This window comes from Arachis hypogaea, chromosome 9 (genome assembly GCF_003086295.3).
Source record: "Arachis hypogaea cultivar Tifrunner chromosome 9, arahy.Tifrunner.gnm2.J5K5, whole genome shotgun sequence".
Classification (NCBI taxonomy): domain Eukaryota; kingdom Viridiplantae; phylum Streptophyta; class Magnoliopsida; order Fabales; family Fabaceae; genus Arachis; species Arachis hypogaea.
Window position 1 is genome coordinate 57341826 of NC_092044.1, and position 72089 is coordinate 57413914.

General features: G+C 37.7%; 1 protein-coding gene and 1 long non-coding RNA gene across 7 annotated transcripts; both read left to right on the plus strand.

Moving 5' to 3' along the window:
• Window positions 1-20081: 20081 nt before the first annotated feature.
• Window positions 20082-33406, plus strand: LOC112710910 (uncharacterized). Of its 6 annotated transcripts, XR_011865748.1 has the most exons (12): window positions 20128-20406; window positions 20505-20608; window positions 21230-21387; window positions 21533-21773; window positions 21864-21926; window positions 22004-22033; window positions 22117-22263; window positions 22908-22969; window positions 23052-23209; window positions 23855-23926; window positions 32845-32975; window positions 33103-33406. XR_011865748.1 is itself a non-coding variant. In XM_025763380.3 (9 exons), exons 4-9 carry the CDS (start codon window positions 21735-21737, stop codon window positions 23053-23055), a joined length of 345 nt encoding a protein of 114 aa, XP_025619165.1. In that variant the 5' UTR covers window positions 20082-20406; window positions 20505-20608; window positions 21230-21387; window positions 21533-21734; the 3' UTR covers window positions 23056-23403. The 6 variants fall into 6 exon arrangements, 2 of the variants coding, with proteins under 2 accessions (XP_025619165.1, XP_072059066.1); XR_003157093.3 differs by lacking the exon at window positions 23855-23926; XR_011865750.1 differs by lacking the exons at window positions 21864-21926; window positions 23855-23926.
• A 1415-nt stretch (window positions 33407-34821) lies between these two features.
• LOC140175321 (uncharacterized) lies at window positions 34822-36122 on the plus strand. Its single transcript, XR_011865751.1, has 2 exons — window positions 34822-34994; window positions 35490-36122. It is a non-coding gene; the product is annotated as an uncharacterized lncRNA (long non-coding RNA).
• The last annotated feature ends 35967 nt before the right edge of the window (window positions 36123-72089 follow it).

A 72089-nucleotide genomic window follows, 5' to 3' on the forward strand; every position in this document is an offset into this window, starting at 1 on the left:
TTAATCTATGGTGTGCAGAAACTCCACCGTTGAAAATACATAAGTAAAAGGTTCAGGCATGGCCGAATGGCCAGCCCTCATGATCTGAGAACTAATCGTCCCAAGATGTTTAATACACTGATAAAAAGTCCTATTTATAATAAACTAGCTACTAGGGTTTACATGAGTAAGTAATTGATGCATAAATCCACTTCCGGGGCCCACTTGGTATATGCTTGGGCTGAGCTTGATCTATCCACGAGCTGAGGCTTCTCTTGGAGTTGAACTCCAAGTTATGACGTGTTTTGGTCGTTCAACTCCGGATCATGACGTTTTTCTGGCGTTTAACTCCAGACAGCAGCATGTACTTGGCGTTCAACGCCAAGTTACATCGTCAATTCCCGAATAAAGTATGGACTATTATATATTGCTGGAAAGCCCTGGATGTCTACTTTCCAACGCCGTTGAGAGCGCGCCAATTGGAGTTCTGTAGCTCCAGAAAATCCATTTCGAGTGCAGGGAGGTCAGATTCCAACAGCATCAGCAGTCCTTTTGTCAGCCTTTTTCAGAGTTTTGCTCAAGTCCCTCAATTGCAGCCAGAATTTACCTGAAATCACAGAAAAACACACAAACTCATAGTAAAGTCCAGAAATGTGAATTTAACATAAAAACTAATGAAAACATCCCTAAAAGTAGCTTAAACTTACTAAAAACTACCTAAAAACAATGCCAAAAAGCGTATAAATTATCCACTCATCAGTATTCAATGTTTTTCCACTCCTTAATTGAACTGCTTGGCACTCTTCTGTTATCTGTTTTGATAACTGCTATCTTGTCTGGTCAAGTTGTGCTTCCATGTTCCTGTTAGATCCTTAGTGTCTTGTAACATCTCTTTAAATTCTGCCAACTGTTCTGTCAGATAACATAATTGCTTATTGATTTCAGCAACTTGTTCTGGAGGACTAAGTTCAGTGGATACTGCCTTAGCCTCTTCTTTTATGGAGGACTCACTACTTAAGTACAGATGCTGATTTCTAGCAACTGTATCAACAAGCTCTTGAGCCTCTTTAATTGTTTTTCTCATGTGTATAGATCCACCATCTGAGTGGTTTAGAGATATCTGACCTTTTGCTGTAAGTCCGTAGTAGAAGATGTCTAACTGCACCCATTATGAAAACATTTCAGAGGGGCATTTCCTTAGCATCTCTCTGTACCTCTCCCAGGCATTGTAAAAGGATTCATTATCCTCTTGTTTAAATCCTTGGATGTCCAGCCTTAGCTGTGTCATCCTCTTAGGAGGGAAATATTGATTCAGGAATTTGTCTGACAACTATTTCCATGTTCTTATGCTAGCTTTAGGTTGGTTATTTAACCACCTCTTAGCTTGGTCTTTTACAGCAAATGAAAACAGTAATAATTTGTAGACATCTTGATCTAATTCCTTATCATGTACTGTGTCAGTAATTTGTAAGAACTGTGCCATAAACTCAGTAGGTTCTTCTTGTGGAAGACCGGGATACTAGTAATTTTGCTGCACCATGATAATGAGCTGAGGATTCAACTCAAAACTACTGACTCCGATGGAGGGTATACAGATACTACTCCCATATGAAGCAGTAGTGGGGTTAGCATATGACCCCAGAGTCTTTTTGCACTGTTCATTTTCACTTAAGTCCATGATGGAGAAAGGGAGATAATGTGGATTTATTTTATTTATTTTATTTATTTTATTTATTTTATTATATTTACTTATTATTTTTTTAAAAATAATAAGAATAAGAAAATGGATATTAAAATAATTAAATAAAATAAATAAATAAAATTTGAAAATATTTTATGAGAATTTTTTGAAAAAGAATGAGGAGAGAGAAAGTGGTTAGGAGTTTTTGAAAAAGATATGAAAGAGAAAAACACACAAAAGACACAAGACTTAAAATTTTTAGATCCAATGCTCCTTGTTTTCGAAAATTTTGGAGGGAAAACACCAAGGCACACCAAACTTAAAAATTTTAAGATCAAAACACAAAGAAGACTCAAGAACACTTTGAAGACTCACAAGAACAACAAGAACAAAAAGAAAGAACACCAAACTTAAAATTTTTAGAAAACCAAAATAAAATTTTTGAAAACTAAAGAAAAATTAACAAGAGAACACCAAACTTAAAATTTGGCACAAGATTTAATCAAATAAAAATTATTTTTTTTTAAAGATTTTAGAAAGGAAGACTCAAAGGAGCAACTATTCCCAAGAACATAGACACAATCAACAAATGCAAGGATTGAACAGAGAAAAACTATTTTTTTGGATGACAAAAACACAAAGGACACCAAACTTAAAACATGCAACAAGACTCAATGAGAAACTAACAATTAATAAGGAAAAATAATATTTTTGAAGAAAATTTTTTTGAAAGAAAAGTAAAGACTCTAAACCAAAAAGACAAATTTTTCCTAATCTAAGTAACAAAATAAACCGTCAGTTGTTCAAACTCGAAAAATCTCCGATAACGGCGCCAAAAACTTAGTGCACGAAAATTACAATCTTTGTAATTCCGCACAACTAACCAGCAAGTGCGCTGGGCCATCCAAGTAATACCTTACGTGAGTAAGGGTTGATCCCACGGAGATTGCCGGCTTGAAGCAAGCTATGGTTATCTTATTATTCTTAGTCAGGATATCAATAAGGGTTCTTAGTTTTAATTACAAAAGTAAAGGAGCATGAATTAAATGATACTTGTTATGCAGTAATGCAGAACAGGTCGAGGTTTTGGAGATGCTCTGTCTTCTGAATTTCTGCTTTCTTACTGTCTTCTTCTTCACGCACGCAGGTCTCCTTCCATGGCAAGCTATATGTTGGTGGATCACCGTTGTCAATGGCTACCTGCCGTCCTCTCAGTAAAAAGGGTCCACAAACATGGCTAAACATCTGTAGGTTCTCACTAATGTTGGAATAGGATTTATTGATCCTTTTGCACACTGTCACTGCACCCAGCATTCATGAGTTTGAAGCTCGTCACAGTCATCCCTTTCCGGATCCTACTCGGAATACCACAAACAAGGTTTAGACTTTCCGGATCTCAGGGATGCTGCCAATTGATTCTAGCTTATACCACGAAGACTCTGATCTCACGGATTTAAATGCTCTGTTGTCAGGGGAGGCAGTCAAACTCATGAACCAGGAACCCAAGAGATATACATTCAATCTAAGGTAGAACGGAGGTGGTTGTCAGACACGTGTTCGTAGGTTGAGAATGGTGATGAGTGTCATGGATCATCACATTCATCATGTTGAAGTAGGAATGAATATCTTAGAATACAAACAAGCGTGATTGAATAGAAAACGGGAGTAATTGCATTAATTCATTAAGACATAGCAGAGCTCCTCACACCCAACCATGGGGTTTAGAGACTCAAGCCGTCAAAGATACAAATTCAGGTCTAAAAATGTTATGAGGTACAAAATAAATCTCTAAAAGTAGTTTTTATATTCAACTAATAACCTAGATTTACAGAAAATAAGTAAACTAAGATAGATAGTGCAGAAATCTACTTTCGGGGCCCACATTGTGTGTGTTGGGGCTGGGCATTGAAACTTTCACGTGCATAGGCTATTTCTGGAGTTAAACACCAAGTTATAACCTATTTCTGGCGTTTGACTCTAGCTTGTAACCTGTTTCTGGCGTTTAACGCCAGAATAAGGCAGAAGGCTGGCATTGAACACCAGTTCGTGTCATCTAAACTCGAGGAAAGTATGAACTATTAGATATTACTGGAAAGCCCTGGATGTTTACTTTCCAACGCAATTGAGAGCGCGTCATTTAAACTTATGTAGCTCCAAAAATTCCATTTCGAGTGCAGGGAGGTCAGAATCCAACAGCATTTGCAGTCCTTTTTCAGCCTCTAAATCAAATTTTTGCTCAGGTCCCTCAATTTCAGCCAGAAAATACCTGAAATCATAGAAAAAAAACACAAACTCATAGCAAAGTCTAGAAATGTGACTTTTGCATAAAAACTAATAAAAATATACTAAAAAGTAGCTAGATCCTACTAAAAACAATATGAAAATACTCCTTAAAAGCGTATAAAATATCTGCTCATCAGTCGCCGCTCTGTGATGTTTGTCGCCATTGAGCAGAACGCGAAGGGAGAGAGAGACGCGCGAGGCTCATTGCCGTCAGTGCCACGGGTCGCCATCGTTGAGGTCTTTGCCACCATCGCCAGTGTTTGTGCCGCTGTCCGGGCCACAGGGGAGGACAAGAGAGAAGGTCCAGTGGAGGGTGTTCACTGCGAAGCAGCCGCTGTTCTTACTATTTTCTGCTATCATCTGGGCTGTCACCAGCAAAGGCCACCGCTAATGAAGTGCATCGGAGCTGCCACCGCTCCATCCTTAGTTCCTTTTTGGTACAGTAAGTGTCTCTGCTCTGAAAACTCTTTTAATTAATATTTCGTTATATGTTGCTGAAGTTCTAGCAACGTAAATGTCATAAAGTTGAATTTCGGATATTACATGTCACAATTTAAGTCGCTGTTGTTGCTGTGAGGGTGGAATGGAGCTGTGGGGGTGACTATTGTTTTCGTGGGCTATGAAAAAAGGGGTTTTTGGACGTGTTTTAGGTTTTGTGAGTTTTGACAAGTTGAGGTAGGGGATTTTAATTTGAAGGTAACTGTTTTAATTTATGAATGCCACGGAAGTCTAGTGGGTAAATGCAAATGATTTATGATTGTTTGGAATGTCTGAATGATAAGTTTGAGTTGGACTTATGACTGAATTTAATAAATATGTGTTTGATTTCTTGATTATTTGGGAATGCTGAAAATTCTGATTATTAGCTAGTTGTAATGAAAATTTTTTTAGTTGTGACTAATTGATGAGAGTTGGTTGAAATGTGACTGTGAATGGTGATTTGTTTGATATTACTTATTAAATTGAAATATAATGAGTTAATTATTGAAAATCTAATGTTTTGACAATTGAGGAATTGAGTTTGGATTGTGGTTGTGATTGTGACTGGTTTGCTTGATTGTGTTCTGATTAACCGGAATTGATTTTGAGAACTCGTAAGGGTGGTTAAATCCAAATTTTAGAGGAAATGGTGCCAAATTTTTATAAAATTCTAAGACTTTATTTAAAGTGTTATTTAAAAGCAAATCTGATTTAAGAATAATATTTGATTTTGATTTATTACGAAAAGAGTTTTATTTTCAATTCGATTTATTAAGAAATGTATAATGTTTTGAACTCAATCTTTTGAGAAGTGATTTTGCTTTAAGTTATGTTTTAAGTTTGGTTTAATAAGAAAGAAAAGAAGAAGAACAAAAAGTAAAGGAAAGAGAGATAATTAAAGGAATCTCTGCCACAGGAGAGCAGAGAACAAAGATCAAATGAATATATTAACTAAAGGAATGTCTGCCATAAGAGAGCAGATGCGACTTTGTTTGGGCCTTAGTGCCAAATCTATAGTGGGGACGCCCACACACTGAGAGCTATTTTCCAGATGTAAGTACATTGAAAGTCACACTGTATGTGGCCTAGCGGTAAGACTTATATAAGCACACTATATGCATCTGAAAATCTATATCTGGGACTCGTGCCTGGGTAATGTCGGGCGTGGGTAGGCAACCGACACATGAGCTCATGGCTTGCATTAGGAATAGACATGCATCATGTTGTTTGCACATTTGTATTTGGTTGTGTTTGCTTATATTACTTTTTTGTGATTGTGTTGTTTGACTTGTTTGTATGTTGGTTTGAATCCCTTGCTTGTGCTGTTAGTTCACGGATGTATTGAGGTGAGATATTGTAGTTGAGAAATGATTATGTGGCTGAGAGATGGTTAGTATGACTAATTTTGTGATTAAAATCTGTTTTAAGTTTAGAAATTTAAGGAATAGTAATTATTCATCTAAAGTAAAAATAAAATTATTTTCAAGGATTTTTGACTCAGTTTGAAGCTGCCGGAGATTATTAGACTTATTTATAAGTTAAGTTTATGAGTTGAGTTGCTTTCAAAGAATTTCCTCGCCTTTGTTATTTAAGATTTTATTTTATACATAGGGATAGGAATTGTATTCGAGTTTTATATTGAATTCTTTTGTATGGCATTTATTATTAGTAAAAACTATGTGACTACTATTACTTGGTGATCTTTGATATATGATTTTAATTGATAAAAACAAAATTTTCCAACATTTTCTATAAAATTGAAATATGATATCGAATTAAAGGCTCAATATTAAATAGTAAATAAGGAAAACAGGTTAGTAACTCCTTACTTTTGGTACGATCATGACGTGCTAAAAGTTAGGGTATTACATTTTCTATTACTTGATAACTAACTTTTGTTCGTTTTTAGAATTACGTTTCAATTTGTGCCCTTTCATTTTGGTATATTGATCTTTTGTAACAAAAATAATTTTAATGGAGTGGCAATTTATTTGAAATTGTTGTGAATATTTTTTAGATCTTTTTAGGATTTTTCATTGTTGCTTTGTCTTTCTAATAGGCAAAAAATTGACATATTTATATGGGTGGTTGAAATAATTTTGGATAAAAAAATTACAAAAGCAAGTTATTGTTTTACTAAATACGATGTTGTTGTATACCTATTGGCACATATTTATCTATTGAAATTCACTCAGCTTTATATTTGTTTATGGGAGAATAAGTAAGTGATTTGCATCTTATTCTTCATATGAAATTTTACTACCTTTTTCAGCAGTAAAAACAGAACACTGATGGAGTGTTGCTGGCATTGAACGCCAGCCAGGGAGCAAACCTTAGGCGTTCAACGCCCCCAATGGGCAGCATAGCTGGCATTGAACGCCAGCCAGGGAGCAGACCATGGGTGTTCAACGCCAATGCAGAGGGCAGGGAATCTGAATACCCTAGCCTCTCAAGACCAGTGGCTCCAACAGCATCTTTACCTACCCCACTTTTTCCCTCTCTCTTTCACACTTCCCTATACAATCTTTCCTATAATCCCTAGGCCAATCACATCCATATCACTTTCCCAAAACCATCATAACTCCTACCCACTTCAAAATCAAATTTCCATCCCAATTACCCACCCATGGCCGAACCTAACCCTACCCCCATCCTATAAATACCCCTCCTTCGAACCCTTCATACACACACACACTTCATACACTCATAAGCCCCATTCGGCTGAGCCCTCTCTCTCCCTCCATCTCCTTCTATTTTCTTCTTCTTCTACTTCATTCTTCTCTTTTCTTCATTTTTGCTTAAGGATGAGAAAAGCTTTTAAGTTTGGTGAGGGAAAAGCATTGCTTTTTGCTTTCCATTACCACTTATGGCAACCAAGGTTGGAGAACCCTCTAAAAAGAGGAAAGAAAAGGCAGTAGCCGCCACCTCTGAATCTTGGAAGATGGAAAGATTCATCACCAAAGCCCATCAAGACCACTTCTATGAAGTAGTGGCAAAGAAGAAAGTGATCTCTGAAGTCCCTTTTAGGCTCAAGAAAAATGAGTATCCGAAAAACCGAAGAGAGATTTGGAGAAGAGGTTGGGAAGTCCTAACCAATCCCATGAGGTTGGGATCTTAATGGTGCAAGAGTTCTATACTAAGGCATGGGTCACAAAAAACCATGACATTAGTGTGAACCCATATCCCATGAATTGGAGCACCATGGTCTGAGGGAGAATCTTAGATTTTAGCCCGGAAAGTGTAAGGTTGGCGTTCAACTTGCCTTTGATGCAAAGAGATCCTTATCCTTACATTAGAAGAGTCAAGTTTGATTAGAGACTGGATCAAGTGCTCTAAGACATCTGTGTAGAAGGAGCACAGTAGAAAAGGGATTCCCAAGGCAAGCTCATTCAACTAAGAAGGCTTGACCTCTAGCCCATAGCTAGAGGATGGTTGGAATTCATCCAATGCTCTATCATTCCTACTAGCAATCGGTCATAAGTGACCATTGGCAGAGCTATCATAATCCACTACATCATGATTGGAAGTGAGGTGGAAGTACATGAGGTAATATCTCAAGGATTGTACAAGATAGCTGAGAAGCCTTCCACCAATGTAAGGTTGGCATTCCCACACCTCATCTGTCATCTATGCAATTCAAATGAAATTGTCATAGAGGGAGATATCTCTATTGGAGAGGACAAGCACATCACTAAAAAGAGGATGGAGCAAGCTAGAGAACATGCACAAGAGCCTGTGTAGCCGCCTCAATATGAGATTCCTAAAATGCCTCAAGGGATGTATTTTCCTCCTCAAAGCTATTGGGATCAATGGCATTCTTCCATGGGAGAATTGAGCTCTAACATGGAGCAATTGAGGTTGGAGCATCAAGAGAATTCCACTATCCTCAATGAAATAAGGAAGACCAAAGATTCATTAGAGAAGATCAAAGGGCTATGAGGGAAGAACAACAAAGGCAAAGGAGTGACATTGAAGAGATCAAGCACCACATTGGATCCTCAAGGAGGAGTACTAGCTGCCACCATTAAAGGTGGATTCGTTCTCTTTATCTCCTTTTCTTTTGTATTTTTCTGTTTTCTGTTATGTTTTGTTGTCTGTTCTCTTGTTCTTGTTGCATGATCATTTGTATTTATGTTTTAGAGCGATAAAATGTTCCATAAATCTCTCACCTTGATTAAAAATTTTTTTTTGAAAAGAATTGAGAGATACATGAATTCTAAGTTTATAATAAGAATAGTTCAATTATCTTGATCTGGTGGCATTGTTTTTGTTTTGTATATATATGAATAAACAGTGCATATTTGAAGTTGAAAGTAAGAATGTTGGCTTTTGAAAGAATGATGAAAAAGGAAAAGTATTATTGATAATCTCAAAAATCCAAAAAGGAAAAGTTTATATATATATATGCATGCGAAAAAAAGAGAAAAAAATATAAAAAGCAGAAAAAGCCAATAGCTTTTTAAACTAAAAGGCAAGAGCAAAAAGCCAGTAACCCTTTAAACCAAAAGGCAAAGGTAAACAAATCTAAGTCTTTGAGTATCAATGGTTAGGAGGGCCTACAAGGAATAAAATCCTGGCCTAAGCGGCTCAACCAAGCTGTCCCTAACAATATGCTTGTGGTGTGAAGGTGTCAAGTGAAAAGCTTGAGACTATGCAATTAAAGTCGTAGTCCAAAGCAAACAGAGTGTGCTTAAGAACTCTGGACACCTCTATTTGGGGATTCTAGCAAAGCTGAATCACAATCCAAAAGGGTTCACCCAGTTAAAGTGTCTATGGCATTTGTGTATCCGGTGGTAATACTAGAAAACAAAGTGCTTAGGGTCATGGCCAAGACTCAGAAAGCTATGTTCAAGAATAAAAAGAATTGAACTAGGAGAGTCAATAATATCATCTGGATTCTAAGTTCCTAAAGAGACCAACCATTCTGAGTTTCAATGGATAGTGATATGCCAAAACTATTCAGAAGCAAAACGCTACTAAGTCCCACTCATCTACTTGAAACTGAGCTTCATTGGAAACTTTGAGATTTATTGTACCTTACTCTTCTTTTTATCCTACTGTGTTTTTAGTTGCTTGGGGTCAAGCAACAGTTTAAGTTTGGTGTTGTGATAAGATGATATTTTATACGCTTTTTGGCATCATTTTCATATAGCTTTTAGCATGTTTTGTTTAATTTTTATTAAGTTTTCATAGGTTTTAGTGTTAAATTCATATTTTTGGATTCTACTTTGAGTTTGTGTGTTTCTATGCAATTTTAGTTATTTTCTAGCTGAAATTGAGGAGTTGGAGCAAAAGTTAGCAAAAGTCTGATTCAAAGACAGAGAAAGCACTGCAGATGCTGTCCGGATCTGACCTTCTTGCACTCAGAAGAGCTTTTCTGGAGCTACAGAAGTCAAAATGGAGCGTTCTTAATGGCTATGAAAATCTGACTTTCAGATCTTTCCAGCAATGTATAATAGTCCATACTTTGGTTCAGAATAGAAGGCCTAAAATTGGCGTCCAACACCAGCCTCCTGCCCCATTCCAGGTGTCCAACGCCCAAAGGAGGAGACCAACATTCAAACGCCCAAAGAGGAACTCCTAGCCAGTGTTCAACGCCCTAAAGGCTTCATAGCGCATGGATATTATCAAAGCTCAGCCCAAACTCACCAAGTGGGCCCCAGAAGTGGACTTTAGCACTAAAAGACTGTTTTACCCTTTCTTATGTAATCCTTAGTCATTAGTTTAGTATTTAAGGGATATTTTACATAATCATACAGACCTTTATGCCATATTTTCTTTTAACATTGTATTTCTTATCAATATGAGTTTCTAAACCTTTTAGGTTGAGGGGAGGAACCCTGCTGAGTTTTATGGATTAATAAAAGTATTACTGTTTCTCTTCAATCTGTGTTTGATTTAATTCTAAGATGTATTTTCGTTCTTCAACATGATGAATGGGATGACCTGTGATAATCATCTTCGTTCTTCACACTAAGACTATGTGCCTGACAACCACTCGTGTTCTTCTTGGGTTCGCATGGATACTTAAGTGGAAAGTGCTGAACCGCCAGCTTGACTATACATCTCCTAGACGGCTAATCCACGACTTCATTGGGGCTTCTCGAGACATCAGTTTAGCTGAGGTATGGGGAGATTAGGGTCTCTGTGGTAGCGGCTAGAACCAAGGCGCATCATCCTCTGATCCGAAAGATTCGACCTTGTGCCCGCGCACGCGTCGTCTGTGTGCACGCACGGATGCTGGAATGTCCAAACTCCATTTCTTCATGGTTTCTTCCCTTTTGCATGCTCTTTTCCTCACTTAACAAATACATCAAGACACCAAATGGGATTAAAATGAATAAAAATTGACTAAATTAAGCACAAAAAAGCATGTTTTCACTTTTAAGGACATTTTAGGAAGAAATCTCAAAAGCATGCTATTTAGATGAATACATGTGAGTTTATATGATGAAATCCACTCAAATCAAGTCAAAATATATCATAAATATGCACTCATCAATTCCTCCACACTTAAATAATAGCATGTCCTTATGCTAATCACAACCAAAGGAGATGAATGAAAGGGTAAACATTTTATTCAATGCAACAACTTACATGTATGCAACTATACTAAATGCTATCTACCTATATCTACAATATGGTTCCTATTGAGTTTGGCAAAAACAAACAAAAGAATCTCAATCAACCCAAAGTAGAAACTTAGGGCTAAGACAATGTAAATATAGCAATATGATCAATGTCCAAAGATTTGATTTGAAATTTTCAAATTCATTTCAACAACTTGCAAGAAGACATGAGATAAGCAACGGAATCATAGAATTGAGCGATTGAACCCCTCACCGGATGTGTTTACACTCTAGTCGCTCAGTGTTTAGGGCTTAATCACTCAATCCTCCTTTAATCATGTTTTTCAAAGATTTGCAAGTTGTCTAACAATCAACTAATATTTGATGAATGAATGCAAATATCATGAGAACTTTTAAGGGTTGTAACGGGGCTAAGGTAAAGGTATGATTAATATGGTTAAGTGGGCTTATAGATTGGATCTTTGATTAGCTCAAGTGTCCCACCTAATCCTATATCATCCTATATACATAACAAAATAACCTAAGTACCCATTTATCCCTTTTCTCACATTCATTCATGCATCCTTCTTTCCAATTCAACTACATATGCATCCTTTATTTGCATTCTTATTGTCATTTCTTTTCTTTTCTTTTTCTCCTTTTTTTCCTTTTCTTTTTTTTGGACATAGTATGTACACAAAAATTTTTTTCTTTTATCATATAAGAGAGATGCATATGTTCCAAGTAATGAATGCATGAGTGTTTTCCCACTTTTCCAAATATTCTCAATGAACACCCGAAGCACTAACTACCAATGTTTCACACAAATACCCCCATACTTGATTCACACACACATTCAAATCCAAGCTAATCAAAGATACAATTCATGGATATTAATAGTTTTTCACTTAGGGTGAATGATGTGCTTAAAATTAGAACAAAGGGGAATTAAAGGCTCAAAAAGTGATTTACAAAGATAAATGTAAGGGTTGGCCACATGGGTTAGTGAGTTTAAATTTCAAAAAAATGGCCTCAATCATACTAAATGCAATTCAAAACATCAAATATAGGACATATATAGTAAAGCAAATCTAAGTTTACAATCAAAAAAGGAGTATATCACACATGAACAAAAAATTGTGATACAAAATATACAACAACACAAATAAAGCTCAAATCTTACTAGGTATTTTGTTCAAGCTCTTTTCTATGTTCCATAAAAGATACTTCAAGCAAGTTTAAAACAAGTTTTCAAATCCAATCAATGGAACGTCCTAAAAGAGATTTCTTGAAAATTCTTTATTGTTTTACCAAACTTATTTATTCTACCATTGATGAGCGGATAATTTATACGCTTTTTAGCATTGTTTTTACATAGTTTTTAGTAGGTTTTAGTTTCTTTTTAATATATTTTTATTATTTTTTATGCAAAATTTACATTTCTGGACTTTACTATGAGTTTGTGTTTTTCTGTAATTTCAGGTATTTTCTGACTGAAATTGAGGGACCTGAGCAAAAATCTGATTCAGAGGCTGAGAAAGGACTGCAAATGCTATTGGATTCTGATCCTCCTGCACTCGAAGTGGATTTTCTAGAGCTACAGAAGCCCAATTGGCGCGCTCTCAATTGTGTTGGAAAGTAGACATTTTGGGCTTTCCGGAAATGTATAATAATTGATACTTTGTCCGAGATTTGAAGGCCCAAATTGGTGTCCAAACTCCCACTAGAGACTCTTTTTCTGGCATAAAACACCGGAACTGGCACCAGAACTAGAGTTAAATGCCCAAACTGGCATCCAAGCTGGTGTTTAACTCCAAGGATGGCCTATGCACGTGAAAGCTTCAAAGCTCAGCCCAAGCACACACCAAGTGGGCCCCGGAAGTAGATTTCTGCACTATCTACTCATTTTCTATAAACCTAGTTTACTAGTTTAGTATAAATAGCACTTTTTACTATTGTATGAGGGTCTTCTTCCCCTGTTTTTGAATTCTTATGCCATTTGGGAGGCTGGCCATTTGACCATGCATAGACCTTTTGTTCTTATGTATTTTCAACGGTGGAGTTTCTACACCTCACAGATTAAGGTGAGGAGCTCTGCTGTTCCTCATGCATTAATGCAAGTACTATTGTTTTCCTTTCAATTCACGCCTACTTCTTCTCCAAGATATACTCTCATACTTAATCCATCTAAGTCAGACTGAAGGGGTGATCCATGATAATCACCCACTATCTTCAGTACTCGCTTAGTCAAGATCCACGTGCCTGACAACCACAAGCGGTCTACATAATGTTCAACGTAGTCATTGGATGCCAGCTAGAGTATATTCTCTTGGGTTTATGATCCATGCGTTTGACTAGCATCTCCTGACAATAGAGCATTCAAATCAGTAAGATCAGAACCTTCGTGGTATAGGCTAGAAATAATTGGCAGCATTTCTAAGATCCGAAAAGTCTAAACCTTGTCTATGGTATTCCGAGTAGGATCTGGGAGGGGATGACTGTGATGAGCCTTAAACTCACAACTGTTGGGCGCAGTGACGGTGCGCAATAGGATCAATGGATCTTATTCTGACACAAGTGAGAACCGACAGATGATTAGTACTGTGGTGAGAACCGTAGATGGACCATTTTCACTGAGAGGATGGATGGTAGCCATTGACAACAGTGATCCACCAACTTACAGCTTGCCATGGAAGGGAGGATGCATAATTGGAGGAAGACAACAGGAAAGCAGAGATTCAGAAGCAACAAAGCATCACTAAACGCTTATCTGAAATTCCCACCAATGAATTACATAAGTATATTTATCTTATTTTATATTTTATTTATCTGTTAATTATCAAAACCTCATAACCATTTGAATCCGCCTGACTGAGATTTACAAGATGACCATAGCTTGCTTCAAGCAGACAATCTCCGTGGGATCGACCCTTACTCACGTAAGGTATTACTTGGACGACCCAGTGCACTTGCTGGTTAGTTGTGCGGAGTTGTGAAAAGTGTGATCACAATTTCGTACACCAATCATGCAAATACAAATGAAAATGCAAATATTTACTAAAATAAAGCTATAAGCAAGCTAAGATATATACAAGCAAAATAAGAAAAGCATAATGTAATAAAATACTAACAAATATCCACAAAAACATAACTATTAAAAGCTATAAAACAGTGCAAAGTGTAGAGAAAGAGAGATTTACGCCCCAAATTTGCGAATCCTCTCCCACACTTAAACGTTGCACGGTCTTCCGTGCATGCACTCAATCCGGTGGTGAAGAGATGCTCTAATAGGCTCCACCTTCAGCTGGTGGGCACCGGGGCTCCGGGTTGCTGGATAAAACAAATAAACAAGAATTGAGGAAAAGTAAGATGTGTGTGGTATGATAAAAGACAATGTGTGTATTCTAAATGCGCATGGTGTAGAACACAACACATTGATCGGGTAAAACAATAACCACAAAAGCAAAAGAAATAGCATGCTCCTCAATTAAGTGGTCTAGGTTGCAAGTGAAGAATAAGCAACAACCAAGATACAAACAACCTAGGTAACCACAACTAAAGTAAATTGAGTAATTGAGATATTGGATATTGAAATTGTGCAAGTGAAAGCTCAAAATAAATAGAAAATGGCACAACTAACAATAACCAATTCAATGATGAAAAGAGATTACTTATTCACACTAAGGAATAATGAAATAATCACATGTATAAGGTGCTTGTTACAAAAAGTGACAAGTCTTGATAAAAATCAAGTCAAGTCAATTAAAAAAAATGCAAAGCATTAACAAGGAACAAATACCTTTTTATGTAATTATATTCATTTAAAAACCATGATGAATAAGTAGTTCAACTCAATTCACTAAATTCAAAGTGCACAATTCATAATCAAGTTGCCAAATAAGGATATAGCCTAACACATATGGTCGCGACAACATATGCATCAAACTCACAATTCAATTAGGAAATCACACAAGGACTTCATGCTTACTGCATAGCTTCATCACAAATTAAATCAAAAATTTAGCATGAAGCAACCCAATCAATATAAATAAACACTTGCAACTTACTTAATTAATAAACTACTAAACAAAAACTAATATAATTACTAAAAAAGGAAATGAAAAGCAAACAAAACAAAGTAGAGCAAGTAGAGAAGAGGGGGAAAGCAAGAGAGAGGTGTGGAAGGAAGAAGAAGAGAAGAAGTAGAGAGAAGAGGAGTAGAGAAGTATAATGGTGAGAAAACAGGGGCGTGCGTACGCACAAAGGACTGCGCGCGCACAGGGGGCCACGCATACGTGTCGGGGACGCATGTGCGTGGTGTGACAAAAATGCAAGGCGACGCGTATGCATGGGGTGACGCGTACGCGTCGATGAGAAAATTAAAAGGGTTGTGCGTTCGCACTATTCGTGCAAGCGCCGCAGACAGAGTCCTTGTTTTGCGCTGTGCCCACGCACAGAAAGGCAAATTTTTTTATATAATGAAACGTCAAAATTTCCAGCTATCTCGCCGTCTGTGCATACACACAGGCCCGTGCGTACGCACAAAATGCAAAAAAAGTGGGATGCGGACGCACAAGGTGTGCTAATGCTCCTAGTAGAAGCAGCACCAGCTGGTGTGCGCACGCACATGCTTTGTTTTTCTCAGAAAAATTTTAGTGCTCTAAGGCACCAAACATGACATCCAAAATATCTTTTCAACCCCAAAACATATTCTAACCTAAAAATACAAGATCAACACAAAAATTCTACCAAACTAAGTTAACTAAGAGAAGAAAAAATTCAACAAACAAATGCCAAAGAGAGGGAGAGTTAGAAAGATGTTACCAAGCACTTTTATTTAATGTCTTTAAGTTAGACAATTGGGAGAGCCTTTACTATGGTGGCTTGTGCTTGACTTTCCCACCAATGCTTGAATGTCCAATGTCCTTCGGGATCCCAATTCTAACCATCAACAAAAACAAAAGAGAACCAATGAGCAAGCTATTTACATATTAACTTATATACAATAGCCAACAACACCACCATTGCAACTCCCCGGCAACGACGCCAAATTTGACAATGACCAAAAGCATAGGCTTGGATTTTTCACACTAAAAATATGATTGACGTTGCAAGTATAGTCCAACCCAACCATTGATCATCAATCAAATGTTAAATTCAAATTAGAATAACCGAGAGTAATTAAACCTTGGGTCGTCTTCCCTAGGAGTTGCAATTAAGTGTCTATTATTGGCTATATGAGAGATGAGGTTTGGATGGTGGCAATTGGCAAGGAATGTAAATGACAATAAAATAAAAAAGACATGCAAGGAATTAAAGGAAAGCAAGTAAAGGCAATGAAAATAGAAATTAAATGATAAAAGTGCTCTTGGTGATAATTGGGGAATTAAGGATTCCTATCCTAGTTATAGACCACAAACATGATAATTGTGTGTGAATTAATCTCAATTAGTCTATCCTAACATCGAGGATAAGTCAAAAGGGCATAATTGATTCCAATCCCTAAGTCCTAAGTCAACACTAGTGGGTCACTTAGAGTCAAGGGAAACCAAACCAATTAACAATCCTTACACAATGTGGAATGGACATCCACAACTCAATTTCACCCAAACACCCAATTTCTCAACCAAGAGTGTGAAAAACTTAACATGCAAGGAATAAAAAGTCAAAGCAATTAAAACAAGGAAAGGAAAAATTCAAATGCAAGAAAACCTCTTGGCAAGTAATTGAGAGCTAAGGTTACCTTAGTCAACCTTACATCGAAGATAAGTCAAATAGGCATAGTTAATTCCAATCCCTAAGTCCTAAGTCAACACTATTGGGTCACTTAGAGTCAAGGGAGACCAAATCAACTAACTACTCTAATGTATCAAACAAGAATGGATATCAATGACTCAAGGATCACCAAAATCATCAAATTCAAGCCAAGAGTGAGGAAAAACTATGTAAGAACTAAGCCAAGCATTTCATCAAACACTTGGTGTGCATAAAAATAAAATAATATTAAATTACATTAAAAAAAACTAACTACCAAAAGTAAGAAAATGATAATAATAACTACAAGAAAGAAATAAATGACATGAAAACATAAATTTGCATTAATTAAAATTAAAATTAACAAAGTGTATTCATAACATAAGAAATGACAAAATAAAGGAAATAACAAGAGAAATGAAGAAGAACAAGATGAAAACATAAAGGAAACTACACTAGAATAAGAATTAAAGATTGAAATTAAAGAGAAATTAACTAAGAAAACCCTAATTCTAGAGAGAGAGGGGAGCTTCTCTCTCTAGAAACTAAGAGAAAACATCGTAAAAGCTAAACCTAATTGCCCCCCTTCATTCCTCTTTACTTTGGCCTTAAATAGCTTTAGAAAATGAGTTGGACTGGGTTTTGGAGGCCTAGAATTCACCCCCAGTAATTTGCATTAATGAGCTAACGTGATTCGGGTCACGCGTAAGCGTGGGTCACGTGTACGCGTTACCGTGCTCGCTTTTGTGCATGCACATGCGTCGTCTGTGCACACGCACGGATGCTGGAATGTCCAAACTCCATTTCTTCATGGTTTCTTCCCTTTTGCATGCTCTTTTTCTCACTTCTTCAACCCATACTTGCCTTGGAAATCTGAAATCACTTAACAAATACATCAAGGCACCAAATGGGATTAAAGTGAATAAAAATTGACTAAATTAAGCACAAAAGAGCATGTTTTTACTTTCAAGCATATTTTAGGAAGAAATCTCAAAAGCATGCTATTTAGATGAATAAATGTGAGTTTATATGATGAAATCCACTCAAATCAAGCCAAGATAAATTTCTAAAATATGGACTCATCAATCTGCAAGATAACCATAGCTTGCTTCAAACCACAATCCTCGTGGGATCGACCTGACTCGCTCAAGTATTACTTGGACGACGTGGGGATTCGTGCACCAGCTAGCATCCCAAATAGAGCAGCCTATAGGAGTAATCTTGAGGAGACAAGGGAATTTCAAAAAAAAAAAGTGGAAAAACTATTAGCTAAAGATCACATCAAGAAGAACATGATTCCATGTGTTGTCCCAATTTTATTTGTTCCAAAAAAGAATGGTACTTGGGGATTTGTGTGTGAATTGTCACGCAATCAACAAGATTACGATAAAGTATCGTTATCCTATCCCTATGTTAGATGTCATCCTTGATGAATTACATGGTGGACGCATATTCACTAAAATTAATTTGAGAAGTGAGTGTCATCAAATTAGAATGAAATCAGAAAATGAATGGAAGACTGCATTTAAAATAAAACATGGGCTATATAACTAGTTAGTAACGCCTTTTGGGTTAACCAATGCACCCAGTACTTTCTTGCGTCTAATGAATCATGTTTTGTGAGACTTTCGGGAAAAATTTTGTTGTTGTTTACTTTGATGATATTCTTATTTGTAGCATTTGTTTAGATGACCACTTGTCACATGTTTCAATTATTTTAGAAGTGTTTCAAAAAATAAAATTTTATGCCAATCTTGAAAAGTGCAGATTTTATTTGGTTTTGTTTTGACTGAGAGTGGAATTGAGGTTGATGAGAAAAATGTGAAGGCTATTCATAAATGGCTAATATCTAAGAATACTTTTGAGGTAAGAAGATCTCATAGTTTAGTTGGTTTTTATAGGAAATCTATAAAATGAAAATTCTACTATCGTTGCTCCTCTAATAGAAATCAACAAAAACAATGTTAGGTTTAAATAGAAAAAAGAACAAGAAATTGTATTTCATACTCAAATTTTTTTTTGTATTTTGCTCCTATTCTTGTCTACCTAACTTCGATAAATTTTTTTAGATTGAATGTGAAGCTTCTGAGATTGGTATATGTGCTGTTTTGAAGCAAGAAAAGCGAGTAATTGCTTATTTAAGTGAAAAGTTGAATTTAGCTCGACATAAACATTTAACTTATAACAAAAAAAAAATTGTACGCCTTGGTTCGAACATTGGATATTTGGTAACATTACCTACTACATAAAAGATTAGTGATCACACGGATCTTGAATCCTTGAAGCACCTAAAAGGACAAGGTAAGCATGATAAAAGACTTGCTAAATTGATGGAAGTAATTGAGACCTTTCCATATGTGATTGTCTTTAAATAAGATAAGGAGAATGTAGTTGTTGATGCTTTATCTAGGCAGTATGCTTTGATTACCACACTTACTTCAAAGTTGTTAGGATTTAATTTTTAAAAGAGTTGTATGTTACTGATTTTGACTTTTCTGCTATTTATGCCTCTTATGAACTTGGTGTATTTAACAGATTTAATAAGTACGAAAGTTTTCTGTTTCATGGGAATAGAATTTGTGTGCCTGTTGTTCTATTAGGAACTTACTTGTTCTAGAATCACGTAGTGAGAGTTTGATGAGTCATTTTGGTATGCGTACACTTTGAATATGTTATTTAAATATTTTTACTGCTATTTAAATATTTAAATAGCAACCGATTTTAGTGACCGAAAAAATTGGTTACTAACAGTGACCGATTTAGCGACCGGTATAGAATTTCTAGGACCAAAAAATTATTAGTTGCTAAATCGGTCGCTAAATTATATTCGGCGACCGATAAGATTTTAACACAATTAGAATAAAATTGGTCACTAAAATCGGTTGCTATTTTTTCATTTAGCGACCGGATTAGCAACCAAAACAGAAAGTAATGTCTTTGGGACTGTTGGTCACAAAATCGGTCGCTATTTTTTAATTTAGCGACCGATTTTGCAACTGATAGTGAAATAGGGTGAATAACTGTTTGGTTGCTAATTCAGTTAATAAATTAATGGTCGCTAAATCGGTTGCTAATTGTTAAGTTAGCGACTGATTTAAGTGACTAACAGAATCGGTCACTAATAGCCACCGAATTAGCGACCGATTAGTTTTATACAACTATAATATAAATAGTTGCTGAAATCGGTCGCTAATTTTTAATTTAGCGACCAAATTAGCAACCAAAACAAAAGAAAAAGAACTCTTAGTCACAAAATTGATTACTGTTTTTTTATTTAGTGATTGACTTTGCAATCCATCAATAGATAAATAGAATGAAACATATAATTAGTTACTAATTTAGTTGCTAAAATTATAGTCACTAAATCAGTTGTTAATTTTTAAGTTAGTGACTTAAAAAAATGTTATCTAAATTATCATCACTAACCCTAACTCACCCATGCCATTCTCATCTTCTCCAAGAGCGCCATTATCATCTTCTTTTGCCACAGTCTTCTGCATCTTGCCGCAGTCTCCTGAGGTCCCGTCGTCATCGTCTTCTGCGGTATTGGCGCCGTCTCCCGAGGTCTTGTCACCATCTTCTTCTGTAGTCTCGTTGAGATCTCGGTGCCGTCGCCTTTGTCGTTGAGATCTCGGCGCCATCTTCGTCATCTTCAAGCAGGTAACCTTCTAATCCTCGATTCCGATCCATTCCATTAGGTTTGGTTTTTTTCCCCCTCTGGTTAGGGTTTTAGCGATGTGCTTCGTTGAATTTTCCAGATCTCCAGATCTCCAGATCCACTTCATTCTTCTTCATCCGCTTCTTCCCCCACTGCTTGCGATGCCAATGCCTCTTCCTCTTCCTCTTCATCTCCTGCTTCCAGGTTCATTCACCTTTTCTTCTCTCTTCTCATTCACTCATTGCATTTCCTTTCAATTCTCTTTGTTCCTATTTTTCAATGTCAGCGACTGTTTAGCTACTTTTTAGGTTTCCTTTTCAAATGCTAGTAATATCAAAGTTTTTGCACTGCTTTATTTTTGCAAGTAGGGTTTTTACTGTTTCAGTTATCGAAGCTTAGCCACATCTGCTTTGTGGATTTAGCTCCATTTGGGGATCCGCCTGTAAATTTTGATATTCGAGCATAAGACTTCACCAAATGCTTTAAGTTTAATTTAAATGCGCCAATTATTAACATTCTTCTCTAATAGAGGAAAGGTTCAAGTCAAGTAACACAAGAAAATTTCAATTTAGACTCCATGTGAAATATATTCAGTTCTTGTATGATTATCTATTAATTAGTTATTAATTTTTTTGACAAATAATTAGTTATTAATTATGAACTAAGAACAGAATTAAGTCCAAGTTCTTATTGTGCTTCTCGTACTCCTGAAAGTGTGAAATTGATTAGCTTCAAACCACTGATAAATTTTTGTTTCAATGGTTTCACTCATGTAAATATGCTTTGTGGAACTGGACCTCACTTTCTCTTTGTTTTGGCCTACAGCAAAGGAACCTAAAGATGCAGATATAATATGGACAAGTGAGTAGGTAGATGAAGAGATGAAGAAAGCTACAGGAATAACAGATCATCAATACATCAACCAATTTCCATTTGAGGCATGTCTTGTAATGAAACATCATTTTTCAGAGACAATTCAGAAGGTGACAATAGTTAAATCCTTGTGGCGATTCTGATGAGATTTTTCTGGAATGTGTACTATACTTATGCTTCCTTGGATGCATAATTACTTTATCTTTGCTTGATAATAAATCCTTTCTCTTTTTGGGGTGGGGATACTTGCCTCAGGCACATGGATCTCCTCAATGGCTGCATCCTACTTATAACCTTGAAACACATCTGTCTCAACTTATTGATGACTATCATGCACGCAAAAGAAAAGGACTAGACAACCTTTGGATCTTAAAACCTTTGCCAGAAGTATATTGAAGAACCCGCTTTGTTCCAGGGGAAAAAGTTTGATCTCCGTTACATCGTATTGGTCCGAAGCATGAATCCTTTGGAGATATTCCTGTCAGATTGTTTCTGGGTATGTCAGTGCTTTTTTTAGGTTCCAACAATTATATCGTCAAACAAGTCAGGAAAACAGCATTCTTAGGCCATGCAATCTTCTCAACAGCTGCCAGCAATGTCATTTATTGCAATTGATATTTATGCCAAGCTTGTCTTCTCAATATTGAAGGTCCACTGTGCCATTTTATTTTCTTTTGGTTTGGGTATTTCTTAAGCTTTTCTCTAATTTGTTATTTGTTTGAACAGGGATCAAACAAGTCCTTTCTTCTTTCTAAGGTCTATAGGCAAACTTCATTTCTCTCCTCTGTTGGCTTGATGAAATATGTAATGATATTCTAATATGTGTTACTCTCTAACAGATTCTTGCAGTGACTATTCGGTTGATTCTAAAAGATGCAGAAGAGAAGAAGGCCTCTTTTAATCCAAGACCGTATTTCAGATTGTTCATTAATTTGCTTCTAGATCTTGGTTCACTTGAACCTGTTACTGATGGTGCAAATCTCCAGGTATTTGTCACTTTAAACGTTTCCTATTAGTTTCTATGTTGAAGTTGTTTCTATTTGTGTTTGGTCTTCTGTATTTGCCATAACCTGTTACTAAAATTATTGAGAAAGCTATGGGCTGGCAAGCAAGCTCTCATCAAATGATTCATTACATTGAATTGATTCGTTACACATCACATTTAGATGATTTATCAAATAATAGTGTTTTGGATGGATTTGTTCATTCAAATCACAATACTACTATTTAAAACTATTTTATGGGAGAGATTCAAATGAAATGATATCTAGATTGGTAAACTGAATAAAATTAAGCTCCTTAATTTGTTTATTAGATTAAGGGACAATAAGTAAACATTTTGCTTGAACATAACGAACAAAAAGCATCTTTTGTTAATATAAAAAATTATTAACAGTAAAAGGAGTTATGTACGGGTGGTAGGTTTGTATACATTAAACTGTTTATGATGGTTGATATTCACATAGTTAAAAATTTTCAGCAAAGGTTTGTAAATACTAAACTGTTTATGATCGTTGTTTATTTAGACATTGTGGGTTTTTTAACTCTGTTATGTTCTTCACTCCCAATGATACTGTCCAAGAAATGAAGACACTTGTGTTCTTGACTAATAATAGTTCATATTTTGTAGATTTTGATTGCTTTTGCCAATACTTTTCATGCTTTGCAGCCCCTCAAGGTTCCTGCTTTCAGGTGAGCCTAAGAATTCTGTTTTCCTGACTTGTTTGATGATATGTCAGTGTTTTACACCTCTGTACCCTTTTTTTCCTTTCAGTTAAATGGTCAAATATACATACTCGAGTAAGAAACATGATTCTATCTGTATTCGAGTCAGCTGCTGTTGTACATCCAGAGATGCATAGTTCAAAATCAAGGGCCATTTATGGTGTAGATGTCATGATGGACAGATATTTCCAAGCAAATATACTTGAGGTTTGTAACTGAAAACTATGGTAAAATAAAATTCCAAGGAGGCAAGGAGTTTCATATTTCATAGTTCATACGCTTCTTCTCATATTTTTTTTTTTTTTTGCATTTGATTATTCTGCTTCTTCTCATTGATATAAATACTGCCACTTTTTTATTTCATTTCTTAATATATGTTATTTTCTATGTTTCATTTAAAATATATAATAGCACACTACTTATACAAGGCAATAAGGCATACTCTTCTTATATGTGGTCCTTGTACAAAGCAGAAATTAAGCTAGAGAGCTTGATAGAAGTAGCAGCGTGGGACTGAAAATTTGCTTAGCTTGTTGACCAAACCACATTAGCCTCCGTCACGTTCTTCATTATTTTCTTGGCTTGGAGTCATAATTAGGAGTATAATATATGTGCATTTATTTACTTTTTCTTTGTCATGAATATATAGAGGTGGAAATTTGAGTATAGTTAATTTCATATAAAGTTAATAGTTAAAAATTATTAAATAATTTAATAAATTTAATTAAATTATTATTTAACAGTTTTTAACTATCAATTCATATAAAGTTAACTATATCTAAGTTATATAAGTTATTTATATAGGATAATATGAAGTTAATTATGACTATGTGTTATGTATTATTATATTAGATTTTGCGTGTTGTGGTTTAAGCAGTCCAGTTGGAGCCGCCGGCCTTCTAAGTTGTGACAGTCAGCTATGTGGTTTGCACTTCTATTTGTTAGAAAAAGTCTTCTCTTACTTCTATATCCTTCCCTCTCATCTCTAACTGTATACATATATGCTTATTTTCAAACACCAACCACTATTCTTATTTCAACAAGCATTGAAAAAAAATATTTTATATTACTAGAAGAGGTAACTCCGCCTATGTTATACTTGAGGTACATAGCCGGTCCCAAACCCGGATAAAAGAGGAGGGTTGTGTTAGGTCTTCGACAACCAACATAAAAATATAACCGAACTTTCATGACATGAATCAAAGACATTATTGCGCTAAAACTAGGTCGTTGCCTGAAAATAATGCGCCGTATGACTCGAGTACGGTGTCAAAGCAAGAGTCGCTGCATCAGTGTCCGGATGTAGTGCTAAATGAGTAAGGATTCTCACGTTTTCGTGAACGGACGAGGGTAAATAAGCTAGTTCACAAAGTAAAAGGTAAAGGTCGAAGCAACAGAAGGTTGAAATTTGGGACATGGAACGTAGCACTCTAACAGGAAAGTCTATTGGTGGACGAATTGTGATCATCAACAATGGCTCCAAAGACTTGGTGCTCTTAAACATGAATTACACTTTGTCACAACTCTGCACAACTAACCAGCAAATGTACTGGGTTGTCCAAGTAATACCTTACGTGAGTAAGGGTCGATTCCACAGAGATTGTTGGTATGAAGCAAGCTATGGTCATCTTGTAAATCCCAGTCAGGTGGATTTAACTAATTTAAGAGATTATTGGTTTTTCGAATAATAATAATAAATTAAATAGAAAATAAAGATAAAGTTACTCATGTAATCCAATGGTGGGAATTTCAGATAGGTGTATGGAGGTGTTGTGTTCTTTCTAAATCTCTGTTTTCCTACTTCTTCCTTCTAGTTTTTCATCACTCCTTTCTATGGCAAGCTGTATGCAGGGTATCACTATTGTCAATGGCTACATCCCATCCTCTCAGTGAAAATGGTCCAAATGCTCTGTCACAGCACGGCTAATCATCTGTCGGTTCTCAATCAGGTTGGAATAGAATCCAGTGATTCTTTTGCGTCTTGTCACTAACGCTTAGCCTCAGGAGTTTGAAGCTCGTCACAGTCATTCAATCCCAGAATCCTACTCGGAATACCACAGACAAGGTTAGAATTTTCGGATTCCCATGAATGCCGCCATCATTTCTAGCTTATACCACGAAGATTCTGATCAAGGAATCCAAGAGATATGCGTCTGGTCTAAGGTAGAACGGAAGTGGTTGTCAGTCACACACGTTCATAGGTGAGAATGATGATGAGTGTCACGGATCATCACATTCATCAAGTTGAAGTGCAATGAATATCTTAGAACAGGAATAAATCGAATTGGATAAAAGATAGTAGTAATTGCATTAAAACTTGAGGCACAACAGAGCTCCACACCCTTAATCTATGGTGTGTAGAAACTCTACCGTTGAAAATACATAAGTGAAAGGTCCAGGCATGGCCGAATGGCCAGCCCCCAAAACGTGATCACAGGATCAAAATACAATCCAGGATGAAAATATGATAGTAAAAAGTCCTATTTATACTAGACTAACTACTAGGGTTTACAGAAGTAAGTAATTGATGCATAAATCCATTTTCGGGGCCCACTTGTTGTGTGCTTGGGCTGAGCTTGATCTATCCACGAGCTGAGACTTCTCTTAGAGTTGAACGTCAAGTTGTAACGTGTTTCGGGCGTTCAACTCTGGTTCGTGACGTGTTTCTTGCTTTTGACTCCAGAATGCAGCATGGAACTGGCGTTGGGCGCCAGTTTACGTCGTCTAATTACGAATAAAGTATGGACTATTATATATTGTGGGAAATCTATGGATGTTTACTTTCCAATGCCGTTGAGAGCGCGTCATTTGGAGTTTTGTAGCTCCAGAAAATCCATTTTGAGTGCAGAGAGGTCAGATTCCAACAGCATCAGCAGTCCTTTGTCAGTCTCCTATCAGAGTTTTGCTCAGGTCCCTCAATTTCAACCAGAAAATACCTGAAATCATAGAAAAATACACAAACTCGTAGTAAAGTCCAGAAATGTGAATTTAGCATAAAAACTAATGAAAACATCTCCAAAAGTAGCTAGATCATACTAAAAACTACCTAAAAACAATGTCAAAAAGCGTATAAATTATCCGCTCATCACAACATCAAACTTAAATTGTTGCTTGTTCCCAAGCAATTGAAGATTAATTAGGATAAAAAGAAGAGAATATACTATAAATCCCAAAATATCAATGAATATTAATTTTAATTAGATAAGCGGGACTTGTAGCTTTTTTGCTTCTGAACAGTTTTGTCATCTCACTTCATCTTTTGAAGTTTAGAATGATTGGCTTCTCTTGGAATTCAGAGTTCAGATAGTGTTAATTGATTCTCCTAGTTAAGTATGTTGAGTCTTGAACACAGCTACTTATGAGTCTTGGCCGTGACCCTAAGCACTTTGTTTTTCAGTATTACCACTGGATACATAAATGCCACAGACACATAACTGGGTGAACCTTTTCAGATTGTGACTCAGCTTTGCTAAAGTCCCCAGTTAGAGGTGTCAAGAGCTCTTAAGCACACTCTTTTTGCTTTGGATCACGATTTTAACCACTCAGTCTCAAGTTTTTCACTTGGACCTTCATGACACAAGCGCATGGTTAGGGACAGCTTGATTTAGCCGTTTAAGCTTGGATTTATTTTCTTGGGCCCTCCTATCTATTGATACTCAAAGCCTTGGATCCTTTTTACCTTTGCCTTTTGGTTTTAAGGGTTATTGGCTTTTTCTGCTTGCTTTTTCTTTTTCTTTCTATTTTTTTTCGCCACCTTTTTTTTCGCAAGCCTTTTGCTTTTTCACTACTTTTTCTTGCTTCAAGAATCAATTTTATTATTTTTCAGATCATCAATAACATTTCTCTTATTCATCATTCTTTCAAGAGCTAATAATTTTAACATTCATAAACAACAAGATAAAAAATATGCACTGTTAAAGCATTCATTCAGAGAACAAAAGTATTGTCACCACATCAATATAATTAAACTAAATTCAAGGATAAATTCGAAATTCATGTACTTCTTGTTCTTTTGAATTAGAAACATATTTCATTTAAGAGAGGTGAAGGATTAATGGAATTATTCATAGCTTTAAGACTTAATTACTAACTACTAATGATCATGAAGTAGAGATATAAAACATAGATAAACATATAACATAAAAACCGAAAAGTAGAGAAAATAAGAACAAAGAATGAGTCCACCTTAGTGAGGGTGGCGCCTTCTTGAAGGACCAATGGTGCTCTTTGAGCTCCTCTATGTTTCTTCCTTGCTTCTGTTGCATGATCTCTAGTGATTTTGGTGCTCCTATCTTTAGTTGCTCCCAATAATTGTGTGGAGGAAAATTTATCCCCTGAGGTATCTCAGGGATCTCTTGATTTGCAGTCAAATGTTCTACCATTGAGCTATAGACTCTTTAGATGAATTTCTCCATCTCCTATGACTTGTAGGTGGAAGCTTTTGTCTTCCCTTTCCTCTTTCTAGAGGTTTCTCTGGCCTTAGGTGTCATCAATGATTATGGAAAAACAAAAAGCTATGCTTTTACCACACCAAACTTAAAATGTTGCTCGCCCTCGAGCAAAAGAAAAAAGAATGGAAGAAGATATGGAGGAGAGGGAGAGATGTGTATGTTTCGGCCATATGGGTGGGATTTGGTGGGGAAGAGATGGATGGATGTGAGTAGTGAAGGGGTGATGGGGAAGAGAGATTGAGGTGATTGGTGAAGAAGAGAGAAGGTGAGTTGAGGTGGGTGGAGATCCTGCGGGGTCTACAGATCCTGAGGTGATCTTATGAGATCCACAGATCTTGGGGTGTCAAGGATTTACATCCCTGCACCCATTAGGCATGTATAATGCCTTAGCATACAATTCTGGCGTTTAAACGCCGAAGTGATGCTCATTTTGGGCGTTCAACGCCTAATTGCAGCATGTTTCTGGCGTTGAACGCCAGTTCCATGCTTCTTCCTGGCGTTCAGCGCCAACTTTTCTCAGGGCATATTCCTGGCATTCAAACGCCAGGATGTTGCTTGTTTTCGGCGTTCAACGCCAGATCCATGCTCTGTTCTGGCGTTCATCTGGTGTTGAACGCCAGCCAGATGCTCCTTACTGGCGTTTAAACGCCAGTAAGTCCTTCCTCCAGGGTGTGATTTTTCTTCTGCTGTTTTTGGTTCTGTTTTTAATTTTTGTATTTTTTTGGTGACTCCACATGATCATAAACCTAATAAAACATAAAATAATAGTAAAATAAAAAATAAAATTAGATAAATAAAAATTGGGTTGCCTCCCAACAAGCGCTTCTTTAATGTCACTAGCTTGACAATGGCTCTCATGGAGCCTCACAGATGTTTAGAGCATGATGAGGGCCTCTCAACACCCAACTTAGAGTTTGAATATGGGGGCTTCTCAACACCAAACTTAGAGTTTGGTTGTGGCCTCCCAATACCAAACTTAGAGTTTGATTGTGGGGGCTTTGCTTGACTCTGTATTGAGAGAGGCTTACTGTGCCTCTTTTCCATGTTTATAGAAGAACACCCTTGGGTCTTAAACACAAGGTAGTACCCATTCAATTGTATGTAGGGCATCACTGTTGTCAATGGCTACATCCCATCCTCTCAGTGAAAATGGTCCAAATGTTCTGTCACAGCACGGCTAATCATCTGTTGGTTCTCAATCAGGTTGGAATAGAATCCAGTGATTCTTTTGCGTCTGTCACTAACGCCCAGCCTTCAGGAGTTTGAAGCTCATCATAGTCATTCAATCTCGGAATCCTACTCGGAATACCACAGACAAGGTTAGACTTTCCGGATTCCTATGAATGCCGCCATCAATTCTAGCTTATACCACGAAGATTCTGATAAAGGAATCCAAGAGATATGCGCCCGGTCTAAGGTAAAATGGAAGTGGTTATCAGTCACACGCGTTCATAGGTGAGAATGATGATGAGTGTCACGGATCATCACATTCATCAAGTTGAAGTTCAACGAATATCTTAGAACATGAATAAATCGAATTGGATAGAAGATAGTAGTAATTGTATTAAAACTTGAGGTACAGCAGAGCTCCATACCCTTAATCTATGGTGTGTAGAAACTCCACCGTTGAAAATACATAAGTGAAAGGTCCAGGCATGGCTAAATTGCCAGCCCCCAAAACGTGATCACAGGATCAAAAATACAAATCCAGGATGAAAATATGATAGTAAAAAGTCCTATTTATACAAGAGTAGCTATTAGGATTTACAGAAATAAGTAATTGATGCATAAATCCACTTCCGGGGCCCACTTGGTGTGTGCTTGGGCTAAGCTTGATCTATCCACGAGCTGAGGCTTCTCTTGGAGTTGAACGCCAAGTTGTAACGTGTTTTGGGCATTCAACTCTGGTTCGTGACGTGTTTCTGGCGTTTGACTCTAGAATGCAGCATGGAACTGGCGTTGGGCGCCAGTTTACGTCATCTAATTACGAATAAAGTATGAACTATTATATATTGTTGGAAAGCTATGGATGTCTACTTTCCAACGCCGTTGAGAGCACGCCATTTGGAGTTCTGTAGCTCCAGAAAATTCATTTTGAGTGCAGGGAGATTAGTTTCCAACAACATCAGCAGTCCTTTGTCAGCATCCTATCAGAGTTTTGCTCAGATCCCTCAATTTCAGCCAGAAAATATCTAAAATCACAGAAAAACACACAAACTCATAGTAAAGTTCAGAAATGTGAATTTAGCATAAAAACTAATGAAAATATCCCTAAAAGTAGCTAGATCATATTAAAAACTACCTAAAAACAATGCCAAAAAGCGTATAAATTATCCGCTCATCATCTATGGAGGTGGTGGACACCATGACAAGGAGAAAGATTAATATTATGTGCCTACAAGAAACGAAATGGGTTGATGCAAAGGCTAGGGAGTTGGATACTTCTGTTTTCAAACTTTGGTATACAGGAAAGGTGAAGAATAAGAATGGGGTTGGAATAATTGTGGATAAGCAGTGGAAGAAGGATGTAGTGGATGTCAAGAGGGTGGAAGATCGGATCATCTCTATCAAACTTGTGGTGGAGGGAGGTGCTTTCCATGTGATTAGCGCCTATGCACCGCAAGTGGGTTCGGACGAACAACACAAGATAAGGTTTTGGGAGGATCTAGAGAGTTTGGTTCAAGGCATACCTTTGGGAGATAAGATTTTCATAAGAGGAGATTTAAATGGCCATGTTGGGAGAGAAGTGACTGGATATTGGAGTATTCACGGAGGCCATGGTTTCGGGGTGATCAATGCCGAGGGTAAAACTATTTTGGACTTTTCCTCAACCTTTGATCTTCTCAACTCAAATACATGTTTTAAAAAGAGAGACGAACATCTTATAACCTATAAGAGTGGCATGACAAGCTCTCAAATCGACTTTTTCTTGTTGAGGAGAGTCGACCAGAAATTTTGCATTAACTGTAAAATTATTCCGGGAGAGAGTTTAACAACACAACATAGGGTGCTCGTCATGGATTTTTGCGTTGAGCAAAAGTTGAGGAAAAGACATCATACGAAGAACCCAAGGACAAGGTGGTGGCAGATGAAAGGTAAGGAACAAAGAAGTTTTCTAAGACAGGTAGGAGAAGAGGCAAAGTTGGATGCGAATGGAAGCGTGGAAGAGATGTAGAGGGAGATGGCAGAAATTATTAGAAGAACAGCAAAAGAAAGTTTTGGTGAATCTAAAGGAACAGGACCAAGAGACAAGGAGTCCTTATGGTGGAATGCGAGTATACAAGAAAAGATAAAGATAAAAAGGGAATGTTTTAAAGAGTGATCTTTATGCCGCAATGCATATAACTGGGAAAAATATGAGGCGGCTAAGAAAGAGATAAAAGTGGCTGTAAGTGAAGCAAGAACAAGAGTATATGAGGGTCTCTACCAGTCTTTGGACACGAAAGAAGGAGAAAAATGTATATATAGAATCATAAAGAGCCGAAAAAGAAGGACGAGAGATTTGGATCAGGTTAAGTGCATAAAAGATAAGGATGGAGAGGTGTTGGCTCAAGAGGAGAAGATTAATGAAAGGTGGAAGAGCTACTTCTATGAGTTATTTAATGAGGGGTAGAAGACTCTTCCGAACCTTGGTCGATTATGCACAAGGGAAGAAGATTAAAACTTTGACTACTATCGAAGGATTCGAGACTTCGAGGTAAAAGAGGCTCTAAAGCAGATGAAAAATGGCAGGGCAGTAGGACCTGATAATATCCCGATTGAGGTTTGGAAGGGTCTTTGAGAAAAAGGCATCAACTGGTTAACCATGCCTTTTAATGAGATTTTAAGGTCAAAGAAGATGCCTGACGAGTGGAGAAAGAGCACCTTGGTATTTATCTACAAGAATAAGGGGGATATGCAAAGTTGCGGAAATTATAGAGGGATTAAGCTTATGAGTCATACTATGAAGTCATGTGAAAGGGTGATAGAACGGAGGTTGAGAAAAGAGACACAAGTAACAGAGAACCAATTTGGATTTATGCTAGGCAGATCTACCACTAAAGCGATATACCTATTAAGAAGGATGATGGAGAGGTATCGTAGTAATAAAATGGATCTATATATGGTGTTTATTCATTTGGAAAAAGCGTATGATAGGGTACCAAGGGAAGTCTTATGGAAGGTTTTAGAAAAGAGGAGAGTAAGGATCGCATATATTCGGGCAATTAAAGACATGTATGATGGGGCCACAACTAGTGTAAAGACTCAAGGTGGTGTGACAGAGGAATTTCCTATTGGTATAGGATTGCACCAGGGATCATCTTTAAGTCCATACCTTTTCACATTAGTCTTGGAAGTACTCATAGAGCACATCCAAGAGCCTGTGCCATGGTGCATGCTTTTTGTCGATGATATCATCCTTATGGAAGAGTCAAGGGAAGACCTAAATAAGAAGTTGGAGTTCTGGAGAGAAGCTTTAGAAGTGTATGGTCTGCGCATAAGCCGTAGCAAGACGGAATATATGGAATGTAAGTTCATTCTGAGAAGGGAAAACCCTAATATAGAGGTGAAGATTGGAGAAAACATCCTACAAAAAGTTAAAAGTTTTAAGTATCTTGGGTGCATCATACAGGATAATAGAGAGATTGAACATGATGTAAATCATAGGATCCAAGCAAGTTGGTCAAAATGGCGGAGTGCATCTGGTTTTATATCCGACAAAAAAGTGCCTCTAAAACTTAAAGGTAAATTCTATTGCACCGCTATAAGACCGGCTATGCTGTATGGTACGGAGTGTTGGGCGGCTAAAGGGGAGCACGAACATAAGCTGAGTGTGGCAGAGATGAAGATGTTGAGATGGATGAGTGGTCATACGCAATTGGATAAAATAAGGAATGAAGTTATAAAGGAGAGAGTTGGAGTAGCACCCATTGTGGAAAAGATGGTTGAATTGCGTCTCAGGTGGTTTGGACATGTGAGAAGAAGACCGATAGAATATCCAGTCAGGAGAGTGGATGAGATGAAAGATGGACAAAGGGCGAAAGATAGAGGAAGACCTAAGAAGACCATCCATGAGGTGGTAAAACGAGATCTACATGTAAACGGTCTCTCTGTAGACATGATACATGACAGAGCACAATGTCGTCGTTTGATTCATGTAGCCGACCCCACTTAGTGGGACAAGACTTTGTTGTTGTTGTTGTTGTTGTTGTATTACTAGAAGAGGTTAATTGTTTTATCATTATTTTAGAAGACAAATTTATCTTCTATTTTTTAATTTAAAAGAAAACAAAAATATATCACATGAATATTTTTAATTTTTCCCCCCTTGCAGTGTGCCTTCATATGGTGTCCAATGTAACAGTATATTATACTGAAAACTGAAATTTATGCTACTTGTGAATGTTGCAGAAACTGGGTTGGTTGGAATAAGGCAATAAGATTTGATTCAATGGTATGTAGACCAACAAAATGAGAAAAAAACTTACAGTTCTATGGAGAAGGTTAAAGCAGAACTTTCCAGACTCAAAGCTATTATAGAGGTCTGCATTTTGTCTACACCCTTCCATGAATTAGATTTTCTTTGCTTTCAAACAAAAACACAATTATTTTGGCAATGAATTGGTTTAAGTGAGTTTCATTCATTTTTCATTTTCTTTCTTGTGACAGTGTTTTGGCAACTTTGGTGAAGAACAAAGTTGTGCCTGATCCAAGATTCAAGATTAAGATTGCTTAAAGATTTTGTTGTAGTTTGTATTGGTTGCAGCTCCAAGAGTAGTGGAAAAATCAAAGAGGCAAAACTAGTGTAGAAATTATTAAACCATACTAATTGTTCATGAATAGAGTAAAGTTATGTTATTCATGAATTATTTTTACCTTTAGTCTAGATTGTGGATCATAAATTTGATGTATTTAGGAATTTTCAATATTACATTGTGAATGTTTTTGGTATTTATTTGAAAAAATTGATCTATGTTTAATTCTTTTATATTTTGTGAAAATATAATTATTTATGAAAATTAAGTTTTAATAGTGGTAAATGTGAAATTAGTAAAAATCTATAATTATAAAATTAGGAACAACAATTGATTTAGTGACCGATTTAGATTTTTAGTTCAGGAATTAATAACTGATTTTAGATTTTTAAATCAGGTATTGGCGACCGATTTAGCGACCGAAAAGTGGGTCGCCATTTAGCGACCGATTTACTCAGCGATCGATTTAGCGACGGAAAATTTGGTCAGCATTTAGCGACCGATTATGTTAGCGACCAATACATTGTGGTGAAGGCCTGACGGCCTTGTTCAAAAATCGATCGCTGAAATCGGTCGCTAATGGTTAGCGACCAAAGTTGGTCGCTATTTTCTAATCAGCGACCAAGGTTTTAGTAACCACCAGAATCGGTCGCTAAATCGGTCGCTATTCCTATAATTTCTTGTAGTGGGATGTTGAAAAACTTTGCTCTAAATGTATTCCATGTAAACAGGCTGAATCTAAGTCATTTTCACATGGTTTGTATACTTCCTTACTTATTCCTGTGCATTTAGGATTGATATTTCTATGGATTTTGTTTTTGGTTTTCCTAAAAGTAGGAAATGTGGAGATAGCATTTTTATTGTGATAGACAGGATTAGTTATATGACTCATTTTATTACATGCCATAAAATTGATGATGCAACAAGCATTGCTGATCTATTCTTTAGAGAGGTTGCGCTTGCAAGGAGTTCTCTGAACTATTGTATTTGATCGCGATGTAAAATTTGAGTCATTTTTGGAAACTGTTATGGAGTAAGTTGGAAACAAAATTATTATACTCTACTATTTGTCACATCTTCAAACTAATGGTCTAACTGAAGTGGTAAATAAAACATTAGGAACCTTGTTGCATTTTCTTGTTGGTAAGAATTTGAAAACTTGAAAACTTGAAAAGATGGCTTATTTTTTATTGAGTTTGTTTAAAATAGAACAATCCATTCTTCTACAGGATGAATTTGTGCATAGTTTTAATTTCTTTAACTGTTTTAGACTTATTATCTTTGTCTTTCGGTGACCTTATTAGCTTAGATGCAAAAGATAAAGTTGAAAAAATTAAGAAAATGCACTTAAAAGTACATGAGTTCGTTAAAAAAGTAAAATAGGTTGACAACTCAAAGGGTGAATAAAGGTCAAAGACAACTTGTCTTTGAATTTGATGATTGGGTATGTGTCATTTAAAAAAGGAGACATTTTCTACTCAAAGAAAATCCAAGTTAGACCTCATGGGTGATAGTCCATTTCGGGTGCTAGAAAGAATCAATGACAATGTTTACAAGATTGATCTTCCAGGTGAGTATAATGTATCAGCTAGTTTTAGTGTCTCTAAACTATTCCCTTTTGATTTGGATGTAGATTCAAGCACGAATCTTTTTTAGGAGGAAGGGAATGATATGAGTTCTGTGGGACAAATTATAAGAGCAATTGGTCCAATTATAAGAGCAACAATCAAGAGAAGAAAAAAAAGTTTTGCAAACATAACTAAATCATTTGTTCAAGATATGCGTCAAGAATTAGCAAAGACACTGGTTAGTGATTATGCAAACTAAACCTCCTTCTATTTTCAAGTTGCATTGAAGGCTCTAATTAGTCAAGTTGAATCAAATATGCATCACATTATTAGTATTTATATATGATTTATTTTATGTTTATTTTTATTGTTTTAGACCCAATTATGATTTGACCCATTTTGTTTTAATGAACTTATAAGTTAGAGTTTTGAAATTATCAGGTATAAAAACCTTTAAACTTTATAGCCATTTTTTTTCAATTCTTGATGAATAAAAAATTCTGAGTTTTTTTGAGAAATTTGAGTATAAACAGGAGAGGTTGAGTGATTCGCTTAATTGTTGCATCAGAAAATTAAATTAAGGTATAGGAGTCTCTTTCTTAATTTTCTCCTTATCCTAAATTTTGTTCCGTATCATTTCCTTAATGCATTGAAATGTTCAAATATTTCAAGCTCCTCATTGTTTTGTGTTGGTGAAATTGGAGTTGATAGAATCTTGGTCGTTTTTTTTAAGGAATTTGCTATATTATTTGACTCCATAGCAAGATATTCTAGCCATATTAGACAAAGTTGGAGCCATCCACATTGTAATGGTTGAAGAGGGTAACGGATAGCATCTCCCCGAAGCAAATCGTGCTTATTGTATTTGTTATATGGCGTCCAACTTCATGAGTGAGTTCAAGTATAAAAAAGAAAAGCGAGCCTTAATCAAAGCAGCATATTCTCCAATTACCAAGCAATACACGTGGTACATGAATGTCTTAAGAAATCTCTTTGAAATTTTTTACAAAAATGTCTAGCTGCCGTAACTCCGGCAGAAAGTTTGATCACATGAATAACAATTTATCTGAATGCATCAATGCTGAACTACAAGGGACACGTAACTTCTTAGTTTCAACTATTGTGCAGTCCACGTATATGCATTTGTAGAATTTATTTGCTTGGAAACACAATGAAGCATATGCCCAACTGAACGTTGGCAACATGTTTTCACATTTAATCAAGGCTATCCAGAAAAAGATGGAGACTATTGTGAAGATGATCATGAACAAGTGTAATTATTTTTTGTGTGTATTTGCTGTTGTGAAGGTGGAGTCTTGCTATGGTTCTAATCATGCACATATAGCGTTTATTTGGACAATCAAAGTTACAACTGTGGGCTCCTTTAAGCTTATCATTATTCATGTTGTCATGCACTGGCAACATGTGATTTTGCAAGGCCTAACTAGAGCACATTTGTTCATCCAGTTTATCACATGGAAAACGTGTTTAAAGTGTACAAAATGGAATTTCTACCTATTCTTGATTGGCACCTTTGGAGGAGTGGCATGGACAACATATAAAGCCTAATCCATGCCATATGGAACGTATGAGGTTTAGGATGCTATCTTATTTTAAAGACTAACTGAAACGAGTTATCGAAGTGAAAATCTCTAACTTATGCAACTTTGGTGAAAATGGCCAATTCAATCGTTTCCAAACGATTTTTTATTAGCAGTTTTTTCATAAAATCGAACAAATAATATCACCAATTTTCGGTTTGACTGATCCGACTAACTGATTCTATCGAATTTTCAGAATCATGCATAAAATAGAATTCCATTTATTTAAAGTGGTAAATATGATTTTTTTTTATTTATTAAAAATAAAAAACCACACTTGTAGACGTACTAGATGACTAGCTACTTAACTATTATATATTATAGATATTAGTATAAGGTAAAGATTACAAAGTAATTTTTTCCAACTAATAAGTACTTAACATTTATCTTTTCATTTACATTTTTTTTTCATCTCTTAACATTTGTCCATCCTTTAATTAATGGTTAAAAAAAAAGGGTAAAGTACTAAATTGGTCTCTTACGTTTGGACATAATCCTGTTTTGGTCTTTAAAGTTTAAAGTGTTCTATTTGAATCCAAAAATAAAGTTTTATTCAGTTTCAATGTAGTCTCACTGTAAGGTCAAAATTAAATAATTAATGGAATGTCTTACATACCAACAAGAACAAGGTCGATAATTTGGAGAATAAGCATAAGTTCTAGAGGTACAAAATCAAAATCAACCGTGAATGCATGAATACATTTATTTATTATTCTTCTTACAATTTAAATAAAATATTTTCTATAAAACTAAAGAGAATGATAAATAAATATATTAATGCATCTACTGTTGATTTTGTGTCTCTGAAACTTGTACTTGTTCTCCTGATTATCGACCTTATTGTTGTACTGCTGTTATATAGGATATTCCGTTAATTATTTAATTTTAACCTCACGGTGGGACTACATTAAAACTAAATGAAACTTTTTTAGATTCAAATAAGAGACTTTAAATTTTAAAGATCAAAACAAGATTTCGTCCAAACATAAAGACCAATTTAATACTTTACTCAGAAAAAATTAATTTACTAATAAAACCGTTATTATAAATAGATTAATGGAAATGATGAATAGTAGTGCTGGGTCTTAGCCTTAGGTATAGAGCCATGTGGGGCACCTAACTTATTAAATGTGTAAAATAATAATAAATGTAAGGTTAACAATATATAAATTAAAATAATAAAAGAGTTTTGGATTCAAGCATAACAAGTAATAAAATATGAAAATATTTTTTATAAATTATATATGATTAAAAGTATTTTAAGACAGAAAGTTTGTACACTAATTTTTTTAAATAATAATAATAATAATAATAATAATAATAATAATAATAATAAATGCATGTATGTATATAAGACTTTGCTACAATAAAAAATTTAGTATAAATATTATTCAATGATGTAACAATTAATTAAATTATAACAATACCTTTTATTTTCTCGTGTATATCTTCATCTCAGCTCACATGTATAATTGTATATAAGAATTTGCTACCAGCCTCTCGTTCAGAAGGACCAAGTTAACAACTTCCTCTTGTATTATTGGGCGTTTATTTGAAGTTAAGAAAAATATTCTAAAGAACTATAACTTAGAATATTATTCCCGAATATAATATAGTCAAATATTACAAAAAAAAAAACAATTATTTGTTCGTGTTATAAATAGTTGAAATTTTTTTTAATATTTTCAAGAATAATTTTTATAATATTTTTTTTCTAATTATTCATTTTTTTGGGAATAAATTCTCAATTTCTAAAATAATTTCAATATCGATAAAAGAATGTCTTTGGCAGAAAACATAACAACTGAAAGATATATTAATAATTTTAATATCCTATTTTCTTTTCATTTAACATAAAATATATTAAATACTCACTTTTTTAGATAAAAAAAATGTTATATTTTTGAAATTATTCCTAAATTTAATCTTCAAACAAATATTTGAATAATAAAATTTCATAAATAAATTTAAATTCCTTAAATAAATACCTGCTAAAAGACCATAATCTAGAGTTAAAGTTCATATATTTTTTTTTTTTTTACTAGTTAAGTTCATATTCTTTTCTTCCTTTCTTTTTTTTTTATTATCAAGGAGTCTATATTCTAAACAATAAAATAAAGAAACGATGAATAGCGGTGGTGGGCCTAAGCATTTGGCATAAAGCCATGTGGGGCACCTAAGCTTTCATACTTTCATTGATTCCGAAATTGGAATAAATTAATAATACCATTAACTTGTAGCCATTAAGTACCTTCCTTTCTCTTTTTCTTTTCTTTTTTGTTGAAAATCACTTCCATTATTGAGGAGTCAAAAGTACTATTCATCCACCCCGTATAAGAGCCATACCTTTTTCACATGGCTTCCAACCCCGTCCTCTCCCCTATAATTGTTTATGGGTCCAATTATTTAACCTTTGATTGGGAAAACCCAAGAGTTTATAAATAATACATTATCACTTTCATGTTATGCCATTCACGAAAATGTAATTTAATATTGCATAGAGCCAGATGTGCCCATGTGGTGGCCACACAGTGGGACACAACACAATTTGCTTTATGATTGGGGAATGGGGTTTGGTAGGTATACATTACAATTTACCAGACAATGATTGTCACAAACAAACACATTCCCTTTGATAAATAAATATATATAATTAATTGTTATGATGTGTGAAAGTATTTGTTTAATTTATTAAAAAATTATAATTATTAAATATTTAAAATTTGTATATATATATTACCACCTTCTTACTGTTTTTGTTACACTCTGAGCAAGAAAAAGTTTCAAACTATTTTTGTCCATGGTGAAATTTTAACATACCATAGTAAGGTTTAATTAGTTTAGAAACTTTTATATATTTATCACATATTCAATTTAGTTTTTATATTTTAAAATTTAAAAGTAGATTTTTAATACTTTAGAAAAATGATAAAATGTTAAAGAAATTAAATAATTAAAAAATTAATAAATAATATATACTTAGAATGAACTTCTAAAAATTTCATAAATAATGATTCAATGTGAAATTTAACAAGATCTTTTGGAACAAATAATTTTTTCTAATTGGACTAAGTATTACCTAGTTTGTATTAACCAATTATTCATAAGTGATGAAGAATTAGTAAAATTAGAGTATTTCTTACACGGCAAGATCTAAATACAATATTAGCTTAATGTTTAGAATTAAACTGAAACGACAGGATCTGTGACCCGATTGGCTTTGATTGAAATTGGTGGCTAGTCGGATTACTGGACGAATAGGGTGGAAGAGGACCTGCAAAGACGCTTTGATATCCAAGTTAGAGGATTGGTCTTAGAGGCTGAAATTTAAGGTCGTTGGTTCCTTACCTTGGAAGAGTTGGAGGCTCCTTCATATATACGGATTGCGATGGTCAGATCCTCCTCAAATCGAAAAGATATGATACTTATCTGCGGCATTTAACGCTGGAGTTGCATGCAAACGGAGTTTTAGGATTGATCCGGTTTCTGGGGCCGAGCCGGATGGAACGGGTCCAAAGTCTATTGGGCCGCCAAATCTAAAACTCGGGTCCGTAACAGTGCCCCTAAATGTGGTGTGCCTGGACCTAGCAGTGTCGTCACGTTTCTGTGGTCCCGGGGTGATGCTGAGCCTAGTAGGTTGGACAGAAATGAACGGTTTTCAAAAGTTTCTGATCGTGGGGATCGTGCCTGCGGTTTTCGAAGCATCGCGTAAGTTGATAGGAGGGGTATTTATTGCCATCCTAACTGAATTTACTTTTTTGCCCTTTTGGCCACTTTAATTCGTCCTCTTTGGGGTGTCCTTAATTAAAAGCCAGTTTCAGCTTTTGATTTTTCCTATTTTCTTGCTTCGATCCTTCTTCCTTGCCAACCTTCATGCTTCTCTCAGCCATCTTCTCCGTTGCAGGCACTACTTTGGCCGCTGCAAAGATTAGTTTGCCTCGGTGATTCTTTGCCTTTCTCTTGCTATTATTCATTGCTACTACTATTCAAATAAGCTTTGAACACTCTATTTTGCTATTTTCTTATAGTTTTACTGTAATGGGGTTGATAGCATAATTCCACTGTGGTGGTGGTTCTACTTATCAGCCTAGGGCTTAGGCTAGTTTTGTAACCCTCTAACTTTTAGCACCTCATGATCGTACCAAAAGTTCAGGCGTTAATTACCTCTAACCTTTTTATTATATACTATCTTTATTTAATAATGAGTCTTCGCGAATACGAACTAAAACTTTAATTAAGAAAACAAAAGGAGACTTTATTTTAAATCACTTAATCACAAAAGTATATATATCCACATAGCTTTATATATATAGACTTATTCAAAGAACCTCAATTACAAGTCCTACCCCTCTAAAAACCAAAAGAATAAACGACGAGGGAAAAATAAATTCTAATAACTCAACTCATAAACATAATCTTCTATACTCCTGTAGCACCACACTAAACCTTCACACCTGTAGCTGAAAAGGGGTGGAAATAAGGAGTAAGAACTGAGGAGTTTTTAGTAGGTCGGAGTGTATAGTTATGTTCATTTTATTATTTGTTTCACAAAAATTCCATAACTGAATACTTACAATCTTCAACAGATAGCTAATAGCAACAAACCTCATAATACAAACAACTATAACAAATCAGAGATACAGAGAAAATCACAAGTCAAGAAGCGCACACACACACACAATCACAAAAACACATATCACAGAGAAGTATGTGCAAATAAGTATGATGCATGCCTATCTTATGCAGGCCATGAGCTCATGTGTCGGTTGCCTACCTGCTCCCGACATTACCCGAGTACAAGTCTCAGATATGATTTTCTAGATGCATACAGTGTGCATATCAGTCTTACGGGTAGGCTGCATACAGTGTGACTTTTAAATGTATTTCAATATGCTTACATCTGGAAAATAGTTTTCAGTGTGTGGGTGTCCCCACTATTCTTTTGACACTAAGTCCCAAGCAAGGTTGCATCTGCTCTCTTATGACAGACAGTCTTTTAATTAATACATTCATTTCTTTTATGTTCTCTGCTCTCATGTGGCAGAGGTTCTTTAGTTTTTTTTTATTCTTTTAATTCATTTATTCTTTGTTATTTATTGAATTATATTCTGACTTAACTCAGCAACCTTTGTTTGAGTTTGGCTTCCAGTGCCACAACCTTTGTAAGCAACCGCTGGCTTACAAGTGCGACTCTCTTGAGTCGATGTATGCAAACATAACCTCTATAAGCAACCTCGGTCTTACGGTGAGGCTTTCTGTAAAACCCGGTTAATTAACGGCTAATTAACCCATAAATGAGAATTTATTCTAGAAAGCCAAAAATGTTATTTTTATGGCTAAATGTGATAGAGGAGATTGAGACGAGAATTTCGGTACCAATTTTATAGAAATCGGACCAAGATAGGACCGAACGGGCCAAACTGGGCCAACCGGACCCAAAGTGGGCCCTTAGCCCAACATAACTAAACCAAAATCCTAGTTTTCAGCATTCTCTCTCCTCACTAAACACACTCACATGCTGAAAATGGAGGCTATGGAGGGAAGAACACTCTCTCAAGTTCTTTCTCTCACTTGAACTTCAAACCACCATAACTTTTGATCTAGAGCTCCGATTGCCGCTCCGTTTGCGGCCACGCGTTCACCGCAGAGAGCTCTACAAAACCCATACAATCAATCTTGAGGTAAGCCACGTGTTGCTGTTCGAAATTCCAGCCCTTATTTTCAAGTTTTATGGGTGAAATGTTGAGATTTTGGGTTCTTTGATGTTATAGGACCCAACTCTCTTGAAGGAGAAGGTTAATCTTGTCTCCTTGGACCTTGGGTGTGGTAAGATTCTCAGCCCTAGTGTAATTTTGTTGTTCTATGATGTTTGGGTATTGAGATGTTGTGTATGGGTATGATGATTGTGGCTTAGGTTGTGTATATGTGAATATTGGAGCTTGATTGGTGATATTGAAAAGCTTAAAAAGGGATTTGGTGGTGAAAAATCTGTTCTTGGAGGTATTGAGGCCTCGAGAGCTTGTGGATAAGTGGTTTGGAAGTGCTCCGGTTGAGCTTGGGAAATCGGCTAAGGTATGGTTTCGGTTTCCCGTATCTAATATGTAATGTGGTAGGAAATACTTAGGCTAGAGGCCCTAAGATAGGCATTGAATGGTTGGTGTTGTTGAATTGTTGATATATATGATGTGGTCATATATGTGATGATGATTAATGATGCCTTGGTGGTATGATGTATGAGAAATATGCATGTTGTGATATATGCTTAATGATTGGTTATGGTTGAATTGTGGGTTGAACCATGTTTATGGTGAGTATGATGTTGATTGTGTACAATAATGATTTATTGGGATTGGTGTTGTTGGAATTGGCATGAGGAAGAGTATATGATATGTCAATATGTTTGAGTTTGAGCCACTTGGGTGAAGTGGGTTAAAATGATGAGATAGTGATTTGTAATTTGTGGTAAAGTGTCAATGTGTGAGTTGAGGAGGCTTGATGTTGAAATTGATGTATTTTGATTGATTTCAAAGGAAAGGGATGAAAATGGCATGTTTTGATTGATTTTGAAAAGAGTTGGAAATGGCTTGTTTTGAAAATGGCACTTTGTGGTTTTTATGAAAAACATGGATTTTGGGCATATTTTGGCGGGACATAACTTGGACTACAGATCTCTGTTTTGTGCCAAATTTATTTAGAAATGAAATTGGATCCGGGATGTCCATGCTGTTCGAAGAATGGGTGAAAAACGATTTAAAATGAGAAAGTTATGTCCGTTGGAAGATTGGGGTTTAAATTTGTGAATTCTGCAGCTTTTAACTTAGAAAAAGTTTTAGCAGAATGACCCCTTGCGCGTGGGCGCACTTGGCGCGTACGCGCCGTTCTTCCCTAAAGCGCCATCCACGCGTGCGCGTGATGTGCGCGGGCGCACCGATTGTGCTGCACCCAATGCCCAGCCATTTTCCAGAGAGTTATGCCAGAACTGTACCGGTGTTGTGCCTGGGGCACGAGAACACCCACGCGTACGCGTGGTTGACGCATGCGCGTCGATTGGAAAATTTTTAATCCACGCGTTAGCATGCATGACGCTTGCGCGTCGATGAGTTTTCGAGGCCATCCACGCGTGCGCGTGGAGTGCGCGTACGCGTGGCCCTGTTTTCATCCCAAAGTTGATTTTTGAGTTTTAAAAAACCAAATCTCATACTTCTAAGCCTCCGATCTCACCACTTATGTCTTAAATCATTATGATATGCCTAGCTATTAGAAAAGGAGCTAGTGAATGTGGTAACTTGCGAGTGAAGCAAGAAAAAAAATGAATGATCAATGAGGATCAAGCATGATTATGTGAGAGGTGGAGGATGGTGGTGGAAGTGCTTGTTATGCCATGGGCCGAAAGGCTGTGATTGATAATGAAACGGCTGGTTATGGATTTAACCATGAGCCGGATGGCTGGATTATTTCCGTGTTACGGCGGAGCCATGATTATGGCTAAGAATAAATGCATATATATGCTGTTGAATGAATTGTGAATGTTGCACTTCCATTATCGGAGATGAGAATTTCCCTGGGAGAAAGCTGTGGCTAGTCACCATGTGCTCCAGGTTGAGACTTGAAGCTCTTTTGACCCTATGTCGTCAGGGTGGCCGGGCACTGTGAAAGCCCCGGATGAGCTCACCCCCATAAATATTCACCAGTGAAGGTGATGGATATGGATCATGATTATGATCAAGTTTGTATTGAGTATAACTCGAGTTGGGGAGACACGACAGAGAGACAGTCCAATGGTTAACTGCCAGGACTTGTCGGGTTGGCTCTGTAACCGACAGATGATATCATCAGCCACTAGGGACAGGCATTCATCATATGCATACTATATGAATTGTTTGAGATTGCCTATTTGACTGCATATTACTTGCTAATTGTCTAAATGCCCTACTTGTTCCTAATTGTATATTTCTTGTTTGATATAACTGTGTTTGCTACATTATACTCCTGCTGGTGGTTGGGAGGTCTGAAGGAATTGGAAAGGGAAGTATTAGTTAGACTGAAGTATCTTTAGTCAGATGCCCTTTATGGTTTAGCTTGTTTATAAGCTTTGATATTATTTGGAGGAAGTTCTAGGATTGCCTTCGGCTTTCCTCTATTATTATGTATTATATATGTGGAAGCTGTTACCATGCTGGGGACCTCTGGTTCTCACCCATACGGATTTTGTGGTTTTCAGATGCAGGACGTGATGTTTCCCGTTGAGGCATGCTGGAGACTTTTATAATTGCAAAGATCCTTTGTTCTCGGGGCTATGTTTTGGTTTATATGTTTTGCTTAGATATTTTTATCTCCATTAAATAATACAAACTGTGATGACTCCTCTTATGGGAGATTTTGGAGAATAGGTTTTATGTATTTGTGTCCCTTTGGGTTTCCTTTGGGGTTTTCCTTATTTTTATTATATGTATATATTGCTATGCTCGGACCGGTTATCTTCGCAGCCGGATTTTGAGTCTTGATATTCCTGTTTTTGACACTCCTTTGTATATATATAATCTCGCGTTGGTTTATCCTTGCTCGTTACGTTATCAATCGGAGTGTTGCGTTTTTGAGTTGCGGTTTTTGTTTACCCCTTTTTCTACAAAGGCTCCTAGTTATAATCCATCATTCATACTACTATACGTACTAGATTTTTATTTTAGAGGTCGTAATACCTTGCCATCTCCGAATTATGACTTAAGCATAAGACTCTGTATGGTAGGGTGTTACATTATGGTATCAGAGCAGTTTGTTCCTGTAGAGCCTGGGGGATGGACTGATTATGCTTCTGTGCATTCTCTGTATGTGTGTTATGTGCTATTAGTATATCTACTTGATATAATTGGCATAAACGTTCATGAGCATGCATTTGGGACTTGAAGCACTAAACTTCCGATATTGAGGCTGATCAATTTAATATCGATTGTTTGGTGTGTATAGGAACCAGATGGCGCCTCGTGGACGCGGTAGAGGCCGTGGTAGAGGTCGTACTAATGTTCGTGCGCCGGAGAATAACCCTAATGATCCGGTGAACCTTATGACTACGTTGGAAAATATGGCTGCTGCGATGCAAGCCACTGCTGAAGCTCTTGGGCAACGGATAAACAATCATGGCAACAACAGAAATAGAGCTCAGGGACCAATAGAGGTCAGAACTTTCTCTGTGATGGTAAACAAGTGTACGGTTGCTGAAGAGTATGTGAAGAAGGCAGTCGCTGAGAGAGGAAATCACAAGGGACCATTCCCACAGAACCGAGGGAAGAGCTTTGCACCTAGAGATCCGCCTTTCAAGTGGGGAAGTTCTTTCAGGAGGCCCAACAACAACAACTCCAAAGAAAAAAGGTTTGGGAAGCAACCACAGCATGAGAAAGCTTGTGCTAGGTGTGAAAGTCACCATCCGGGAGCCCCGTGTATGGCTGGATGGGGTTTGTGCTATTACTGTAGTAAGGCGGGACATAAGGTCCCAAACTGTCCAGAGAAGCAGAAACAAGGTGCTGGGAAAGCACAACAGACTGATCGGGTATTCACCACTTCAGCTGTAGGAGCTGAGGGATCTGAGACACTCATTCGAGGTAACTGTGAAATAGCTGGTCAAACTTTAAATGCTTTATTTGATTCGGGAGCATCACATTCATTCATTGCATTTGAGAAATCCCATGAGTTAGGATTGAAGATCGTAACATTAGGTTATGACCTAAAGGTGTATAATGCTACCCATGAAGCCACAGTAACTAGGCTAGGATGCCCGAAAGTTTCCTTTAGATTCAAGCAGCGTGATTTTATTCATAATTTAATCTGCTTACCGATGATCGGTCTTGATCTTATCTTGGGATTGGACTGGTTATCTAAGAACCATGTCCTGCTTGATTGTTCTATAAAGTCTGTGTACTTTATGCCGGGAGATACAGAAGGGCCGGTCGTGGTGAATAACTATTACTTGAATTCGATGATGGTGAACTGTTCTGGAACCGAATGTCAGGGTATCATATTGTTAACCGCGGGCGTTTCGGGTGATGATCAAAGGTTGGAACAGATTCTGGTTGTGTGTGAGTTTTCGGAAGTATTTCCTGATGATATTGATGAATTTCTACCTAACCGAGAGGTTGAGTTTGCGATTGAATTGGTGCCTGGGGCGGGACCAATCTCAAGTGCTCCTTATAGGATGTCACCGTTAGAGATGAACGAGCTAAAGTCTCAGTTAGAGGATTTGTTGGGAAAGAATTTTATACGACCAAGTGTCTCTCCGTGGGGTGCTCTAGTGTTACTGGTGAAGAAGAAGGATGGGAGTATGCGGCTCTGTGTGGATTACAGGCAGTTGAACAAGGTTACAGTAAAGAATAAGTACCCATTGCCGAGAATTGATGATCTCATGGATCAGTTACAAGGAGCTGGAGTTTTCTCCAAGATCGATTTGTGATCCGGTTATCACCAGATAAGGGTGAGGGGTGAGGATATCCCTAAGACCGCTTTCAGGACTCGTTATGGTCATTACGAGTACACTGTAATGTCTTTCGGGTTGACGAACGCTCCTGTAGTGTTTATGGACTACATGAATAGAGTTTTCCGTCCGTTTTTGGATAAATTCGTTGTTGTCTTCATTGATGACATACTGATTTATTCCAAGACTGAAGAAGAGCATGCGGAACACTTGAGGACCGTGTTGCAGATTCTAAAGGAGAAGAAACTTTATGCAAAACTGTCTAAGTGTGAGTTTTGGAAGAGTGAGGTGAAGTTTTTGGGCCATGTGGTGAGTAAGAAGGGAATAGCCGTAGATCCAACTAAGGTGGAGGCTGTGATGGATTGGAAGCAACCAACCACCGTGACGGAGATAAGGAGTTTTTTGGGTTTAGCTGGCTATTACCGAAGATTTATCAAGGGCTTTTCACAGATAGCTTTGCCAATGACAAAGTTAACCCGCAAAGACACTCCGTTTGTTTGGACTCCTGAGTGCGAGGAGAGCTTTCAGACATTGAAGAAAAAGTTGACCACCGCACCTGTGTTAGTGTTACCTGAGCCGAACGAGCCATTTGAGGTGTATTGTGATGCCTCATTGAGGGGTTTAGGGTGCGTGCTGATGCAGCATCATAATGTGGTGGCGTATGCCTCACGACAGTTGAGACCTCATGAAGTTAGTTACCCTACGTACGATTTGGAACTCGCTGCGGTTGTGTTTGCCTTGAAGGTGTGGAGGCATTACCTCTATGGGGTTAAGTTCCAAGTTTTCTCTGATCATAAGAGCTTGAAGTACCTCTTTGATCAGAAAGAGCTTAATATGAGGTAGAGAAGGTGGATGGAATTGTTGAAGGACTACGACTTTGAGTTGCATTACCATCCGGGAAAAGCGAATGTAGTGGCGGATGCTTTAAGTCGAAAGTCATTATATGCGGCTTGGATGATGCTTCAAGAGGAGAAGTTGCTCAAGGGATTTGAGAGTCTGAAAATTGGTGCTCGAGAAGTATCCGGAACTTTGTGTTTGAGCCGATTAGAGATCTCAAGTGATTTTAAGTCCGAACTCCTAAAGGCTCATCAAAATGATGAAGCGTTATGGAAGGTGTTACCGGCTATTGAGCAAGGAAAACAATGGAAAGTGTCGGAAGAAAAAGATGGGTTATGGAGATTCAAGGGTAGGATCATTGTGCCGGATGTTGGCACTTTGAGACAAGATATTTTAAAGGAGGCACACAAAAGCGGATTCTCCATTCACCCAGGAAGTACTAAGATGTACCATGATTTAAAGGCGATGTTTTGGTGGCCGGGTATGAAGAATGATGTGGCGGAATATGTTTCAAAGTGCTTAACTTGTCAAAAGGTAAAGATTGAACATCAAAGACCTTCCGGGATGTTGCAACCTTTAGAGATTCCACAATGGAAGTGGGAAAGTATTGCAATGGACTTTGTGTCGGGATTGCCAAGGACTAGGGCTGGTTTTGATGCTATTTGGGTGATTATGGACCGACTGACGAAGTCAGCTCACTTTTTGCCCATTCGGATGACTTACACCCTTGAGGAGCTAGCACGGTTATACATAAAGGAAATTGTGAGACTTCATGGTGTACCTGCTACTATAATCTCTGATAGAGATCCTCGTTTCACTTCAAGGTTTTGGGGTGCATTTCAGAAAGCTTTTGGAACCTGATTAAGCTTGAGCACGGCTTACCATCCTCAAACAGATGGTCAATCTGAAAGGACGATCCAAACACTAGAGGATATGTTGAGAGCTTGTGTTTTGGACCAACCAGCGAGTTGGGATCGGTATATGCCATTGGTGGAGTTTGCAGACAATAATAGTTATCATGTGAGCATTGGAATGGCTCCGTATGAGGCCTTGTATGGGAGGAAATGTCAATCTCCGCTATGTTGGTATGAAGTTGGGGAGAAAAGCTTGTTGGGACCGGAAATGATAGCTGAGACCACTGAGCAAGTCAAGAAAATCCGAGATAGGATGCTTACGGCGCAGAGTCGTCAAAAGAGTTACGCCGATCAGAGGCGAAAGCCCTTAGAAATTGAGGAAGGAGACCATATTTTCCTTAAGGTTACTCCGACCACGGGAGTAGGTAGGACGATTAAAGCAAAGAAGTTGAATCCTTGATACATTGGTCCATTTCAAATCTTGGAGAGGATTGGACCGGTGGCCTATCGGATGGCTCTACCACCTCATCTTTCGAACCTGCACGACGTGTTTCACGTGTCGCAGCTTCGGAAGTACACTCCTGATGCTAGCCATGTGTTAGAACTTGAGTCGGTTCAGTTAAGGGAAGATTTGACGCTTCCAGTAGCTCCAGTCAGAATTGATGATACAAGTATTAAACGGTTGCGTGGAAAAGAGGTTTCATAAGTCAAAGTGGCATGGAGTCGAGGCGATGTTGAGGAACACACTTGGGAACTTGAGTCGGAGATGCGAACGGATTATCCGCATTTATTCTCAGGTAATTGCATTTGAATTTTGTGGGCAAAATTCCCAATTAGGTGGGTAGAATGTAAAACCCGGTTAATTAACGGCTAATTAACCCATAAATGAGAATTTGTTCTAGAAAGCCAAAAATGTTATTTTTATGGCTAAATGTGATAGAGGAGATTGAGACGAGAATTTCGGTACCAATTTTATATAAATCGGACCAAGATTGGACCGAACGGGCCAAACCGGGCCAACCGGACCCAAAGTGGGCCCTTAGCCCAACATAACTAAACCAAAACCCTAGTTTTCAGCATTCTCTCTCCTCACTAAACACACTCACATGCTGAAAATGGAGGCTATGGAGGGAAGAACACTCTCTCAAGTTCTTTCTCTCACTTGATCTTCAAACCACCATAACTTTTGATCTAGAGCTCCGATTGCCGCTCCGTTTGCGGCCACGCGTTCACCGCGGAGAGCTCTACAAAACCCATACAATCAATCTTGAGATAAGCCACGTGTTGCTGTTCGAAATTCCAGCCCTTATTTTCGAGTTTTATGGGTGAAATGTTGAGATTTTGGGTTCTTTGATGTTATAGGACCCAACTCTCTTGAAGGAGAAGGTTAATCTTGTCTCCTTGGACCTTGGGTGTGGTAAGATTCTCAGCCCTAGTGTAATTTTGTTGTTCTATGATGTTTGGGTATTGAGATGTTGTGTATGGGTATGATGATTGTGGCTTAGGTTGTGTATATGTGAATATTGGAGCTTGATTGGTGATATTGAAAAGCTTAAAAAGGGATTTGGTGGTGAAAAATCTGTTCTTGGAGGTATTGAGGCCTCGAGAGCTTGTGGATAAGTGGTTTGGAAGTGCTCCGGTTGAGCTTGGGAAATCGGCTAAGGTATGGTTTCGGTTTCCCGTATCTAATATGTAATGTGGTAGGAAATACTTAGGCTAGAGGCCCTAAGATAGGCATTGAATGGTTGGTGTTGTTGAATTGTTGATATATATGATGTGGTCATATATGTGATGATGATTAATGATGCCTTGGTGGTATGATGTATGAGAAATATGCATGTTGTGATATATGCTTAATGATTGGTTATGGTTGAATTGTGGGTTGAACCATGTTTATGGTGAGTATGATGTTGATTGTGTACAATAATGATTTATTGGGATTGGTGTTGTTGGAATTGGCATGAGGAAGAGTATATGATATGTCAATATGTTTGAGTTTGAGCCACTTGGGTGAAGTGGGTTAAAATGATGAGATAGTGATTTTGTAATTTGTGGTAAAGTGTCAATGTGTGAGTTGAGGAGGCTTGATGTTGAAATTGATGTATTTTGATTGATTTCAAAGGAAAGGGATGAAAATGGCATGTTTTGATTGATTTTGAAAAGAGTTGGAAATGGCTTGTTTTGAAAATGGCACTTTGTGGTTTTTATGAAAAACATGGATTTTGGGCATATTTTGGCGGGACATAACTTGGACTACAGATCTCTGTTTTGTGCCAAATTTATTTAGAAATGAAATTGGATCCGGGATGTCCATGCTGTTCGAAGAATGGGTGAAAAACGATTTAAAATGAGAAAGTTATGTCCGTTGGAAGATTGGGGTTTAAATTTGTGAATTCTGCAGCTTTTAACTTAGAAAAAGTTTTAGCAGAATGACCCCTTGCGCGTGGGCGCACTTGGCGCGTACGCGCCGTTCTTCCCTAAAGCGCCATCCACGCGTGCGCGTGATGTGCGCGGGCGCACCGATTGTGCTGCACCCAATGCCCAGCCATTTTCCAGAGAGTTATGCCAGAACTGTACCGGTGTTGTGCCTGGGGCACGAGAACACCCACGCGTACGCGTGGTTGACGCATGCGCGTCGATTGGAAAATTTTTAATCCACGCGTTAGCATGCATGACGCTTGCACGTCGATGAGTTTTCGAGGCCATCCACGCGTGCGCGTGGAGTGCGCGTACGCGTGGCCCTGTTTTCATCCCAAAGTTGATTTTTGAGTTTTAAAAAACCAAATCTCATACTTCTAAGCCTCCGATCTCACCACTTATGTCTTAAATCATTATGATATGCCTAGCTATTAGAAAAGGAGCTAGTGAATGTGGTAACTTGCGAGTGAAGCAAGAAAAAAAATGAATGATCAATGAGGATCAAGCATGATTATGTGAGAGGTGGAGGATGGTGGTGGAAGTGCTTGTTATGCCATGGGCCGAAAGGCTGTGATTGATAATGAAACGGCTGGTTATGGATTTAACCATGAGCCGGATGGCTGGATTATTTCCGTGTTACGGCGGAGCCATGATTATGGCTAAGAATAAATGCATATATATGCTGTTGAATGAATTGTGAATGTTGCACTTCCATTATCGGAGATGAGAATTTCCCTGGGAGAAAGCTGTGGCTAGCCACCATGTGCTCCAGGTTGAGACTTGAAGCTCTTTTGACCCTATGTCGTCAGGGTGGCCGGGCACTGTGAAAGCCCCGGATGAGCTCACCCCCATAAATATTCACCAGTGAAGGTGATGGATATGGATCATGATTATGATCAAGTTTGTATTGAGTATAACTCGAGTTGGGGAGACACGACAGAGAGACAGTCCAATGGTTAACTGCCAGGACTTGTCGGGTTGGCTCTGTAACCGACAGATGATATCATCAGCCACTAGGGACAGGCATTCATCATATGCATACTATATGAATTGTTTGAGATTGCCTATTTGACTGCATATTACTTGCTAATTGTCTAAATGCCCTACTTGTTCCTAATTGTATATTTCTTGTTTGATATAACTGTGTTTGCTACATTATACTCCTGCTGGTGGTTGGGAGGTCTGAAGGAATTGGAAAGGGAAGTATTAGTTAGACTGAAGTATCTTTAGTCAGATGCCCTTTATGGTTTAGCTTGTTTATAAGCTTTGATATTATTTGGAGGAAGTTCTAGGATTGCCTTCGGCTTTCCTCTATTATTATGTATTATATATGTGGAAGCTGTTACCATGCTGGGGACCTCTGGTTCTCACCCATACGGATTTTGTGGTTTTCAGATGCAGGACGATGTTTCTCGTTGAGGCATGCTGGAGACTTCTATAATTGCGAAGATCCTTTGTTCTCGGGGCTATGTTTTGGTTTATATGTTTTGCTTAGATATTTTTATCTCCATTAAATAATACAAACTGTGATGACTCCTCTTATGGGAGATTTTGGAGAATAGGTTTTATGTATTTGTGTCCCTTTGGGTTTCCTTTGGGGTTTTCCTTATTTTTATTATATGTATATATTGCTATGCTCGGACCGGTTATCTTCGCAGCCGGATTTTGAGTCTTGATATTCTTGTTTTTGACACTCCTTTGTATATATATAATCTCGCGTTGGTTTATCCTTGCTCGTTACGTTATCGATCGGAGTGTTGCGTTTTTGAGTTACGGTTTTTGTTTACCCCTTTTTCTACAAAGGTTCCTAGTTATAATCAATCATTCATACTACTATACGTACTAGATTTTTATTTTAGAGGTCGTAATACCTTGCCATCTCCGAATTATGACTTAAGTATAAGACTCTGTATGGTAGGGTGTTACACTTTCTCTAGCCAATGTATGTACTAATAACATCTGTAAGCAACCTCTGTCTTACAGTTGTGACCATCTCCTGGATTGGCCAATGTATCTCTGGAAGCGACTCTCGGTGGACTCACCACGATATCTCTTCTCATTCTCAGTGCCAAACAATGTCTCTTCTTATCTCCTTTTTCTTCGTTCTTTCTTCCCTCACCTTTTTTTAAATGTCTTATAGAAAGAGAATCAAAGATTCTTAATTTAGATTTGTCTTTCTAAAGATTTTAGGACAGTTTTCTGATTATCCTTTTATTATATCATCAATAAAATAATATCTTTTAAATAAAATACTAATATATTATATCGATACAAATAAACTAATATTAATAATAAAGAAGTAATAGTATTATTATTTTATTATACAAAACTTATTAATTTAAACTTCAAATGATCTTATTACTTAAACTTATTAATTTAAACTTTTATGAATTATTCTTTAACTCGGAGCTTTTGAAATATTTATATTTTTATTCCAACACATTTTTATAAATTACTAAAATATCTTTACATATATTATAATTACCAAAGTATCCTTGTATCTTTTATAAAATAACAATTTTGCCCCCTAAACTTCTTATAGTTATAAATCTAACTTAGATTTTCATTAAACTACTGTTCCAACCTCAAAAATAAATTTTATATTTCTATGATTATACTTTTACTAAGGAACCGAACTCTATTCCTAAAATTCTTCATGTTTCTGCTTCATTTTTAAGTTTATTTTCAAACTTTACAGTTATTGACTTTTCATAACTTTTAATTTAATCTCTCAATCATCAGACCTCATCAATATTTTTTAGTATTTTCACATAAATCAGCCCCAAAATTCACTCAAAACAGTTCGGTTCCGGGCTAAATCCACCAAGGCCAAACTCTACTTCTGTATACAATCAAAATCAGAAAAATTTAGAAAAAACTTTTTGATTGAGCTGCTGTAAAAAAAATGTCAGAAATCGTCAGTGCCTCTTAAAATTTCAATTGGTCGAACTCAAGAAAAAAAGAAGTTACATCACCATCAACTTCTACTAAAAAAAGGTGTCGTCAACATGTAAAGAAGAAGGATACGAATATTTTGTTAAATTAAATTTTTTATTAAAGTTACAGAACTCAAGAAATCGAGGTCAATAGCTTAGAGGGTTTCACGGTTTTCTCTCTCTTACTTTGGGTCGCTTTCTTCTCACCGCTTATGAAAATTAAAACCAAATGAAGTAGATGATGATGATTAATATGATAGGAAGTGAATTGGTGTCCTCGTTATATATATGTATATGTATATATACATATATGAATTCAAGCCACATTTTTCTTTCTTTTTCTCCCTTAATGTCTTTGGCTAATCGAAGAAGAATTCTTTTATTTTTTTAAAATATTTTATTATAATAAAAAATTATTTAAAAATTTTAGTCGATTTTAAACTTAAAGTATCATAAAAATTTAATTTAATTATTTAAAAAAAATATTTTTCTTTAAATAAAATAATAAATCATGAATAATTTTATTATTTAATTTTCAAAAATTTGAGTTATTATATCCCATCCATCTTATAAAAATTTTTGTCCTAAAAAATGGTTATATTAAAACAAGTTCAAACTCATAAAAAAAAAAATAAAGTCTACGAAGAGAAGTGCAGGCAATGTTAAAGATAATGTTCAAAAGAAGTTCAGATAGGTAGTTAGATTACAGGCAAATAGAGGTACATAGGCACAATAAGAATTCCAATAAAGATAATGAAGGAAGGGATGGCACGAGTTCGTGTAACACAAATAAACAGTATACTTCGAAATTGAGTAATCTTTGTAACCTCTAACGTTTCCAAATCACGTAATTCGTAATACATATTACTTCTATTTCGACCATGACAACCCATTAGTGTTCCCATATACATAAGTCATTAGTATTAAGTTGGCCAGACTTAATATCATGAGATATGTAATGGTAAGCTAACAGCGTTAATCCATAGACAATCATACATCTGAAACTCAAACTCTTGTCATTAAGACAAGTCCTACTACATGACAGATACTCAAAGCATGCAGTAAAGCATAGTTAGTCCATTCCCAAGGCTCTAACAGGAAAGACTGTTCTGATACCATAATGTAACTTTTGTACTCTGATTTCGCCATCAGGTTGCTAAATCAATGTAGTGTTGCTCCATCGCAGCTCCACCCTAATAGTGGGGCGGTTATTAGGTGTTTCGGACTTATGTGCGAGTACTTGGAGATCCTGGCTGTGGTGGAGGTCTTCTTGTACTTCTTCTTCCTCACAGTGCCTTATTGGGAGAATAAGCATAAGAAGGGGTACATGTCTTTCTAGGCTGTACAGGGTCAGAAAATTATCAGCATCTTTGAGGACTTGTTTCACGGGTTCGAGGATGAGTATTTTAAGGTCCGGTCGACAAGAGGTCATCATCCCTTCTAGTTGACTCTGGAGGGGGAACGTAGGTTCCCTACTTACTGGAAGTATGAGGCTATGGACAACTACCTCATAAAGGTGACTTACGAGGGTTTAAGTCGGGAGAGTAAGAACATCTTTGAGGTACTGACGATTGTGTTTGGGGTTAGACCATTCAACCCTCGTCATAGGATGGGTGACCGGGAAGCTAATCGCCAGTATGTTGGTAAGTTCTCCTCCAAACCTATTTCTATTCCTTCACTTTTGTTCCTTATTTGTTCCTTATTTTGATTCCTTTGTTCTTACGAGTTTCCTTTGTCTTGTTTTGTTGCTAGTATGGCTGGTGGTCTTACAACCATGGAGAACCTTTGGACGTCTTTGATAGATCCCGGATTGACCATCCTGATGACTGCGTTGCACTTTTTTGGATTGGATTTAACTCTCCGCTACGTCAACATAAAATCGAGGAATTTTCTAGCTTACATCGCGAAGGCTTATTTTGCCAAGTTGAAGCGCGTCCTATGTTCTTGGAGAGACTAGAACACCTGGCATAAATATTCCAATAGGGATTCCACTTCGGCGATCTTGATGAGGACGTCGTCAAAGTATACTTCTATCATTTTTTTATTTGTTCTTGAAAAATATTTGTTATGAGCTGTTGGTACGTGGCCCCGGTGTTCTTCAGGCTGAATGGCATGACTGTGTAATAGTGAATACCGTCTGGCATGATAATCCCATTATGTATCCATGAAGCTCAGATACTTGTACCCAGTTGCAGAGTCAACTAGATTATTGATGTAGGGTAATAGGAAAAAGACTTTGGGCAGGCTTTGTTGAGGTCTGAATAATCCACGCGCATCTTCCATTTTTCGTTAGGTTTTCTAACCAGCACCACGTTTGACACCCAAGTCTAGTAGGTGACTTCCCGAATGAACCCGGCTTGTAGGAGGCTGGCCGTCTGCTTCTTGACCTCGGTTGCTCTATCAACTGACATCTTTTGTCGCTTTTGCGACATAATCTTTGCTTCTGGCTTCACGGCGAGTCGATAAGATATGTAAACGGGGTCTAGGCTTGGCATGTTGGCGGGAGTCCAAGCGAACATGTCCCCGTTCTTTCTCTAGAGGGATGCCAGGGGAGTCTTGAGCTCGTCTGGCATGCTTCTATTGAGGGAAGTGTATTTTTCTTCCATTTACCCAATCTACACCTTCTCAAGGTCCCCTTCCGGCTCTAGCCAGGGGCATTCTTCCAGCCTCGCGTCTAAGTTAGTGACAAAAATTCCTGCGGTGTTGTGGGATTTTTTTCTCAAAGATAAGCTGGCAATGTTACAAGCTACTGCCGATTCTAAGTCGCCATGGATGGTCCCAATGGTACCGTCGTCTGCCCAAAACTTCTTGGTTAGGAATTTCATGAATACTACCGCCTAAAAATCATTAATAATATTTCCTAACTTGACAGCCCAGTCCGGCTTGATAAAGAAATCCACTAGACCTACTACACCGTGTTGGTGTGTTTGGAGATCTGAGTCTCGAAGCCCCAGTGCATTTAAGATATTCCGAAACAGAATATTAGAGTCGGCACCCATGTCCACCAGTATTCTTTTTATGAGGCTAGATCCCACCCTGGCCATGATTACCATGGGCGGATCATCGATAGTATCTTTAACACGGTAGTCTTGCAGGCTAAATGTGAAATATGAAAAAGTGGGCAGCTTTTGGGGTTCCAATGTGGTCGTTGCAAGGATCTTAAGTTCCTTTCTTTGAAAGGAGTAGGATTTCTCTCCTAGACGTTAGACCACAACATTCACAACAATGGCGGGGTCGGCGTTGGTGTCATCCCTTGGGGGTGCCCTGACTGTTCGGGGGTTGCGACCTTTTTCTATCTCCAAATATCTTTCTCTGGCTGGTCTCCATCGTTCATGAATGATCTTTGTGAACTCTAGGAGTTTCCCATCGGGAATTGCTTGTTTCAGAGTGTCCTTCAAATCGAAGCAATCCTGAGTCCTATGGCCGTATCCCCGATGATAATCACAGTACAGGAACTTGTTTCCTCCAGTTTGCTCCTTGAGCTCCCGAGCTTTTTGAATAACTCTATGATCAGAAATTTGTTGGTAGACTCTGCAATTGGGGCGTTAAGGTGAGTGCAGTTGGTAAACTTCCAAATTCTTGGGGGTCGGGGAGGTTTGCTCGACTGATTCTTGGCCCTTCCCTTAAAGGGTGGGATGCACCAACTTGCTAAGAGGGGGAGGGGGCAGTTGAGATATTCTATTTTTTGGCTACCATGACCTAGCTAACCTCTTTGTCATTTATATACTCTCTGGCCATGGTTTGGATTTCGTGCATAGTCCACACGGGTTTAATGGTTAGGTATTTTTGGAAGTCCTCATTTGTTAACCCATTAGTTAGGCAAAGGCTTGCAACTATATCGGTAAGGTCATCGATTTCTATACATTCATCATTGAACCGATCTAGGTATTTCCTTGTGGACTTGTTTTCTTGCTGGGTTATTCCCAAGAGATTTATGAGATGTTTAGCCTTGGCGATCCTGGTAGTAAACTAGGCTAAGAATCTTTGGGATATGTTTGAAAAGCACGCAATGGACCCTTGAGGCAGGAAATTTAACCATTTGTTTGTGGGTTCTGCGAGGGTCACGCAAAAAGCTCGGCAATGCACTGTGTTGGGAACACCTTCCATATTCATCCGAGCTTCGAATGCTGTCAAGTGTTCTTGGGGAACATGGGTTCCATTATATCGCATGTCCGTTGGCTTATCAAATTTCTTGGGGAAGCAAACCCAAACAATCTTACAAGAGAAGTGGTGGCACCCACAACCACGGGCTCGTCATTCCACCTTTTTTCTGGTTGGAGATCTTTCATGTCCTCTACCTCGGCGTTTGCACTGTTCGTTGCTCGGGAAGCACAAACTGCTATTGTGAGAATGAACTGGATTGGTCCTACCATGCCGTCTTCCGGTTTGTCATTCTGGCGAGTCGGTGAGGTGCCTTTCTCAGGGTTGTGTCCCTGAATGCAACCTCTTTTCAAGTTCTGTAGCTTGTGGCATAGTTCCTAGATAATCCTAGAATTGTCGAACCCTGTTTCTTCGAAGGGACATGAACCGGCTTCGGGGATTGAATTTTGGCAGTTCAATGGCTGGGGGTTAGGTGTCACCGCCATGTGGATTCGGGCTCAAGTTGGCGCAAAATTTTCCAGGGGGTTATATTCATCGAAAATTTTTTCTGAGTTTAGGTTGTCCATTGAACCGGAAGCCATTGGAGCCTTTCGTTAATAGGTCCCCTCAGATGGTGCTAATGTTTAGAAATGACTTGAAACGACGGGATCTATGACCCGGTTGGCTTTAACTGGAATTTGGTGCTAGTCAAGTTGCTGGACGAACAAAATAGGAGAAGACTTGTAAGGACACACCGACGTTCAAGTTAGGATTAGTCATAGAGGATGAAATTTAGGTTTGTTGGTTGCTTACTTTGCGGGAGTTAGAAGCTCCCTTATATATACGAATTAAAATGGTAAGATCATCCTCAAATTGAAATGATACGATGCGTATTGTGATGACAAGTCATCATATACCCATTTTTCAAGCTAATTTCACTTGTTTTGTTAGTCTTTATGCACTTTCTTGCTTCTTAAGTAAGTGATTTGGAGTGGAAATGCACAACTTCTTTAAATCAAGCAACCACCATGAAATTAATGTTAACTCATGAGGTTTAAGCTAATTTTAATTGAATTTTAATTGATTTATAAGCCTTATGAATTTAGTGATACTTGGAGTGGTTGTTTTGGTTTATTTTAGGTGAAGAAAAGAATAAAAGAGAAAAGCGTGGCCTAAGAAAGCGTGACCCAAGGAGAAGGAAGCGTGGTCAAAGGAAGGAAAAGTGTGCCGCATACAATGGGGGAGGCAAGCATTGCCCTCCACAAGGGCACACTGCCCTCTAGGAGGGCAACATAAGGGAACTAAGCAAAGAAGGCAACTCTGCCCTGCCCACTACAAGGGCAGAGCACAATTTTGTGCCTTGGAATCAAGAGGAATAAAATGTTGCCCTGCCCTCCACAAGGGCAGTATCGGGCTCACAAAGGGAAAAAATCAAAGGAAAATGTCTCCAAATGCTTGCCACAAGAGTTGAACACGGGACCATAAAGAAGCAAGCAACTAAGTCCCATTACCGTGCCAAGAAACCAAGGAAAATGATTGAGCGTGTGTTTCTGCCCGGATTCGAACGCGGGACTTCATTTTGGAAACACTGCCCTGCCCTCCGCGAGGGCAGGGCAACATTTTGTTGGTGCATGAATCTGGCGCACCAAGGGACATTTCTGGCGCACCAAATCACTACCCTGGCAGCACCAGCGCGCACCACAGCACGAACCTGGCAGCACCATATTTTTCTGCCCTGCCCTCCGCGAGGGCAGGGCAGCATTCTGTGCACCAAGGCACCATTCTGGCGCATCATGGCATAAGTCTGGCAGCACCAAGCAGCGCACCAAGCACCCATCTGGCGCACCAATTTTTCCTGCCCTGCCCTCCGCGCGGGCAGGGCAGCGTTCTGCGCACCAAGCCGCACCAAGCCGCACCAAGCAAGTACCAACACGCACCAAATCCTGCCCTGCCCTCCGCAAGGGCAGGGCAGCCTCCTGGGAGTTATTAATTTTGGGCCAAAAATTGAATTAAAAATCCAATTCAATTCATTTCTTCACCAAATCAAAAGCCCATCCAAATCCCAAAATCCAAGAATAGAAAGTGTATAAATAGGAGCTAGTTTGATGTAATTAGGACCTTTTTGCTTAGCTTTTGAATTTTGCACTTTCTTTGAGCTTTGAATTTTACTTTTGCACTTTGGAACTTCTCTTGGTGTCTTCACTGAGATTTCAGAGAATTGGGGAGGGGAATTGATCTCTCTTCTTCCTCATTCTTGCTTGGGTCTTTTTAATTTCCTTGTTTTGAGTTTTGGGTGTGAAGAATTGAGGAAATTCTGTCTCAATCTCCATTCAAAGTCTCTTTAATTTCTTTTCTGCATAATTGAATCCATTCACATTCTCTTTACTGTTTCTTCTTCAATTTCTTGTCAATTGCTTTGAGAACTTGGATCTAGGAAGGTAATTGAGATCTAGGCTCTGCTACCTAGTCTCTTGAACCCTGAGATCCCAATTTACTTTTGGTTCTTCTGTGAACCTTGCTGCACTTTAATTTCAATTTCTGTTTGAGTCCTCATTGCTTCCAATTCAATTTCTGCTTTATTAATTGTTGCAATTTACTTTCTCTTCGTTTAGATTCTGCAATCCCAGTCCTCAAATCCCTTTTACATTCAAGCAATTTACATTCCTTGCCATTTAAGTTACTGCAATTTACATTTCTTGCACTTTAAGTTTCAGTCATTTAATTTCTTGTTCTTTAGGATTCAGTCTATTTTACTTTCCTGTTCTTTAATTTACTGCAATTTCCCTTCTCCATTTACATTTCAAGCAATTTATCTTCTGTTAAATACAACCCACTCAACCAAAACTTGATTCGCTTGACTAAATCAACCACTAAACTAAAATTGCTCAATCCTTCAATCCCTGTGGGATCGACCTCACTCATGTGAGTTATTATTACTTGATGCGACCCGGTACACTTGCCGGTGAATTTTGTGTTGGATCGTTTTCCACACATCATATATACAGTATTTTTTTGGTTATACAGTATTTAACACCAGAGTTACGTGCAAACAAAATTTCAGGATTGATCCAGTTTTTTGAGTTGAACTGGATGAATTGAGCCCAAAGTCTGCTGGGCTGCCAAATCCAGAACCGGGGTATGTAACACCTAATAGCTGTCGTACCACTAAATTACATTCTTCAATGCACCCTTTTGTACGCAACTTTTGTTTAAGTGGAAGGTAATATATGAATAGGGTCGCGCTAGTGTACAGAGGTGATTTCGTACAGAGATACAGATATGCGTTGTTAGTGTTTCTTGCGTGGACACGTGTTGGAAAATGTTGCAGGACTCGGATGGCTTTGAGGGACTGGTGGGCGCTGAGAAGAGGGGTGAGGGAGCCAACTAGGTGGCTTGAAATCTAACGGGGAATTGAATATGCCCGGATCCGTTTGCATGAGGTTTCGGAGGTGGGCCTTTTTGGGTGAGGCCCAGCAAAAACAAAGCACAAAATCTAGGAGCTCAGGAGCTGGGTCTCCTCTAAATTATTCTACTAAAATTGAAGCAATCCCTAGGTGCCGATTATGGAAACGCCACCGAGGGTGTTGTGGCTGCCGGTTTGGGTCGTGCGCGGGGTCTGGTTGTGGTCGAAGTGGTCGGATGGGGTGAAGGTCGTGGCCAAGTCCGGCAAGCATCAGATTATATTCGTCATCGCAGGCTTAGACTGGGGGTCCGTCGATCCCTCATCCCGGTAAGTGGTGAGCTTTTCACTCCCTCTCGTGATTCTTATGCGTTTATTCTGCTTTAATGGTGTGCACAGTCCATTGTGTGTCGTTTGAGGAGGGCAACAGCAAAGTTGCCTCCATCTTGGTTTTGTAGATTAGGATTACATTACAGGTATATTTTTATTTTTGGATGGTAAGTAATTTCTTGTTCTTTGTTTTGTCGTTTTTTATGTGTGTAAACATGGTCTTTGTAAGGTTAGTTAATATGAGTAATTTCTTGCTGTTGTAGTAGTCAATTAGAGAATCCGATTATCAGATAATTTTTTTGTATGCAAAATAATATGATTGAGGAGGAAAAGAAATCTTGGGACAATCAAGCAAGTATAGAGAATTAAATGCTGGTTAATTTTGGGAAGTTGAGGGTGCCTTGGATACTAGCGGGTTGGTTGGCAGGGCAATGAAAACATAGTCCGAGAGTGTATAGGTTCTTAGTATTTGTTTTGAAGTTAGCCAAGAAAAGTTAGAATTGGTTAGGCTTTTTAATTAAAGGAATAATTTGTTTAGGAGGGTTAGTTCAAGTAAAAATTTGATTGCTTCGATTAATATTGAGTAAAAAAGAATTATAATTCAAGGGAAAAAAGGTACTTAGAATAAAGTGATGAAATAAATTGAAAAAATAGATCCTCTGAGCTGATATAAGTATTGGACGTCATTTTATTTTGATTTTTGTGCTAACCTTTGGAGACATCATGCTGGCCTTATAGGTTATTGTATTGTTATACTTTGTTCTTTTGTATGTTGAAGTTCGATGGAGGAAGGTGTAAAAATATTTAGTAACGCTATAAGAATCATTTTTCTTTATTAAATAGATAGATAAGTGATCGAAGATTTTGACACAAAGTAATGTATTTTTCAACATAAAACACAGTCCACCATAGTGAAATCAAATTATGCCATTGCTAAAGTGATATATGACCTCGCCCACGATAATAATAATAAAGGATTCTTGAAAACCTTGTACATCATGTTGATGTCCAATAATAATAATAATAATAATAATAATAATAATAATAAAGGATTCTTGAAAACCTTGTACATCATGTTGATGTCCAATGAATCTATTGTTCAATGATTCGTTGAAAGGGAAAACGTGTTAACTAATTTAAGTTAAATAGGTAGAAGATACGATGGGTGATTCTGTGTTGCTGGTCATGTGTAGGAGAGAATTTTTTTTCTTTCGTCTAGTGAATGAGTCGATGAATTTGCTAGTGATATGGTGGGTAAGTTAGTTAGTTATAATGTTGGTAGTGAATAATGTCATATTTAAGTATAACGAGTTGCTGAATTGTATGTTAGACTGGTTTCGGTGCAGTAGTCATGCATTATTTAAGACGAGGAATATTGCCTGGATATGGATATTTGTGGCTAATTTTATAGATGTGTACCTGGCGCAATTATGAAGTACTTTTCTCTGGTTTGAATGTGCTTAGGATAGAACGTTGGCCAGCCGTGTCCGATGGATTTCAGGCGCATGTTCAACAACGAGGATGAAGAGTCAGACGGGGGTAGCTCGGAGGATCGCTGGGCACGATATTGTGGGAGCGACGACGATTATGATGAGGAGGAAAGCCTTGAGGCCCGACGGGAGCCCGAAGCAGGGAAGAGGTGTGAAGCAGATGCCGTTTACAGTGAGGGGGCTGTTGGTGCTAATGATGTGGAAGGTGGACGTCCCAGCCGACAAGTCGTCGCGAAAGACTTCTTGGGTAGAGAGCTTGGTACGGAGGAGGATTCCTATGATGCGTACAAGGAATTCGCCAGATTCAGGGGTTTTGGCGTTCGGAAGGGAGATGTCGGTCTGTCAATGGGATTCTGATAAGGAGAGACTTTTTTTGCCATCAACAAGGTACTAGACATCGTAAGCACTATGATCGACCTGAGCGAGTAAGAGAGGAGAGGCCTGAGAGGCGAACAGACTGTATGGCCAAACTGAAGATTTACTACGATATGCAACAGAGTGTGTGGAAGGTAAGAACCATCGTTGACGAACACAACCACGAGCTTGCCCCAGCGATGTTTACAAATCTCCTTCCTAGTCATCGAAAGATGAGCGAAGGCGACAAGGCACAGGTGGATAGTTTCAAGCAGTTTGGGATCCCAACCTCGAAAATAATGGCTTACATGGCAGGGCAATCTGGTGGGTATAGTATGCTTCAGTTTACAAAACGAGATTTATACAATTATGTTCACGGACAGTGGCTTGCGCGTGATGAGCGGATAATTTATACGCTTTTTGGCATCGTTTTTAGGTAGTTTTTAGTAAGTTCAAGCTACTTTTAGGGATGTTTTCATTAGTTTTTATGCTAAATTCACATTTCTGGACTTTACTATGAGTTTGTGTATTTTTCTGTGATTTCAGGTAATTTCTGGCTGAAATTGAGGGATTTGAGCAAAACTCTGAAAAAGGCTGACAAAAGGACTGTTGATGCTGTTGGAATCTGATCTCCCTGCACTCGAAATGGATTTTCTGGGGCTACAGAACTCCAAATGGCGCGCTCTCAACGGCGTTGGAAAGTAGACATCCAGAGCTTTTCAGCAATATATAATAGTCCATACTTTATTCGGAAATTGACGACATAACTTGGCGTTGAACGCCAAGTACATGCTGTTGTCTGGAGTTAAACGCCAAAAACACGTCATGATCCAGAGTTGAACGCCCAAAACACGTTATAACTTGGAGTTCAACTCTAAGAAAAGCCTCAGCTCGTGGATAGATCAAGCTCAGCCCAAACATACACCAAGTGGGCCCCGGAAGTGGATTTATGCATCAATTACTTACTCATGTAAACCCTAGTAGCTAGTCTAGTATATATAGGACATTTAACTATTGTATTAGACGTCTTTTGACCACGTTACATCTTTGGTCTCAGTTTTGTATTATTCTTCATCTTAAGAGGCTATTGATCACGTTTTAGGGGGCTGGCCATTCGGCCATGCCTGAACCTTTTACTTTTGTATTTTCAACAGTGGAGTTTCTCCACAACATAGATTAAGGGTGTGGAGCTCTGCTGTACCTCAAGTTTCAATACAATTATTATTACTTTCTATTCAATTCTCTTCTATCCTTATTCCAAGATATACGTTACACTTAACTTTGATGAATGTGATGATCCGTGACACTCATCATCATTCTCACCTATGAACGCGCGTGACTGACAACCACTTCCGTTCTACTCTAGGCCGGGCGCATATCTCTTAGATTCCCTAACAGAATATTCGTGGTATAAGCTAGATAGATGGCGGCATTCATGAGGATCCGGAAAGTCTAAACCTTGTCTATGGTATTCCGAGTAGGATTCTGGGATTGAATGACTGTGACGAGCTTCAAACTCCTGAAGGCTGGGCGTGATGACAAGCGCAAAAGAATCAAGGGATTCTATTCCAACCTGATTGAGAACCGACAGATGATTAGCCGTGCTGTGACAGAGCATAGAAACGTTTTCACTGAGAGGATGGGATGTAGCCATTGACAACGGTGATGCCCTACATACAGCTTGCCATGGAAAGGAGTAGGAAGGATTGGATGAATGTAATAAGAAAATAGAGATACGAGAGGAGCACAGCATCTTCACACACTTATCTGAAATTCCCACTATTGCTTTACATAAGTATTTCTATCCCTTTTTATTTTCTATTTATTTATTAATTTTCGAACTCACCATAAACCAATTTAATCTGCCTAACTGAGATTTACAAGGTGGCCATAGCTTGCTTCATACCAACAATCTCTGTGGGATCGACCCTTACTCACGTAAGGTATTACTTGGATGACCCAGTACACTTGCTGGTTAAGTTGAACGGAGTTGTATCCACACATAGTTGAAAAAGCAATGAATTTTACAAAATACAATAACAAAGGAATCACAATTTCGTCCACCAAGTTTTTAGCGCCGTTGCCGGGGATTGTTCGAGTATGGACAACTGACGGTTCATCTTGTTGCTCAGCTTAGGTAATTTTCTTTTCAAAAATTTTTTCAAAAAAATCTTTTTCAAAATTTTTCTTTTCTTTTTCGTTTTTCTAATAATGTTTTTCGAAAAAATTAATAAAAATACAAAAAAATTATAAAGTCATAAAAATTAAAAATATTTTGTGTTTCTTGTTTGAGTCTTGAGTCAATTTTTTAGTTTGGTGTCTTGCATGTTTTCCTTGCATCAAAAATTTTTCAAAAATATGTTCTTGATGTTCATCATGATCTTCAAAGTGTTCTTGGTGTTCATCTTAACATTCATAGTGTTCTTGCATGCATTAAGTGTTTTGATCCAAAATTTTCATGTTTTGGGTCATGATTGTGTTTTTCTCTCTCATCTTAAAAATTTCAAAAATAAAAAAATATATCTTTTCCTTATTTCCCTCCAAATTTTCGAAATTTTGGGTTGACTTGGTCAAAAATTTTTTTAAATTAATTATTTCTTACAAGTCAAGTCAAAATTTCAATTTCAAAAATCTTATCTTTTCAAAATCTTTTTCAAAAAAATTATATCTTTTTCATTCTTTCCTTTCCTATTTTTTTGAAAATTTCAAAAATCTTTTTCAAATTATTTTCAAAATCTTTTTCTTATCTTTTACATCTAATTTTCGAAAATTAGCTAACAATTAATGTGATTGGTTCAAAAATTTGAAGTTTGTTACTTTCTTGTTAAGAAAGGTTCAATCTTTAAGTTCTAGAATCTTATCTTGTAGTTTCTTGTTAGTTAAGTCAGTTTAAAAATTAAATCTTTTTATCTTTTATCTTATCTTTTTCAAAAAATTTTATCTTTTTCAAAATTTGATTTCAAAATATCTTATCTAACTTCTTATCTTCTTATCTTTTCAAATTTGATTTTAATATCTTCTTCAATCAACTAACTAACTTTTTGTTTGTTTCCTATCTTTTTCAAAACCAACTAACTACTCTTCCCTCTCTAATTTTTGAAAATACTTCTCTCTTTTTCAAAAATTCTTTTTGTTTTAAATTTTAATTTTAATCTTATCTTATCTCTAATTTTCAAAAATTACTAACACCTTTTTAAAATTATTTTCGAAATTCTTCATCTCTTTTCTTATTCTATTTAATTATTTATTTACTAACACCTCTCTTCACCTCTCTTCATCTAAAGATCCGAACCCAATCTATCCCTTGAGTTTGGATTCTTCTTCACTCTTCTCCCCTTTCTTCTTCTACTAACATAAAGGAATCTCTATACTATGACATAGAGGATTCCTCTTTCTTTTCTTGTTTTCTTCTCTTTCATATGAGCAGGAACAAGGATAAAGGCACTCTTGTTGAAATTGATCCAGAACCTGAAAGGACTCTGAAGAGAAAATTAAGAGAAGCTAAATTACAACAATCCAGAAGTAACCTTTCAGAAAATTTCGAACAAGAGAAGGAGATGGCAGCCAAAAATAATAATAATGCAAGGAGAATGCTTGGTGACTTCACAAAACCAACATCCAAGTTTGATGGAAGAAGCATCTCCATTCCTGCCATTGGAGCCAACAATTTTGAGCTGAAACCTCAGCTAGTTGTCTTAATGCAACAAAACTGCAAGTTTTATATACTTCCATCTGAAGATCCTTATCAGTTTTTAATTGAGTTCTTGCAGATCTGTGAGACTGTAAAGACGAATGGAGTTGATCCTGAAGTCTACAGACTCATGCTTTTCCCTTTTGCTGTAAGAGACAAAGCTAGAATATGGTTGGATTCACAACCCAAGGATAGCCTGGACTCCTGGGATAAGCTAGTCACTGCCTTCTTGGATAAATTCTTTCCTCCTCAAAAGCTGAGCAAGCTAGAGTGGATGTTCAAAACTTCAAACAAAAAGATGGTGAATCCCTCTATGAAGCTTAGGAAAGATACAAGCAGCTGACAAAAAGATGTCCATCTGACATGTTTTCAGAATGGACCATATTAGATATATTCTATTATGGCCTGTCTGAATTTTCGAAAATGTCATTGGACCATTCTGCAGGTGGATCTATTCAGCTAAAGAAAACGCCTGAAGAGGCTCAAGAACTCATTGATATGGTTGCAAACAACCAATTCATGTACACTACTGAGAGGAATTCCGTGAATAATGGGATACCTCAGAAGAAAGGAGTTCTTGAAATTGATGCTTTGAATGCCATATTGGCTCAGAACAAAATGTTGACTCAACAGGTCAACATGATCTCTCAAAATCTGAATGGATGGCAACATGCATCCAACAGTACTAAAGAGGCAGCTTCTGAAGAAGTTTATGATCCTGAGAACCCTGCCATGGCAGAGGTTAATTACATGGGTGAACCTTATGGAAACACCTATAACTCATCATGGAGAAATCATCCAAATTTCTCATGGAAGGATCAACAAAAGCCTCAACAAGGCTTTAACAATGGTGGACGCAATAGGCTGAACAATAGCAAGCCATATTCATCATCTTCTCAGCAACAGACAGAGAATTCTGAACAAAATACTTCTAATTTAGCCAATCTAGTCTCTGATCTGTCAAAGGCCACTTTCAGTTTCATGAATGAAATAAGATCCTCCATCAAAAATCTGGAGGCACAAGTGGGCCAGCTGAGTAAGAAAGTCATTGAAACTTCTCCTAGTATTCTCCCAAGCAATACAGAAGAGAATCCAAAAGGAGAGTGCAAGGCCATTGATATAATCAATATGGCCGAATGCACAAGGGAGGAGGAGGATGAAAATCCTAGTGAGGAAGACCTCCTGGGACGTCCTTCAAGCAAGAAGGAGTTTCCTATTAAGGATCCAAAGGAATCTGAGGCTCATACAGAGACCATAGAGATTCCATTAAATCTCCTTCTTCCATTCATGAGCTCTGAAGACTATTCTTCCTTTGAAGAGGATGAAGATGTGATTAGAGAGCAAGTTGCTCAATACTTAGGAGCTATCATGAAGCTGAATGCCAAGTTGTTTGGTAATGAGACTTGGGAAGGTGTACCTCCCTTGCTCATTACTGAACTAGATACCTGGATTCAGAAAACTCTACCTCAAAAGAAACAAGATCCTGGCAAGTTCTTAATACCTTGTACCATAGGCACCATGACCTTTGAAAAAGCTTTATGTGATCTAAGGTCAGGGATAAATCTTATGTCACTCTCTGTAATGGAGAAGCTGGGGATCATTGAGGTACAACCTGCCTTGTTCTCATTACAATTGGCAGACAAGTCATTGAGACAAGCATATGGAATAGTGGAGGACGTGTTAGTAAAGGTTGAAGGCCTTTACATCCCTGCTGATTTCATAATCTTAGACACTAGGAAGGAAGAGGATGAATGCATCATCCTTGGAAGACCTTTCCTAGCCACAGTAGAAGCTGTGATAGATGTCAACAGAGGTGAACTAGTCCTTCAATTGAATGGGGACTACCTTGTGTTTAAGGCACATGGCCATCCCTCTGTGACAAAAGAGAGTAAGCATGAAGAGCTTTTCTCAGTTCGGAGTCAAGAAGAGCCACCACAGTCAAACTCTAAGTTTGGTGTTGGGAGGCCACAACCAAACTCTAAGTTTAGTGTTAAGATCCCATATCCAAACTCTAAGTTTGGTGTTGGGACTATACAACATTGACCTGATCACCTTGTGGCTCCATGGGAGCCACTGTCAAGCTATTGACATTAAAGAAGCGCTTGTTGGGAGGCAACCCAATTTTATTTATCTAATTTTTATTTTATTGTTATTTTATGTTTTATTAGGTACATGATCATGAGGAGTCACGAAAAAATCATAAAAATTAAAAACAGAATCAAAAACGGCAGAAGAAAAAAATCACACCCTGGAGGAAGCACAGGCTGGCATTCAACGCCAGTAAGATGCATCTGGCCGGCGTTCAACGCCAGAACAGAGCATCATTCTGGCACTGAACGCCAGAAACAAGCAACATTCTGGCGCTGAACGCCAGGAATGTGCCTAGAGAAGAAAAGCTGGCGCTGAACGCCAGTAACAAGCATGAAACTGATGTTCAACGCCAGAAACATGCTTTACATGGGCGTTGAACGCCCAGAATGTGCACCACATGGTGTTTAAACGCCAGAATGGTGTGCAAAGGCATTTTACATGCCTATTTGGTGCAGGGATGGAATTCCTTGACACCTCAGGATCTGTGGACCCCACAGGATCACCTCAGGATCTGTGGACCCCACAGGATCCCCACCTAATATATTCCCACCTTACCTCCTAATCCTATTCTACTCTTCCCCATGTCACACTTCCCAACACTCTTCACCAATCACCTCAATCCCTCTTCCCAATCACCCCCTTCACCACTCACATCCATCCACTCTTCCCCATAAACCCCACCTACCTTCAAAAATTCAAAAACATTTTTCCACCCATTCCCACCCTATATGGCCGAAACTTCACTCTCCCCTCTCCCTATATATACCCTTCCATTCTACCTCATTTTTACACAACACTACCCCCTCTACTATACCTTGGCCGAATCCACATCCCCTCACTCACCTCCATTTTCTTCTTCTTCTTCTTCTCTTCTTTCTTTTCTTGCTGGAGGACGAGCAATATTTTAAGTTTGGTGTGGTCAAAGCACAATCTTTTTTGTTTTCCACTACTATCAATGGCACCTAAGGCCGGAGAATCCTCTAGAAAAGGAAAAGGGAAGACAAAAGCTTCCACCTTTGAGTCATGGAAGATGGAAAGATTCATCTCCAAGAGCCATCAAGACCACTTCTATGATGTTGTGGCAAAGAAGAAGGTGATCCCTGAGGTCCCTTTCAAGCTCAAGAAAAATGAGTATCCGGAAATCCGACTTGAGATCCGAAGAAGAGGTTGGGAAGTCCTAACCAACCCCATGCAACAAGTCGGAATCTTAATGGTTCAAGAGTTCTATGCCAATGCATGGATCACTAGGAACCATGATCAAAGTATGAACCCGAGTCCAAAGAATTATCTCACAATGGTTCGGGGGAAATACTTAGATTTTAGTTCGGAAAATGTGAGGTTGGCATTCCACTTGCCCATGATGCAAGAAGATGAACGCCCCTACACTAGAAGGGTCAACTTTAATCAAAGGTTGGACCAAGTCCTTACGGACATATGTGTGGAAGGAGCTCAATGGAGAAGAGACTCCAAAGGCAAGCCAGTTCAACTAAGAAGACTGGACCTCAAGCCTGTGGCTAGAGGATGGTTGGAGTTCATTCAACGCTCCATCATTCCCACTAGCAACCGATCTGAAGTTACTATGGATCGGGCCATCATGATTCATAGCATCATGATTGGAGAGGAAGTAGAAGTTCATGAGGTCATCTCCAATGAAATCTACAAAATAGCCGACAAGCCCTCCACAATGGCAAGGCTAGCTTTTCTTCACTTTATTTTCCATCTATGTTACTCATCTGGAGTTATCATAGAAGGAGACATCTCCATTGAAGAGGATAAGCCCATCACCAAGAAGAGGATGGAGCAAGCAAGAGAGACCCTTCACGGTTCTCAAGAGATGCATGAGGAAGCTCATCATCAAGAAATCCCTGAGATGCCTCAAGGGACGCACTTTCCTCCCAACAACTATTGGGAGCAAATCAACACCTCCTTAGAAGATTTGAGCCACAATGTGGAACAATTAAGGGTGGAACATCATGAGCACTCCATCATTCTCCAAGAAATAAGAGAAGATCAAAGAGCAATGAGGGAGGAGCAACAAACGCAAGGAAGGGACATAGAAGAGCTTAAGGACATTGTTGGTCCTTCAAGAAGAAGACGCCACTAAGGTGGATTCATTCCTTGTTCTTATTTCTTTCTGTTTTTCGGTTTTTAATGTTGTGTTTATCTATGTTTTGTGTCTCTACTTCATGATCATTAGTATGTAGTAACTATGTCTTAAAGCTATGAATAAATTCCATTAATCCTTCACCTCTCTTAAATGAAAAATGTTTTAATTCAAAAGAACAAGAAGTACATGAATTTCGAATTTATCATTGAATTTAATTTAATTATATTGATGTGGTGACAATACTTTTTGTTTTCTGAATGAATGCTTGAACAGTGCATATTTTTGATCTTGTTGTTTATGAATGTTAAAATTGTTGGCTCTTGAAAGAATGATGAACAAAGAGAAATGTTATTGATAATCTGAAAAATCATAAAATTGATTCTTGAAGCAAGAAAAAGGAGTGGAAAACAAAAGCTTGCAAAAAAAGTGGCGAAAAAAATAGAAAGAAAAAGAAAAAGCAAGCAGAAAAAGCCAATAGCCCTTAAAACCAAAAGGCAAGGGTAAAAAGGATCCAAGGCTTTGAGCATCAATGGATAGGAGGGCCCAAGAAAATCAAATCCAGGCCTAAGCGGCTAAATCAAGCTGTCCCTAACCATGTGCTTGTGTCATGAAGGTCCAAGTGAAAAGCTTGAGACTGAATGGTTAAAGTCGTGATCCAAAGCAAAAAGAGTGTGCTTAAGAG

What these genes read in the sequence shown, in the direction of transcription:
- LOC112710910 (XM_025763380.3), top strand. Translation starts at nt 21,735, where the DNA reads ATGAATCCTTTGGAGATATTCCTGTCAGATTGTTTCTGG. An exon ending in TCCTGTCAGATTGTTTCTGG is followed by an intron (nt 21,774 to 21,863) that starts GTATGTCAGTGC and finishes TCTTCTCAACAG; the next exon opens with CTGCCAGCAATGTCATTTAT. An exon ending in AGTCCTTTCTTCTTTCTAAG is followed by an intron (nt 22,034 to 22,116) that starts GTCTATAGGCAA and finishes ACTCTCTAACAG; the next exon opens with ATTCTTGCAGTGACTATTCG.